The sequence below is a fragment of the Stegostoma tigrinum genome, chromosome 2 (genome assembly GCF_030684315.1).
Source record: "Stegostoma tigrinum isolate sSteTig4 chromosome 2, sSteTig4.hap1, whole genome shotgun sequence".
Taxonomy (NCBI): Eukaryota; Metazoa; Chordata; class Chondrichthyes; order Orectolobiformes; family Stegostomatidae; genus Stegostoma; species Stegostoma tigrinum.
This window is the reverse complement of record NC_081355.1, coordinates 84,926,652-84,998,740: the sequence shown is the minus strand read 5'-3', so window position 1 is coordinate 84,998,740 and position 72,089 is coordinate 84,926,652.

Genomic DNA, 72,089 nt, shown 5'->3' with positions numbered 1-72,089 from the left:
TGTTGCTAGTAGGGAGGATATCCAGCAGCTAGTTAAAAATACTAAACTACTTAGATCACTTAGAATCCCAGTTTTTCCCATTCCCCAAAAAAGTCTTTAACAATTCTTGCCCGCCTACTGAATTTAAGTGTCTGAAACGATGAACCACTCCCTCAGCTACAGCAAGTTCTTTTTTAATTCATCATTAGGCTACACTTATTTTATTCTCCTTGCTTAATGTTTTGGCCTGCTCTCTTTCCATGTTGCTGCTTGTTTTTTTTTCCTCTGTGCGTTTTTCTTCTTAATAATCTCCTTTCACTTTCAGAACTGTTTTCTTTTGCAAATATGCAGCAGTCCTTCCTCCTCGGGCTGTGGATATCATCCCTATGTTTATCAACAAAAATCTCAAATCCCTGAATCTACCGAGTGAGTAGATCAATGAAGAAACTTCCGTGACCTGCCCACATTAAAATTAACGTGACCACGTGATGTCTATTAACATCCCAGCCTAAAACGTAGTAGATACCATCTGTTTTTTTTAACTCTTGCAAGGGATTTGTAATTGACTTGTGTTTGGAAAATAATCCACCATCAGTCACACCACAGTCTTGAAGATTATACATTCAGTTTGGATCTGGAGGAATGCAGCAGGTCGACGATGCATGGTGTAAAGCCGAAACATCGACAGGCCTGCTCCTCTAATACTGCCTGTCCCGCTGTGTTTGTCCAGTTCCGCACTGTATTGACTCTGACTCCAGCATCTGCAGTTCTTGCTTGTCTTCTTAAAAACTGCATAATCGAGTAATGTGATAGGACACCGCCAGGAGGAGTAGTGTACACAGGCCAGTGTCCTGTGAAAGGCTGCTCCAGAACAACAGGCTCAACTCCACAGTCTCTTCTGGAAAATAAATTACATCAAAGTGCTGACTGTGATCATACTGTCTCCATCTGGGAGCTCCACGTGGCAAACAGTGCAGCTCAGTTAGTCTTCAATCGAGTCAAATTGAATATCAGTTCACTTCAGTGCTGAGAAATGATTGCTGTTCTTTCATTACTGTTGCAAAAAAATGTTTTTGTTAAAATCTGAATTTAAAGTTCTACATTTTCTAACACTATATTTATACTCCATTTAGTAGCTTGAATTTTCCTTTCTTAACTAATTGTGATTGTGAATAAATCATAACAACCCAATTTTTGTTAGTTGTGTTATTCTCCAGAGCAAAATGAGAGATATTTTGGTGCAACTACACTGCACATCTCTATTTTTCCTCTTTCTTAAGGTAACCGGGAATTAGTTTTTTTTGCTCGCATGGGAGAATCAGGGCAAATTTATAATGAAAAGAGACATGGTTCATAAAGAATTATACATGGGGTCACAATGGGAAAATTTCTAAGTGTCATAACTGGCTATAAACTGGGTATAAGAGATAATGGGAACTGCAGATGCTGGAGAATCTAAGATAACAAAGTGTGGATCTGGAAGAACACAGCAGGCCAAGCAGCATCTTAGGAGCAGGAAAGCTGACATTTCTGGCCTAGACCCTTCCTCATCCAGCTCCACACCTTGTTACCTATAAACTGGGTATAAACTGGGTAGAATGGGAGCTACAGTGGAAGAGGTGCACCTACTCCAGTGATTTTAATCGCACTCACTTATGTTCAATGACATCATAAATGTATGCGAGTGGGATGGGATACATAGGATCTCAGGGCCGTTTTAACATCTAGCTGGGCAGATGTTTCAAACAATATGCCCTACCAAGCAAGAAATCTTTGTAGTGGTATAAACACTGGCATCACAAAGTAAGTATGACCACAGCCAATTTCCTGGACTGAGGTTGCCCATTTAGTTCCAGCGGGCAATCTGGAAGATGCTGTGCAGAATTATTCTATGCAACCTGACACGCACCTTTGTACAGCCATACAAGCATATTGAAAGGGATCACAAACAGAAAAAAAACTGGCCTCACTCAAACAAATTTTAAAAGGAATATTGCTCCCTCTTTGTGCTTGTTAAATTGTTTCAATTTGTCAGCCACCACACCAAACACTGCCAATTTCCCTCAAGTGCCAGCCAGGTGCTCTCTAGAGTCTGATGTTTAATATCTGGAATTCATTGAGCTGAATCTAGATGGTCCTTTCTCTTTGAGCAAGCAACGCTTACTAGCTCTGGCTATTAAAATGAAGGTAGGAGACATACATATTCTATTGGTTGACTGAATGGGGGTATAGGTTAAGTTCCCAACACAACAACAGCACTTGCACTGCATCTAAAGTGTTGGAAAAAATGTTCTACGTTAGAACAAAAATGAATCAGATAGCAAACACTGATGCAACAACATGAAAAGATGACTAAAGTGTAGACAGAGAAAGCAAGATGGATTTTAGTGCGAGTGACCCACAAGTCAGTTGTGGCTTCGTTGTGTGTTCATTGGAACTTATGGAAAATATTTTATTTTCAATTCAGTACTTGTAATCTCCAGTCTCAGCCATTTTTAAACTATCATACATTCAATCATACCAGGTAAAAATGTCATAACCCACTGCATTGATAGTGGGTTTTGTTACATTAGTGTAATGTGATAAGCAACTGTACACAATTTAGATATTTCACTTCTACCAGGAGGGCCTGCGTACCTCTCCCTCACTCTTAATAGTTTGCGTTGCCCTTAATGGCTATACATGTAAATTAATCAATTGGAAAACATGAGTGTTGGTGGTTCTTCATGATGGAACAAATACGACAGCCGATTTTGTGTTGGAAAAGAAAGAGTCCTATGATGGGAGCTCTAGTGGTGCAGTGGTAGTGTCTCCAATGCTGGACCCGGGGTCCAACTTCAAGTCCCATCTGCTCCAGAGCAATAACAGATTGATTACAAAATTCAGAGATAGTAAGAACTGCCGATGCTGGAGTCAGTGATAACACAGTGTGGAGCTGGAGGAACACAGCAGGCCAGGCAGTGTCAGAAGAGCAGGAAAGCTGACGTTTCGAGACCTGAAACAACAACTTTCCTGCTCCTCTGATGCTGCCTAGCCTACAGTGTCCGTCCAGCTCCACGCTGTGTTATCATTGATTACAAAATTTCTCTTTGATAACTCCAAGGTACTAGGTATGCCCTCCCAATGAGATATTCCACGGGTGATGAAAAGGCTTGAAACAAGGTCCACAAAGCTGATACTGCGTTGACTATATCCAGTGCATCACTAGCAGCAAATGCAGTGTACCTAGCAGAATTATAACGAGCCTAACTATCCAACTTGCATAATTAATCAATGCAATTGATTGGTTTATGTCACATGTACAGTGAACAGTGTTACTCTGTGTGCTATACAGGTAGATTGTACCATACAACGTGCAACAGGGTAGCAGAACTAAATGCAGAATACAATGTTACAGCTGTAGAGAAGGTGCAGAGAGAGAGAGAAATCAACATCAACATTCAAGAGGTCTGTTCAGAAGTCTCTTAATAGCAGGGAAGAAACTGTTCTTGAATCTATTCTTATGTGTATGAAAACTTTTATATCTTTTGCCCGATAGAAAAGGGGAAGAGAGTATGACCACGGTGGGAGACGTCTTGGATTATGTTGGTTGCTTTCCCAATGCAGCGGGAAAGATACAGATAGAGTAAGTGGATGAAAGGCTGATTTACATGATGGACTGGGCTGTGTTCACAACTCTCCGTAGTTTCTTGCAGCCTCAGGAAGAGCAGTTGCCATACCAAGCTGTGATGCATCCAGATAGAATGTTTTCTACGCTGCATCTATAAAACATTTTAATGTAATAGCTCAAGTGAAATGTCATATTGAATTTCATGATGATGATGCTGTGATATTGATCTGACTGATACATATTGATATCGGAAAAGTCACATTTTGAAGAGCTGCACAGGATGTATTCTTACAATAGATGGCACCATTAGAGAGGGCAAGGTTGGGTTAACTTCAGAGGGCACTGTCTTGGGATGGAGATGGAGATTTCAAGAAGATAACAGCCATTACAACAATGAGTTTAATATAACATGACTTCCAATTGCTAACCACACACTGCTAGCCTGTTAATGAATGCCTATTTTCCTTACTAAATCAACCTTTAGGAAAATTTTTAAATTGGCACCTAGCAGTACGACCCAAAGCATTTGAGAAGATATTTGGTTATGCAAGTGAAAATCCCAAACTTATTGGAGCCCAGTTGTTACTCGTGAAGAGAAATAGAGGTACCACATGTGGTGTATGACAGGCACATTTCTCCAGGTCTTAAGGTAGAACAGTGGTGATCATTATGGACCTATACACACCTCTTTAAAAGTATATATTTTTTCTGTTTGCACCACCTTGGGATCCTCCTGCCACACCACACTAGGCCTTAACTATCATCAACTCCATGCTGCAACAAACTGGTCAGTCTATGTGCCCACAGCAGCTAATGATAATTTCGTTAGTTAGCCTCAAGTCTAGAAGAAATCAACTCATGAGAACGCATAGTCAAGTCACGTTGTTGCGTGTACCATCAATGCCATGCCCATTCATTCCCCAAAGCAAAATTCTCCCTCCCTGGTGTTATAACCCAAATAGACAGAAGGGAAATTGAAACTCATTGAGTGCTTCACAGCTGGAACTCATAGTATACTTTTGTGATGAATAAATGTGAAGACCAACTCTTCAAACATAGCTAGTCTTCTGTCCAGGCTTACTGTACTGTTTCAGTGATTTATTCAGTTTTATTCTGTCTGAAACAACTTTAAAAAGCACATTTGTAGATGGCTAAATGGAGCCTTATTCTCCCATGTGATCAAACAGGAAGAGAAATGGCTCGGCTCCCCACCTTAGATATGATATCAGCATGGGAAAGCGATAGACAGGAGAAACAGCAATACATTCGTTCAAAAGAAAATCAGCCTCTCAGAAAACTGAAGTAATTTCCACATGTCCTCTTAAAAACCTGCCAGAAGTGCTTGCAACTGGAAACCACTTACTTGGAGACAGAGTGGGAGGGATTCTTGTTCTCTCCTCGAAACTGCTCATTTTTGGATTCCATTTTGGGAAGTAGGCCAAGCCCAACATCCACTTTATTCCCAGCTCCAGTTTGTGTAACCCGAAAGAGCTTTTTATATATCCAATTCTGCCACTAGATTGCCTCAGTGAGGCTTGGAGCAGAATGGCCCTGATATGGTGGTGAGTTTTCTTTGAAGTAAGATTATATATGTCCTTGTGGTAGATGATCACCAGGGTTAAATTTGGAGTATTCGTTTCGGACAAAATGTATGTGCAGACATTTGGGTCACAATCTCATTTAGTTTATTTTTATTTTTTGCTTTCTTTTTCTTTTCATTCTGACTTCGTGTGAGTCCTTTGTTTTCACAAGCTATGTGGTGCCAATCACAGGTAGAATGGAAGTGTCAGAACCAATATGCATTAGGGCCACTTACCCTATTACCCAGCTGTCTAGGGCTTCAAAGCAGTCTACTCCTCAGATACACGCCCTCATTTCCCAGGAACCAGAATCAATGGAAAGGGCAAGAGGTAAGGCCAGGGGATGAGGGGGACAAGGGGGATAGAGAGATTGGGCTGTGAGGGGTAGATTAGGCTGGGGTTGAGGAAGACAAGAGATCAGACTCGGGAGGGGTAGATTGGACTGGGTGTGGGGAGGGGGAGATATCAGACGAGGGAAGGAATAGATTTGGCTGGGGATTGGGGGAAGAGGTTGGGCTGGGGATGGGGTAGATGAGGACAGAGAGATTTGTCGGGGAATCGGGGGACAGATCAGGGAGGAAAATGGAGTGGGGGAAGAGACCATGTTGAATGATTTAGGGGTATAGATCAGGCCAGGAGAGATCTGGCTGATTGAAGTATAGTAGAAGGATGACAAATAGGAGGCTGGAAGAAAACAGCAAGCTCAGCAGCATCTGGAGGAAAGGAGCAGTCAACATTTCGAGGCTAAACCTTCTTCAGGATCCCAGGAGGAGGGGAAAAAAGGCACCATCTGTTCTCTTACACCCCATTCTCTTCCCTTGCCCCCATTCTTTCTTTCCCCACTGTTCTCTTCCCTCTCTCATTGCCCACTGCTGTCTATTCTGTCTCCATTCCATTCTGTGCGATTCCTGTTTCAACGTTATGGCTGTGCTGTGCACATACGCAGAGCACAGTTTGTGCAGGATGCAATGAGATACAAGAACAATACATATGCACGTCTAAGTGAACATGCATGCACAGTTATCCTACAGTACTAGTGTCAGCAAACACTGCCTTTTAAAAAGACCTCCATCTTGAAAATCAGGCACAAACATCTCAGAGCGCACTCCATAGACAGCGACCACATGCCCCCCACAATGTGACACACACCAGTCTCTCCTCACCCTCATGGCACATCTCCAATTCACCTACTGTACAATTCTACATTTTAATGTTGCAGTTTTGAGTGCACATTTCATTGTTTTGTTACTGTGGGGTCACTTTGCTTGCAGGGATAGGAGCCCGGCTCATGGACTGGACCAGGCTTTACCTCACATCTGTTTGCTTGGTCTGATAACATTCACTCACTTAGTGCCCATCTGGATCCCTGCTTTGCCCTGCCTTGTCTTTTTAAACATTGTTCCCTCAGTCAGAGCTTTAAAGACTCACAGTATTGCTGTATTACCCTGCAGCTCACAGATACAGATCCCGGCAGCTCGCTATGCTGGTCAGGAATCATCAGCCAAGAGGTGGACATTTTATGACCCATTTGAGAAAGGGCACTGTTTCTCAGCCACCGCCATACATAGAGTCACCAAAAGTGAATAATTTAATCACAATTCACAGCTACCTATTTGTTGAAATGAGGTTAACAGAAAACAGGCACTATGTTCTGAAACTAAAGAGGTACCATTTCTTACAACTAAATAAGGTCCATCTACAGAAAAACAAAACTATGAACCATAAGCATATGACTCAACTAGCTGAACCTTTAAGTTAATTCAAAATCCTACAAAAATATTTGGCAAGATGAAATAAAATACAAAAATTGGTATTATAATTAGGGAGAATAAACTGGAGAAGCACAGTTCAATAACGCCGTTCCTAGGATTCAATGTGATGTTCCTTTTGTTTCCCAAAGCCTTCTGATCTTAGATCTTCTGTCTCCATTTTGTTTTCATGTCTTTGCAAGAGGCACAGTGTGATTGGTACATAAATTACAAAGTCTATTATTTACTGGTTAAAGGCAACAGCCTACAGTAAGAGGTGAGAGAAAAGATGCTGTTTGGCCTGCTGTGTTCATCCAGCCTCACATTTTATTATCTTGGAATTCTCCAGCATCTGCAGTTCCCATTATCTCAGAGAAAATAACTGGCCTTCTTTAGGCATTTTTATTACAGAGACATAGGTACTCAAAACTTATGCTTCTCACCCTCTGTTATAAACACCCAAGCTCTTCACTTGCCCAGGAGCCACAGAGCAGTTGGCAGGCTGCTGACTTTCAGCATCCACAGTCACTCACGTTTCCATGAACCAATCAGTAGTCTGTTGCCAAGCAAACCTCTGCACACACATCCTGATGTTGTACTGTCTTATCTCTCCTTCTTCCCACTGATCAAACAAAGCAGCAGTGTAACCATAGCGTTCACAATGGGTTCCAGTAACTTGTTTTTAAAAGAGCAGCAATTTCTTGGTTTTAAAACTGTTTTTCCGATTTTATTCCACAATCAAATATAAAGAAAAATTAAAGGTATTTTTACAACATGTTGCTGTACAGCACATTGCTAAATCAATCTCACACCTGCACCAGGTCCCAGCAGTGTACATACTGACTGCATTGTAAATGCTACGAGATAACAGCCACCTCTCCAAGTATAAGGGGAGTGGCCCTCAGTGAAGCGCACGGAGACACTGATCAGTCAGGGGGTCCCAGTAAAGTAAATCAAAGCCTCCATTATGGGTCCAGGATATTGGGCAAGTCAGTCGACCATTCGGAATGGACAGGGCCTTCTCTTTGTGGGGTGTAAGAAGCCAAATGTCAGGCACACCATCAACCATCATGGCTCTTGCTGCTCTATTATGTGCCATTTTCTCTTGGACTGAGAGGAAAGCAGGGATTAAGGGAGATGAAAGTCGCTGTCACTGCTGTTAATTTGGTGCAGATGAGGTGCCCCAAGAGGAGTGAACAGGCAGTGCAGAGGGCGTAGAGTGTTAAGAGGTGTTGGGGAGGATTGTGTCGGTGACAACAAGTAAGTTTTTCAGGCACTAGTGAGAGTGGTAAAGAGTGAGCCTTGGTGGGAGGTAGGTGTAATAGCAAGATAGAGTGAGAGTGAGAGTGAAGTATCTCAAACAAGATATTGGCACTTACCCTGGTGGAAAGCAGAAGGTCATTAATCTTTGTGAACAAAAATAGAGTTTGCTGGAAAAGCTCAGCAGGTCCGGTAGCATCTGTGAAGAGAAATCACAGTTAATGTTTCAGGTCAAATGACCCTTCCTCAAAACTAAGAGTCACTGGACATGAAGCATTAACTCTGATTTCTCTTCATAGATGCTGCCAGACCTGCTAAGCTTTTCCAGCAATCTCTATTTTTGTTTCTGATTTATAGCATCTGCAGTTCTTTTAGTTTTCATTTCTTCTTACAGTGCTGGGCATTCCTTCAAATATCTGAGACTACAGTAACCTGGGCAACCTCAGATTAGGCTGGCAGCGGTCGCAACTTCCTCTGATAGTCCTAGGGGAAGAAGCCAGCTATCAGGACCTTCCACTCCATGTCCAGAAGGCCGGGTCCCAATTTCCCCTTCTGTACCATGTGCAGGGCTCATGTCACAAACTGTACAGGGCAGCTCTGACTGGGTGTGCAATGACCTTTTGAAGATGGCACCAATGCCAGGGATCACAAAATATCCAAAAAGTGGTGAGTATGTCCAGTTATGGCAATCTAGAGAAACAAATTGCATTTGATGACAGGGGAGCCACAGTGGAACGGTGTTTGGAACGATATTGTGAGAAAGCATGCAAGATCTCACGGGCAGAACCTTCAATGAAACAGATGAAGATAAAACAAAATATGGTAAGATTCAGCTCATGGGATTAAACCTTCAGAAAAATTATTACTTCCCCTTTAACCTTATCTCAGGGAACCAAGAATCCCAAGGATCTGTGGAACAATTAGACAAATAATTTGTTAGCTTTCTCAAAAGAGTGATCACAGGCACAATAGGCTGTGGTACATATTGTGGTGATGTCCCCTGGTACCATCTGAAATGCTTTGGTGAGATATGCCTGTCTGAATCTAATTTCTTTTGGATAAGTGCCCGTTACGTTGAGTTTTTTGGAAGCTTTATAGCTACAAGGACAATAAAACTTTTTGATATATTTTACCAATCTTCTCTCATTAACTACCCGTCACACCCCTCTCCCAATAATATTGTCCAATTCCAGCCCCATCTTATCACTCACCATTCCCGGAACAGCTCACCACTTCGGCAAGATCCTGGCACTGACTGGCATCCCTACCTACAGTACCTTCTTTAAAAGATCATTGCATACTTGGACAAGCAGTGCCAGCCTGGAGCTGCCCTGCAAGGGCTGTGACATTTTACCCTGGACTGGCAGAGAAGGGAAATTCAGTGTCCTGCTTTGTGGGCAAGGGCCTGGAGCTCCTGCTGGATGGAATGATGTGCACGTGGGGGGTGTCCTCTTCCACGAGGACCAACAGAGGGGGTTACTTTGGTCTGAGGCTGACCCCGACCCTGCTCCAGGTAAGGTAATCTCAGCCATTTGCAGGTGTAATGCAGGGAGTGTCGGAAGAACGTCAATGACCAATTTGACTCTGCCAGAACTCGTGCCATTACTCCTCTCCAGTACCTCACACTCAGTTCGTCTCTGTTTCGGCACCCACCTCTCACCAAGCCTTATATTTTCTCACTCTTATTATTGCCTGCAACATCTTCCCTCACTCACTCCCACCCACTACAACCCCTCTCACCACTAACTTGACATCCCCTCTGAACTGCCTACTTACTCATTTGGGCACGTCTCCATCTGCATCAGCAGTAACAGATGTGCCATCCGCATTCATCTCCCTTGTAAGCAGTCCCTCTCTCATTCCAAGTGGAAAACAACACACAGGGAGGCAGAAGGGGGAAGATTGGTGTTGGGCTCCTCATCCCATGTTTTGAGCTTATCCTGAATCTGACCACATTGAGTAGCTGACTGACTGTGACTAAGAGCCTGGACTGCTTTTGATTTCCTGTGCCAGCAGCTCCCGAGTGAAGCTAACACACTTCACTTGACTGAGGACTACTGACCACCATGACAAGCTTCCTGGCTTTCTGTTGGTAATAAATAACAAGGCAAAACAGCATGCTATGTGCCTGGTACCCACATGGACTGCAGAAGTTCAAGAAAGCAGCTAACCATCACCATCTCAAGGGCAACCAGGGATGGGCAATAAATACTATCCAGCCAGTGACACCCACATGCCACAAATGAATAAAACATACTCTGCTGAGTGGAGAACGTACAAAAAGCCAAGGAAATGCAAGGCAGAGATTCTGTGAGCATCCAGGTAGATCCTGAGTGAGTGACCACTTTGACAGCATGCAGACATGCTGGCGATGCAGCCTGATCCCGTCCATGAGCTGGGTGTATGTCTCTGAGAGCACAATGCCCTTGCTGCAGCATTACCATGATAGCCTGAGGTATAGCATTGAAGTGCAGAGGTGTCCTGTAAGTAGATAGAAGTGCCAATGTCGGTGGATGTGCTGTGGGTGTGGTCAGTGCCCATGAAGTGTGCCCTGAGATGTTGATGCTTGGTGCTCCAACTTGGACTTGCTTTGAGTTGGAGTCACTGGGAACTCGCTCTGACTTTCGTGTTGAGAATTCTTGATATCTAGCATGTCTGATGAGTTTAGTCAGGTAGGAAGCTGACTAGGAATTATGCACATTAAGGTGTTAATAACATGTTTAGCAACTCGTCACTAACCAGCAAAAAATTCAACCCATCACTCAGCAAATGTACAAAAGATACAATGTGTTGCCCCGATGTCGAGACCAGACTTTCCGGATTTCTCATATAACACTGCCACAAAACTTACCACAGTTCACATCATTCAGACCCCTATAAGACTCTGACTATTGTCACCAAACCTTTTTTTGGTATTAGTCTAACATACTGGGACTAAATAATGAAGGGGACTCACACAAAGTCTTTGACATAAGAGAAGGTTGGTTTTGATTAACAAAGCAGGCCTACTACATCTTGCTTAATAGCTAGTTACAACACAACTGAGTTACATGATTATCTGAAATAATGGGAACTGCAGACGCTGGAGAATCCAAGATAACAAAGTGTGAAGCTGGATGAACACAGCAGGCCAAGCAGCATCTCAGGGGCACAAAAGCACTCCTGAGATGCTGCTTGGCCTGCTGTGTTCATCCAGCTTCACACTTTGTTATCTTATACGTGATTATCTGTTGTGTGACCTAAGACTAAGACCTAAGACTAACACTAAGTACAGATTACTGTTCAGCTACATGAAATTTAACTGTGACTGTCCAACTGGAATTAATATTGAACTTAGGATCAAAATCATAGAATTGATTAGCTCCTTTCAGGAACAGTCTTTTATAAACTAATAGGCGCAGCCTATCTTTTGATGTTAATTAAACCTTTCAAGTAAGGTTGCTTTCCAAAACAAGCTGTATCCTGCACTCTCTTAATCCGGAACAATTTGACAATCTTTCCAACGTACTGCCTCTATCTGCAGCATAGTTACTGTGCCTGCTAACCTTCAATATGTAAGACGGCAGGTAGGCAGCTCACCGCAAGGGACCTGACCCCAAAGAGTCCTGCACTGGAGTCTGCCTCCTCCTCACTAAGCTGAAGCAACCTGCGCTTTCCGCATCAGGGTAACAGCTAGCCATGCATATACCTCGACCTTGCAAGGAGTGTGCAGTCAATTGGAAGTACATTTCATGCCATTTTGTGCGGTGGAATTATCTTGGCGATCAGGAAGTAGGAAACTTGTGTGCTGCCTGCCTCAAACAAGTATCGCGTAATCGTACAGCACGATGCCTGGACATGCAAATGATCAAATAAACCTATTAATTTTTCCTCCTCATTTCCCATCAAGTTTGTAAAGGACAAGAAGTTTTTTTTCAAAAGGGACCAATATTTAACTGATCAAAGTTGCATTTCAAGTGCCGATCATTTGAGCCAGTAATTGTTTTGGGTTTCCTTTCTGTATCATTCCAATTGGCAGTGATTTTGTGAGAATGTTATCTCTTGACCTCAGTAATGTATAGATTTCTTTCTCTATACAATTCCAAACTTCTGCTCTTTCTCATTAGGCTTTTCAAATTGTCCCCATCAGAGTTTCTTGAGAAGGTCTGGAGAATTCCATTTACATACCTTGAATAGAAAGTAAAGAGCGTGAGATAATTATCTTGCGCTGCCAACATCACAGTAAGTTCAGGAGAAATGAAGGCCGAACCATTATGTCACTAAACTCATAATCCAGAGACCTGAATTCAAAATGCACTTCAGTAGGAAGTGGAACATAAATTCAATAAGAATCTAGAATTAAAAGTTTCATGATGACCACTCTCAATTGTGGTGAAAATCTATCTGGAAATGGCTTGGCATATATCTAACTCCAAGTTCCATAGAGACAACAAGGTGTGGAGCTGGATGAACACAGCAGGCCAAGCAGCAGCAGAGGAGCAGGAAAGCTGATGTTTCAGGTCTAGGCCCTTGGAGTCACGTGTAGGAGAGATTGAGTAAGGATAACATTTCTTTCCCTAAAGGACATTAATGAACCAGATAGATTTTTACAACATAATAATAAAATGTGAGGCTGGATGAACACAGCAGGCCCAGCAGCATCTCAGGAGCACAAAAGCTGATGTTTCGGGCCTAGACTAGGCCCGAAACGTCAGCTTTTGTGCTCCTGAGATGCTGCAGGGCCTGCTGTGTTCATCCAGCCTCACATTTTATTATCTTGGACTCTCCAGCATCTGCAGTTCCCATTATCACAGATTTTTACAACAATCCATTGTAGTTGGTATGGTCACCACTACTAATATTAGCTTTATGTTGGAATTTTTTTATGATTTGAACCTGATTTCCACCAGCTGCCTGGTCAGTTTTAAATCTACAACACTAGGGCATTAGCTTGGGCCTTTGGATTACGAGCCCAGTGACATTGCCATAATACCATTTTCTCACCCAATCATGACACCCCACCACAAAATGCAATTGTTGCGAGTTTGGTGCAGAGGGCAAAAGAGATGACATTTTAGCTCCAATACACGTAGTGAGTCATGTGATAGTCATTCATCTGTCATAAGCTTCCCTTTTGTTATCCTTTTCCAATTCCTGCTTCAGGCAAGTATAATGTTGGGAAATGTGACAGTATTCATTACAGTCATAACAGCATGATTATTTCTAAAAAGGCTTGAAATTTATAAATATGGATGTTAAAAGAGTTTTGGATACTCACACAAAGAATGCAAAATATAAGCAAAGGATGCAGCATGCAATTGGAAGACAAGTTGCCTTTTGGCCTTTATTGCTTGGGAATTGGAGTACTGGGATGAAGAAGTCTTGCTACAAATAAATAGAGATATGGTGAGACCACATCTAATGAACGAAATGCAGTTCTGGTTATTACATTTAACAAAGGACATTCATACATTGGAGGCACCACTGACAAAATTCACCAAATTAATCCCTGAGATGAAGGTTTTGTCATAACAGGGTGAGTAAATTGTGCAATATTCTCTGGAGTTTAGAAGAAAGATGGGGAGATATCATTGAGACATACAAGGTTCTAGAAGGAATTGATAGAGTAAGTACTGAAAGGTTTTTTCCTATGATGGATTATCTGAGATATGAGGGCATAACCTCAGGAATGGAGAGCAATCATTTAGGACTGAGATGAGGATAAATTATTTCCATGGGGGTGTGAACCTTTGGAATTCTCCGACCCTGAGACCTGTTGGATGAGACTGAGATACACAGATATTTGGTATCTCAACAAATCAAAACTGTGACCATGGATATTGAATGGCAGAGCAAACATGATGAGTTAAAAGGCCTAGTCCTGTTCCTATATCCTTTTTTGCTTTGTTTTTCCCTGCACATGAGTAAATGTTGGGTGAGGGCCAAGGGCTGGAGACCCATGAGTAGAACTGAATGAATATCCCAGTAAATAGGGGTAACTCTTCTTACTGTGCAGCATCTCTGTACCTACCTCCACTGCCACCCAGGCGAAGGCTGCAACTCCAGCCTGCATTTGACTCCTGGAGCCAAAGCTACCAAGTGAAAGTGCTGCCCTGTAGAAACTGGGAATGCAACATTGTGAAATGTTGCTTGTATTTCCAAGCTTGAAGCCCAAAATCCAGACCATTGTCTCAGAAGTAGGGGATGGGAAATTAAAACTCAAACCAGGAGAAATTTCTTCATTCGGGAAGTTGGGAATTTTTACCAACTCTCCATCCCAGAGGGCTGTAGATGCTCAATCGTCATCCATAATTTGACTGAGATCAATACATTTTTTTAATTCTCTGAGAATCAAGGGATATAGGAATTGATGGAGATTGCCCACGATCATATTGATGGTAGAATGGACTCAAGGACCCTGGTCCTATTTTATATGTGACTAGTGCGAGATAAAGGCATAGAGGGATTTTCAAACAGGAATGATATTTTAAAACTAAAGGAGTTGCCAGACTAGGAGCAACATATTAACAGGGCTAATAGGAACTGCAGATGCTGGAGAGTCCGAGATAACAAGGTGTAGAGCTGGATGAACCAGCAGGCCAAGCTGCATCTTATGAGCAGGAAAGCTGGCGTTTCAGGCGAAGGGTCTAGGCCCAAAATGTCAGCTTTCTTGCTCCTAAGATGCTGCTTGGCCTGCTGTGTTCATCCAGCTCTACACGTTGTTATATCAACAGGGCTGATGGACACACAAGATATTTACAGGTTAGATTACAGATCTCAAATTACAGAATGTACAAAATGAGAGGTCAGTCAGGAGATGCTTGGAGTAATTAATTCAACAGGAAACAAAGGCAGGAATGAGAGCTTGAGCAGCAGATGTGTTGGGACAGGTAATGGCAGGTGGATGTCGGTGGGGATCTTGGCGAAGACACAGATATAAGGACTTTCTTTTTTCCAGAGTCCAAGTGGACATTGAATAACAAAATTATGGGCTTCCATTTCTTCTTCCTCTCCCTTATTATTGTCAATCATGTGAAGCATAATTCCCTGTGTGTCGCTTATCACACTCTGTCATTCACTTGAAAGTTAATGCTTTTCAAAGGTTTGCAGAACATACAAGAGTTTGACAGTAAACATTCCCTCTTGCACCCAAAAAAGTACCAATACATCACCAAAAATCTTAGAATAAATTTAGGCACATACTACCATTTTAAGTAAGCCCATCTGTTTAAAGCTGTACAGAAATTATGAAAATAACAATGGGTGACATGAGATAACAAGGTGTAGAGCTGGATGAACACAGCAGGCCAAGCAGCATCAGAGGAGCAGGAAAGCTGGCCTTTTGGGCCTAGACCCTTCTTCAGAAATAGGTGACCATGAGCCATTTCTTCTGTGTACTTTGAAACTCCATGTAAAGATAGAGAGCGAGATTGCTCCATTCTGAATCTTGAACAACACCAATCCTGACAAAAGCTCGCAACACCAAATATCATTATGTTATTGTCCTCCAGGTAATTAATGTTGAGGTATAGGGATCATTTGAGACCCATAGGAGGTATAAATAGATATATCATGCAGAAATGTGGGCACGGGAAAGAGATCTGCTATACTTGAGCTTTACACTTACTGAGCCTCACATGCATTTTCAGGCTGAGAGTAATTTTAAATGACGGGACTCCCCAAATGTGAAGTGGAATGAATATCATGTCATCACTGAAATGACAAGATAATGAAGACGGTAGGTATGCAGTCACAGCTCACTCAATCCCTAGGTGTCCATGTTCAGTGGTTCTCCAGATCTCCTTGGTATCAATGTAGAAATAAAGATTTGAAGGGCTAAAGCAAATAAGACAAAATGACTTGCATGAATGTTTCCTATGCTGACCTGAATGTTATGAAGTCAAACTGAATACCCATTTCATTAGCCACGTCGCAGGGTTTTAGTTGTTCTGTACTGCTGAAACTTTCTTCCAGCCTTGCAATATTAGTTAAGCAAACAATTTCCACCTGCAATTTCTTTGCTCTGTTTATATTCTAGATATGCCAATAAGTTGAATTGTGATCTGTGACTTTTTCAAAACTATAAAAATGTTGCCAGCCTCCATAGCAACAAGTTTACGGGTGATAGAAGAAGTGTTGGGGCCCATTGCAGCTTGATCTAATTTGAACTCTTCAGCTGCCACCTTGCTGCCGATTTGCCGCAGCAGATAGGTAACAGAGGTAAATTTGATGCTTGCCAATCCCCATTCATAGAGTCATAGAGATGCACAGCAGAAACAGATCCTGAAGTTCAACTCGCCCATTCTGACCAGATAACCTAAATTAATCTAGTCCCATTTGCCAGCATGTGGCCCATTTCCCTCAAAACCCTTCATATTCATACATCCATCCAGATGCCTTTTTAAATATTGTAATTGTATCAGTCTCCACCATTTCCTCTGGCAGCTCATTCTTTACACACACCACTCTCTGCATGAAAAAGTTGCCCCTTAGGCCATTTTAAAATCCTACCCTTCTCACCTTCAACCTATGCCCTCCAGTTTTGGGCTCCCCCACCCTGGGGAAAAGACCTTGACTGTTCACCCTATCCATGCCCCTCATGATTTTATAAACTGCCAAAAGGTCACCCCTCAGCCTCTGATGTTCTGGGGTAAATAGCCCCAGCCTATTCAGCTCTCCCTATAGCTCAAACCCTCCGACCCTGGCAACATCCATCTAAATCTTTTTGAGCCCTTTCAAGTTTCACAGCATCTTTCCTGTAGCAGGGAGAACAGAGTTGTATGCAGCATTCCAAAAATGTCCTAACTGAGGTCCTGTAAGTGCCACAACATGACCCCCAACTCCTATACTCAATGCACTGGCCAACAAGGGCAAGCATACTAAAAGGAAAGGAATAATGGCCTGTATCCCCAAGGTCTCTTTATTCAGCAACAGCCTCGAAGACCTTACCATTAAGTGTACAAGTCCTGCCCTGATTTGCCTTACAAAAATGCAGCACCTAACATTTATTTAAATTAAACTCCATCTGCCAGTCCTCTGTGCATTTGCCCACCTCTTGCACCAAGGCGTACCCAACCGCAGACTTCCTCTCCCCTCACTCTAACCTGCCTATGCTGGCCTCACATCTCGCCAATAACCATGCTCCCCATCCCTCCTAACATATGACCAAAGACAATCTCTGTTTTAACCTCCTGCAGTTACAGCAATAGCCATTGCCCACTGGTGGCACTGCTGGGATACAAGAGCTCTCAGTAATTTGATTAGCCAGCAGCTCAGAGGGAGCAGAAATCTGTTTCTGAGTCAACTAAATGGCTGCAGGTCAAGATCCTGGTGCAAGGGCATTTTGCTCACTTCGTAAAAGAGTTTATCTTATGTCAAAATATACTTTATTCATAAAAATATCTTCATGTATATAGTCACAAACTCAGTTCAGTTCTAGGCAGTAGCAAATCAAGGAAACAAACAAACAGTGGAATTTGACTGTATCCAAAGAGACCAAAGACCTCTCCTACTTGAACCAGACCACATTTATACACTTTGAGGTACCGAGACAGTCCGATAACGGAACTTCGTCAGGAATACCTCCAACCGTGGTCTTTCCCCACTGTGCCTTGACAATAGCTGCCCTAAGCCTTTGTGTGTCCCTCAGCATGTAGTCCTGGACCTTGGAATGTCTCACATGGATGAGGTCACTCCTTGCTCTGGAAGACCAACAAATTTCAGTCAGATCTAAGACCGTCTTTCACTGAGTTCATGGTCCTCCAGGCACAGTCAACGTTTGTTTCAGTTTGCATCCCAGGGAACAGACCATAGAGCACAGAGTCCTGCATCACGGAGCTGCTTTGGGGCAAACCTCAACAAAAACTCACTTTGTTAGAGAGTAGTTATTCATTAATGGGTGTCTCTGGCTAGGCCAACACTTATTACCCATTCCCAGGTACTGAGGAGGCAGCTGAGAGTCAACCACCTCACTGTGGGTCCGGAGTCACATGTAAGCCAGGTCAAGCAAGGACATCAGTTTCCTTCCCTAATGGAAATTAGTGAACCATCTGTTTCTTTCCCTGGCAGTTGATAATGCTTTCATGGTCGTCCACTGACTATTAATTTCACATTTTTATTGAATTTAAATTCTACCAGCTTCCATGGCAAGAGAAGAGTCCTAGTCCCCAGAATTTTATTTGGATCTCTGGATTACTAGTACAGTGACAATACCAGACACTAACACCACCTCATCTCACTGGTAAGGGAATCAAGAGGTAGCCCTAGTAAACTGTAAAAATCTGCCTTTGTGGATTCTAAAATTCTGCTGGAAGTTGGGGATACACATTCTTTACTGGGTTGATATACTGAAGAAATCTGACTTGGTAGTTTCTATCAATTCCAGCTCCTTTACTTGCAGTATTGTGAACCTTTGTGTCACATACACTAGCATGTGATCCTGGTGGAATTGGAGCCGATAAAATATACTGAAAACAGTTTGCCAGTAGAGACGGCCCTGTTAAACTGTGGTACATACCAATTGTGAAAACATTGCCTTCAAAAAGGCCTCATCACCATATAAGGAGGAGTTGTTGACTGACAAAATATATAAGATTCTGCTAATATCCCTGCCCCAGGGATGTGGGATGAAACCAAACTGCACATATGTAGTGGATGGACACTGATGCCAGCCCTGGATTGGTTCAGAAAGGCTACTCGAGATATATACTTCTTGCTAGCTTTGCAACCACTTGGGATTAGAAATTTCCAGAATCTGAACATTTTTTCTGTGAAATCAAAACTCAACGATTTCTACCACAACTAGTTTAAGAGCAATGTTGCACATGATTTGATTGGTCCATTTCTCTGTGGTTGCTGCTCTTCTTCTCTGGGTGGTGAAATAAATTGAGTTTCAATTGGTTTGTATAGTGCCTCAAAGATATTTGAAAATGGTCAGCATTATTAACTCAATAGATGCCAGGAGCCAAGTCAATCCTATTTGCCCTAAGGAAATGTGCCGACTTTGAGGAAGTTGATGTGTATTAAATTAGTGGCTTTTAATTATATCATGTCAAATTACTTTATGTCAATCATAATGTAGCTGAAACAGCAATTGATCTTGCAAGAACACTTCTATTCAAAACTAAATTCTGAGCTGCAGAGATATGAATTCAAAGAAATTTACAAATAATGCCTCAAGACTTGAAATCAGCACTGAGATAGTTAAGTTAAATATTTTATAGGGGCCTATGTAGGAATTTGACTCTATATACATGCCAAACAGTAATGAGAAAGGACTGGGAACGCTGTTTTCATGATCTGCCAACAACTGAAGGAAATTATAGCCTTTATGGAAATAGTTACCTAACTGAAACACAGTCAACATATGGAATTTATTAGTACCAGCAGAGACTTAACTGAATATCGGTCATGATTTGGCCTGTTTGATGAACTCATTTCCAAGGCAAATATGTTTCTCAAGCCATAGTGCCATTTTTGTTAAGTGAAAGATGGAAGAGCGTACGGTATGTTAGGTTTTATTGGTAGAAGGCTTAAGTTTCGGGTCCATGAGGTCATGCTGCAGCTGTACAAATCTCTGGTGCGGCTACTCTTGGAGTATTGCGTACAGTTCTGGTCGCTGCATTATAGGAAGAATGTGGAAACATTGGAAAGGATGCAGTGGAGATTTACCAGGATGTTGCCTGGTATGGAGGGAAGGTTGTATGAGGAAAGGCTGAGGGACTTGAGGCTGTTTTTGTTAGAGTGAAGAAGGTTAAGAGGCGACTTAATAGAGACATACAAGATGATCAGAGGGTTAGATAGGGTGGACAGTGAGAGCCTTTTTCCTCGGATGGTGATGGTTAGCATGAGGGGACATAACTTTAAATTGAGGGGTGAAAGATATAGGACAGATGTCAGAGGTAGGTTCTTTATTCAGAGAGTAGTAGGGGTGTGGAATGCCCTGCCTGCAACAGTAGTAGACTCGCCAACTTTAAGGGCATTTAAATGGTTATTGGATAAACATATGGATGATAATGGAATAGTGTAGATTAGACGGGCCTCAGATTGGTTTCACAGGTCGGCGCAACATCGAGGGTTGTAGGGCCTGTACTACGCTGTAAATGTTCTATGTCTAAGAATATTTCAAATGAACTTAGCACAAAAACACTGAGTGCATGCTCCTTTATTTTGGAGATAGATCTTTGTCCGCCACTTGGGAGTGATGAGTCACAGCAAATTGGTTTGCAATGAGAAAACCCACTTTATTAAAAATGAAATTGTCTAACATGATTACCGTGCTTTAACAAATCAAGGCAAGCTGAAAGTTGATATCTCGTGTTTTGAGGCATAAGAGGGCATGAGAATCTATCACAACTTAGAAAAGGGAGGAAGAAGAGAAAAAAGTTGTGATCATAGTGGATAGTCAGGAATGTCTCAGGTTCAATCCTTTGTCTTTGCTGAATCCATGATCTCAGTTGGAGAGGGAGAAAGGCTGCTGCAAAAAAGGCCAGTAACATTAACCTAAGGAAGTGTAATTCTATTGGGTCAACAGTTTTCATATCTCTCCCGGTTGGAGGTATGTATTTGCTATTGCTGGGTAGGGACATTGATTTAGATTGGTTATGATGCCAGGATACAAAGCCACCGGAATGGTCATGGCTGTCTTTGAAACCATCCTTCAGTGAGCAGACAACAACTTTGGGAGAAACAGCAAGGAGAAATGAAATTCAAACCTGATTCCATACAGTTTGCCATCCGTGATTAATATTTACAAGTACCCAACCCACCTTTATAGAGCAAAATGTGCAGCAGACTCTGGAAGTTTGCAGAAGGATATAGATAGTTTATGTGAATGGGCAAAGATCTGACCGATGGAGTACAAATGTGGAGTCATCCATTTTTGTAGGAATAACGGTAAAAAGGACTATTATTTTAACAGTAAAAAGTTGCAGCAAACTGCTGTGTAGAGGGACCTGGGTGTCCTTGTGCTGAAGGTCAGTTTGGATGTGCAGCAGGTAATTAGGAAGTCAAATGGAATTTTTTTCCTTCATTGTTAGAGGGATTGAATTTAATAGCAGCGAGATTATTTTACACCCATAAAGGGTGCTGGTGAGGCTACACTTGGAGTACTGTGTGTAGTTATGGTCTCCTTACTTGAGAAAGTGTGCACTGGCACTGGAGGGGGTACAGAGGTCATTCACTAAGTTCATTCTGGAATTAAGAGGGCTGGCTTACAAGGAGACACTGAGTATACTGGGATTATATTCATTAGAATTTAGAAGAATCTGGGGAGAATCTTATAGAAACATATAAAATTATGAAGGGAATAAATAAGATAGAAGCAGGGAGAATCTTTCCGCTAGCAGGCAAAACTAGAACAAGAGGGTATAGCCTCAAAATTAAGGGGAGCAGATTGAGGACTGGATAGAGGAGGAATTTCTTCACCCAAAGGGTTGTGAATGTGTTGAATTCCCTGCCCAGTGAAGTAGTTGAGCCATCCTCATTAAATGTTTTTAAAGCTAAGGTAGATTTTTTTGAACAGTAAAGGAATTAAGGGTTATGGTGAGATTGTGGGCAAGTGGGGCTGAGACCACGAAAAGATCAGTTATGCTCTTATAGAATGGCAGAGCAGGGTCGATGGGCCGGATGGCCTACTCCTGCTCCTGGTTTTTATATGCTAATCTTCTGACAGAAAATCTGGAAAAAAGTCTCTTTGATCTTCAAAGATTATTGAGCAAAGTTCTAAACTGGGGGGGCGGCACAGTGGCTCAGTGGTTAGCACTGCAGCCTCACAGCACCAGGGACCCGGGTTCAATTCCAGCCTCGGGTGACTTTCTGTGTGGAGTTTGCACATTCTCCCTGTGTCTGTGTGGGTTTCCTCCGGGTGCTCCGGTTTCCTCCCACAGTCCAAAGATGTGCAGGCTAGGTGGATTGGCCATGCTAAAAATTGCCCGTAGTGTTCGGGGGTGTGTGGGTTATAGGGGGATGGGTTTGGGTGGGATGCTTCAAGGGGCGGAGTGGACTTGTTGGGCCGAAGGGCCTGTTTCCACACTGTAGGGAATCTAATCTAATCTAATAATATGGGAGAAGGTGATGAAGTGGCAATGTCATTGGACTAGTAACTCAGACCCATAGACTATTGCTCTGAGGACGTGCCCCATGCCCTGACATTCAAAACCCACCACATCAAGTGAAGGATTTTAAATACAATTAGGATTTGTGGAATTGAAAGCTAGTCTCACTAATGATGGCCATGAAGCTATAATTGTTTGTCAGAAAACCCATGCCCCTTAAAGAAGGAAATCTGCCATCTTTACCTGGTTTGGCCTAATTGTGACTCCAGACCTGCAGCTATGTGGTTGATTCCTAACGGCCCTCTCAACTGGACCAACGAAGCCACTCAGTTCAAGGGCATCTAGGGATGGCAATAAATCATGGCTTTGTCAATGATACCCACACCCCATGAACAACTAAAAGAAACCAGCCGCTTGGTTGGTCAAACTGGACTACTTGTTTTCCACGGATGCCATTTCTCCTGAACATACTAAGAAATTTGCCCCCTCTCTGTTCATCACATTATTACTATCCAGGTCTAAATTAGTATAATTAAAGCCCTGTCTCATTATCATTCTTTGCTTCTGAACATCTCTTTATGAATTTCTTCATAAAGTTGCTCCTCCACATCTTTCCTCCCAGTTGATGAGCTACAGAATGTATCCAGTATGGTCATAATACCACTTTTGTGCCTTAACTCTAGCTATATAGATCCTGGCTAAATTTTACCAGAGATTGCATGTCAATTTTAGCAATTTTCATAATGGACTTCTTTCCATGACTCCTGGTGAATATTCTCAGTCTATCTACCCAAAACAACTCATTCCTTCTACATTCTGGAACTATGGTGTCAAGCTAGTCCCTGGTCAACAAATAGGCTGCGTTATACCAACACTCAGCCTCAGATAAGGTATTGTTTAATGCAGTCAGTGACCCACAGAGGGTAATCCTCACCTCATAGTAACCATTCCTGTAGGACATCCAACCCTTGAAAACAACCTCGAGCATGAGAGTATTCAAGCATATGAGCATTATGTGCATGGATATCTGGCCCAGACTTCAAAAATAAGTTGCCAATGATTCCAAATGACATGCACATTGATGAAGTGGAACTCTTTTTAATTGATGAAGTCAATTACATTATGTTCTAGTTATCTCAATGCATCATGTGTACTGTCAATCATTCCCTGCACCTTGGAGAAGCCAGCCTCATTGGCAAAGCCCACTGTCCTTCTCACAGGGAGACAATGAGACAAAGCTTTGCGATCTGGTACATATTTCATCTGTACTATTCTTGCAATATTTGTGGATTGAGGTATGAGATCCCACACAAGTCCCAGAACCTTGGAAGTTGCCAGTTGCATAGAAGTTTAGTGCAGATAACCCTTGGCAGCTACTGTGATTAGATAGCCACCTACCCCTCCCAATCACCAATGCCACCCAGCAGCTGACACAACTTTTAGACAGTGTCCCAGGAAATCTTTGGTCTGCACTGACACTGTACCTCATTCATCTGTAGGAAAAGCCATGAGACTACCTCCTGTATCTCCTTCACATCCTGAGGGCCCTTTAGCTGTGTCCTCTTCATGTGGAGAATCTTTAGCGTCTGCTAAAGATTGCTGCTCATCCTGAGCTTCCAGGTACACACATCCGCTCTCCCTTCATTGCCCTTACCTTTATGAACCACAATATAGCCATGGTAATCCGTCTGGTGATGCTTAGGGCTAATTAGCCTGAGTGGGGAATATCAGAATCAGAACAGCTCCTTATTCATGTGAGCAGTCAACATTTGCGCCACACGCAAATGATAGTTTAGCATAGTCCACAATACAGTGGGACATGGAGGACTCTGATAAACAGGGCCATGGAATGCATCTACATGGTATTTTGACATAGGGACCTGATGAATGCAGAACATGTCATATTGCAAAAGACAGTTGGAGATTGTGGATGCTGTATGAGTACTGAGAAATTGTGTTCTACCCCATGTCACCCAGGAAGGACAAAATTACATTTTCAAGCTTGTTGGTCAATGCTTACCTTTGAAGGTGACAGGAAATTTGTTCCATCTCCCTGTGCAGCCTAGAAAATCCTTTGTTATTTTTGTGCTTTTTGGCCCATAGATGTCACTATTAAGGCCATCACTAATTACTTCTGCTTCTCAGAGATGTCTATCTTCAATCTGTAATGACTAATGACATACTCAAGATTGTTTGTAATTAGGATTTGTATCTCATAAGTTGGACAAGTTGGACATTTTCACATGCAGGGGAAATATGATCAAAAATGTCTTTAAACTGTACTGCGTAAAAGCCTGATTAATGTGATTACCCCATGCATGGCCTCACAGACCTCACAAGTAGAGCCCACATGCTCAGAAAAAGAAAAGCATTGATTAGTCCCACTCTGGGCACGCTTGTAGCCAATTTCCATTTGCAGTGCACATTTACCATTCATATGAATATGGATGGCAGCACAGGCTTTGCTTGGCTCAGTGACTTGCAAACACAACCTGGCCATCAAGGTAACTGAGCTGTGCAGCTCCTTGACTGACTTACTTTGACTCCCTGGAGCTGCAGGCCTGAACCACTCCGTAGTTCTGTGATAATTCTGACGTCCTCAAGCAGCTGACCGACCATATCCAAACCCCTGGACTGATCGCAGACGCTGCCTTGGATGTTTTATGGGGATCCCATGACTGAAGGCCATCTGTCTCGACTTGATGAAAGACTATTGCCCTTAGACTTTGAGACATGACCATTTGGTTAATGCACATGTAATATGTCACGTAAACTACTGACACACAGTACAGGGGTGAGATTCATATTACAAAGTGACATACAGCAACATACCCACCATGTACTGACAGACAACCAGCACAAGGTGTCTGTCATTGTATCTGTGCTAAAGCGCAGGGCAATGTATTAGTAATGTGAGGCTTTAACCTCAGGATAAGGGGAAAAACTGCAAAGGCTCAAGACAAACTATCTCTATGGCTATAAATCAGGGATATGGTAAGCTTCCAAGTAGGAGCAATGACATAGAGTTTAAGAAGAATGAGGAGAATCCCTGACATGCAGCCTGATCCATCCATGAACTGGGTGCCTGTCCCTGCACACAAAGTGTCCTTGCAGTAGCATTCCAACGAGAGGTGCGAGTGTAGTCTAAACTGCAGCATGGAATACAGAACTGCCAGCGACATGCCTCAAGGGTGTGGTACCTGTCCAATGCACACATATTATAGGCAGGTATGCATATCACTGCCCAGGCAACATAACCTGAGATGTTGGTGACTGATGTCTAAGACTGGGGTCTGGAGAAGGGAGCAATGAGTTAAAATCAACAGGTAACCACTTCGTTGCTGTCTAGTTTATATGTCGCAGGTGGGAGATTAGGAAACTGCAAATTAATGAAACAAGATTAATTACTAATAAGATGTTAATGCGTGCTAATACGTAGGTTTGGGACTCTCAACATTCACTAGTGAGAAACCTGCCTCACGATTCGACACTTGTTTGAAAAATCTGACATTTTGCTCTTGAAGTCACAAAGTTCCTTTCTGCCAATCTCATACAATTTTCCCAATTTTCTCGCCAAAGCTTACATTGTTCAGGAGCTGGAAATTTTTCACCCTCTACCTTTGGTTCTTCTAAAAAATCCTTTCTATTTATCACTGTAGTCATCTCCCTAAACAACACTACCTTCCCTCCTCTTTCCTTCCTTACCTTTCTTGATTACCTTTTTTCCAGGGTTAATTGAAAACACAGCTTTGACTCTTTATGAATCTTGCCTCCCAATCTCCAATGTCACTGTCATTATATTTCCACGTGGCTGTGCCTGCAGCTCACCAATATTTTGTGCCACACATCACTCGGAGAGATGATGACACATTGATATGGCCATTGGATTAATAATCCAGGGGGCCAGGGACTGACATCGGAGCTCAGGTTTGAAACACACCATGGCAGATGGTGAAATTTGAATTTTTAAAACATCCAGAATTAAGAACATAGTAATGACCAGGAAGCTATTGTCAAGTGTTGTAAAAACCCATCCGGTTCACTAATGCCCAAGAAAGGAACTTTGTTGTCCCTGTATGAAGCTATATATCCAGGTTGTGGGCCAATCAAGGCACAATGCAGTGTGGATTGATTCTTAACTGCTTTCTGAAATGGTCTAGCAAGTCATTCAGTCATATCAAACAAATACAAAGTGTAAGGAAAGGAAAAAAATTGGATGAGCCACCAGACATCAACCTATACATTGGAACCAACAATAGGAAACATAGCCCTGTCAACCCTGCAAAGTGCTCCTCACTAACATCGCAGGGGTTATACCAAAATGGGACAGCACTTTCACAGAGTAGTCAGGCAACAGCACGACATAATCATACTCACAGCATCGTGTCTTACACATAATGTCCCAGACACCACCATCACCATTTGTGGATGGGTCTTGTCCAAACAGTAGGACAGACCCAGCAGAAGTTGGGGCACAATGATATACATTCAGGAGGGAGTTGTCCTGGGACTCCTCAATATACCCTGAAGTCTCATGGCTTCAGGGACACTTAGAGCAAACACTGAGGGTGGCAAGGACACAGATGAGTCTGGGTGGAGAACTTTGACATCCATCACTAAGAACATCTTGGCAGTCACAAGTGTGAAGCTTGTCCATGCCATGCTAATGACATTTTTAAAATATTAGACAGTACACTTCATTATCAAGACACATGTAATGGTAACCCGTTTAAGGAACTACAAAATTGTTATTAATTTCATTTCTAACTGAGCTAGTCAATTTCTAAAGGGCATAGTTGCTATAATAGGTCTGCAGCAATCGGTGAAGGAACCAACAAGAGGGAAAAGCATAGTTGACCTCATCCTTGCCAATCTACCTGCCGCAGATACATCTGTCAATGATAGTAGTGGTAAAAATGACCACTTATGTTACTGTTTTTACTTCTACACAAATCTCCGAAATTAATTGCACCATCTTTTTGAAACTGAAAGTCAATGCTGGGAGCATCATTAGCATGCAGTTTGGTATATGCAGACATTCAGACCACAACACACAGGGAACGTTGGTGACTACCACAGTATTTATTAAGAAGATGTCTCGTCATAACATGAGGATAAGCTCTAATATAGTGTGCGACACTCTAACTGTGCTAAATGAGACAAATGTCAACAGATCCAGCAGCTCTAGATTAGGTATCCATGTGGCACCATGGGCCATCAGTGGCAGCAGGAACCTATTTCACAATCTGCAATTTCATAGCGCATAAGACCACAAGACATAGGATCAGAATCAGGGTCTACTCCACCTCCTAATCATGGCTGATATGTTTTCCACACCATTCTCCTGTCTCCTCCCTGTCACTCTTGATCCCTTTGCCAATCAAGAACCTGTCCATCTCTGTCTTAAATACACTCAGTAACTTGACCTCCGCAGCCCTCTGTGGCAAAAAGTTCTAAGATTAACCACCCTCTGGCTAAGGAAATTCCTCATCATCTCAGTTCTAAAAAGTTGTCCCTTCATTCTGAAGCTGTGCACCCAAGTTTCTCGTCTCTCCTAATAGTGGAAACATCTTCTGCATCCTCACTCTTTCCGGGCTTTTCAGTATTTTGTAGATTTCAATGAGATTCCACTCCCTCCCCCAACTCCATATCCTTCTAAACTCCATTCAGTACAGACCCTGAATCCTCAACCATTCCTCATATGACAAACCTTCATTCTTTGGATCATTCTTGTAAACCTCCTCTTGACTTCCTCCAATGTCAGCGCATCCTTCTTTAGATACAGAGCCCTAAACTGCTCACAATATTCCAAATACAGTCTGACCAGAGCCTTATACAGCCTCAGAAGTATGTCTCTGCTCTTGTATTCTAATCTCAAACAAATGTGAATATTTCAATTGCCTTTTGAACTGCCAATTGAACCTGCATATTATTCTTAAGAGAATCCTCAACCAGAACTCCGAAGACCCTTTGTGATTCAGATTTTTGAAGCCTTTCCTCATTTTGAAAATAGTCTACACCTCCATTCTTCTGATGAAGTGCATACCCTTACACTTTCCAATATTGTATTCCATCTGTCAATTGCCTAGCCTGTGCAAGTCTTTCTGCAGCCTCCCTGCATCTTCAGTATGACTTGTCCCTCCACATAGCTCTATGTCATGTACAAACCAAGCAACAATACCCTCAGTTCCTTCATCCGGATTATTAATGTAGAATGTGAATTCCCCATTCTACCATTGGCAATAAGTCAAAGGATTGATCTTTATCAATGAAGTGTGCCGGAGGGCATGCCCGAGCCAGGAAGCCCCAGGTATGCCTAAAGATGAGGCATTAACATGATGAAGCTACCAAACAGGACTATCTGAATGCCAGACAGCATAAGCTGCAAGTGATAGATAGGGCTATGCTCAACAAATTGAGCTGATCTATGCTCTGCAGTCCTGCCATTTCAATTTGTGAATGATGGTGGACAATAAACAATTCAATGGAGGAGGAGGCTTCACAAATATATCCCATCTTCAATGCTGGAGGAGCCCTGCACATCAGTGTAGAAGATAAGGCTAAAGGATTTGTAATTATCTTCAGCTAGAAGTGCCAAGTGGATAGTCATACAGGTAACGTCTGTGAACCCAGTGTAAATCTTATTTCATTCCTTCTCAGCTTGGTTGTGACATAACACCTTATTGTTTCTTATTTTCATGCTTTCTTTCTTTCTATATCCTTCTTACAGCAACACAGATGTCAGTCTTCAGCCATTTTGATTTACTCCACATGATATCAACAAAAAGCAGGACAAATCCAATCTGGTTGATTATCACTCCATCAGTCAAATCCTGATCTTCAGTAGTAAAGAAGGGATGTGATTAACAGTGCTATCAGGCAGTTCTTGCTCAGCAGTAGTCAGTCAGTCATCGGCAGTCCCACAACAGACATGGATGACTCTCTGGGTTGCCCCGGGCCCACTCAGCTCCTGACGTCATTAGACCCTTGGTCCAAACATGGACAAAAGAGCTGAATTCCAGAGGTGACAGCCCATGATATCAGGGCTACCTTCGACCAAGTGTGGCACCAAAGACCCGTAACAAATATGGAATCAATATGAATCAAGGGGGAAACTCTCTGCTGGTTGGAATCATACCCAGCAAATAAGAAGGTGGTTGTTGTTGGTGGAGATCGGGCATCTCAGCTCCAGGACATTTCTGCAGGAGTTCTTAGGGTAGTGGCCTAGCCCTTACCATATTCAGCTACAAAGAAAATTGAAGTGTGGTGAGGGTGTGAGCAGATCAGAGGCTAGAAATTCCCCAGCAAGTAACTCACCTCCTGACTGTCTGAAGCCTGTACTTCATCTATGAGATATAAACCAGGAGTATGATGGAATACTCCCCACTTGCCTGCGTGGTGCAGCTCCAACAGCACACAAGAAGCTTGACACCATTCGGGGCAAAGCAGCCCATTTAACTGACATCACATCGACAAGCATCCATTCCCTCCGGCACCACCGCTCAGGAGCAGCAGTGTGTCCTAGCTACAGGATACGCTGAAAGAAATTCACCAAGGTTACTTAGACATTACCCTCTAAACCACTATAATCTGGAAGGATAAGGGCAGTGGATATGTAGGAACACCATCACCTACAAGCTCCCCGCCAAGTAACTTACCATCCTGACTTGAAAATATATCACCGGTCCTCAGTGTCACTGTGCCAAAATCTTGCAATCTCTCCCTGAATGCACTGTGGGTCTAAATCAAATGTACTGCAGTGGATCAAGAAGACAGGTTACCATCACCTTCTCAAGGGCAATCAGGGAAAAGTAGTAAATACTAAACTAGCAACAAAGCCTACATTCAGATGATGATTTTGTAACAAAATGAATGTCTGTACATGCACTGTAAACCCAATGTAAATCTTATTACATTCCTCCTCAGCCTGGTTGTGACATAATACCTTATTGTTTCTTATTTTCATGCTTTTTTTCTTTCGATATCCTCTTTACAATTTGTTACATCTTTTTCATGTTCCATTCCCTGTCAAATTAGTTTAATCGCACTCTTGCAGCAAGAGAAAACTGTTCCACAAGGACAGTGGTGCTGGTTTCGTTCAGGCGCAACCCGTCTTCCCAACTCATAACATCACTGAGGTTCTCACAATCAGCTTGATGAACTAAATGCAATGTTGACTCTTGCAGTACATATATATATATATATATATATAGTACCAAGTAAACACAGACAAAAGCATTTCAATTATAATTTTTATTATATGACCTGCAGTGTTTAAAAAAACTTCATTGTTAAATACTATTATAAATTTAAAAGTAAAATCCAAATGTCTGCTATGCCACTGCACCACATCCTGAAATGTCTCATTATTTTAACTGCTGTTTTTCTCTGTGAAAGGAAATTCCACCCATTTATTATAATTTTCTAAATTTGTTCTGTGGCAATCTTATAAAATTAATCTCTTTCTCCTGTGGTTATTCTTAGAGCTTTTTTTAAAATATATCATTTTTCCTTACAGGTTTTCTTATTGTTGGTCAGAAACACAAAAGTTCTGTAAAAGATAAAAATACACTTTTCCCTTTTACAAATAACCCCTATTATAGATAGGAACAGAAGGAAAGACTTGTCTTGATGTGGTATTTTGTGTTGCAATTTACAGTTCCAAAGTTGCGTATGTTAAACAGTAGTGCACCATTGTATTAAACATGTGCTGGATGTTATATCATTGCAAGAGGAAAGATCATTCTGTGAGGTCACTTACTGAAAAAAGGTTTGAGGTCGCCATACATGATTAACCCAAACCCATTCATTGCACAATTGCTGCTCACAGCCAACTCTATCCAGGTTTTCATCAGCTTCACACAACAGCAGAGGGGGTTACAGGAGGTCCCCATTTATGAACGTCTGATTTATGAATGCTAATGTGTAAGAATGCAATCCCAGTTTTAAACACTCGACAAATGAACATTTCCTGTCCCAACACTGTTGTTTTCCATTGTTCTGCATTGCTTTCCAACTTGCATACAAATTGACTTGCAAGCGGATTTCAGAGCAGAACCTGTTCATGAACCGGTGTCCGCCTGTACTTAAAAACAGTCCACACCTCTCAAAATGCAGCTACATTATGTCCACAAGAAATAGTTTAGATCGTGTAAAACTGAACATGATACTGAACATTTTTAAAATGCCACTACACATCCACACAAGCACTGGCATTCCTTAGATGACCTTCAAGATTTTAGGCATTTAGCATGGATGTATCAGATAAGGGAAATCTGGGCATTGCAATTCACTGTCAAGGATCTTGAAGTCCTGGTATATAAGGTGGTGCAGAGAAAGGGTGTCCTCTTCCTCCAGAAACACATTACAGTGATGTCTCTTAATGTAGCTGAGGAGTAAATGCCCGGGCTGCTGGCATTCAGAAGCCTGCTGGAGATTAGACACCAGCTCAGCCCTAGGTAGGAGATGACCCTGTGTTCACAGCAATCCAGGACTTTCACCACATTCACAGGGAGGAACAGGAGCAGGCAGTTACATGGGGGCAATGGGCAGGTGGACTTTGACCTTATTCTACATGTCTCTTCCTCACAGGGAGTCAGAGCAGTTCCAGGAGATATTCAGTTGAAGGACGAAACACACACAGGCCCTGATAAAGAAATCTCCTGGCAGGACACTCCAGAGGTAGCCAGGTCCTTCATCTCCACCTGACTTGTCCCACTCAGGCCTGTGAGAGTTCACCTTGGAGATGCTGTGTGTCTGGGCACTATCAACACAAACATCCCCAGAATCACCCAACCAAGCTCCAGGGCCAGTAAAATGGTCAGGAAAGAAAGAAGAAGATCTTTTGACAGTACATTAGTGATGCGTCTGACACTTCACTTTACATTAAGGCTCACATTTTGAGTATATGTGCACTATTCTACATCATCTCTTTGTTTGAATCTCTGTCTAGCTACTAATGAAACTGTCAGCCTTGATCTGTACATGATGTTCCAACTTCAGAAGCTGCACCATGGCCTTTACCACAGAGGGTTCATTGAGAGGTAGAACAGATGTGATGGTCTGAATGGCCTACTTCTGTTCCTGTATTATCATGGCCTTGCTTGAGTTCTAATATGATTTTCTCAGATTTCTTGCCATAGCCTAAGTCATTCAGGTATCTTTTAAGGTTTCACCCACGGAGGCAGCAAAATGCTCTTCACCTTCTCAATCTCTGAGTTGTTCATTTGTTATAAGACCTTGTATTATTCTTTTAATCATTCCCTCACTGTGAAGACAAGTGACCAAATGAAGATATTCCAGTAACTTTTACACATACCACCACGTTTTTTACTGAGGAAATGTTCTTTTCTTCAGACCACTTGCACTATGCTCAGCAGAAAATGGAAATTCAGATCCCACAGACAGCCCAAGGCTTTCAGGCTCTCAGATAGTGTTGAAATTCTAAAGACGGTTTTGGATTTTGACTCTGAGGCAAGATTGTTACCAATTACATTGGGTGACACTAAAGGGAGTTGCATCAAAGAGAGGAAAGTTATAAGACTTCCTGAATATTGGAAAATAAAATAAATACAGAAAGGCAAGAAGGGTTGGAAGAGAAGGGAAGAAATTGGAAACAAACTGGTGCTGGAGTCTTCTTAATTGGTGAAGGTTTCTACCAAATAATGTGACCCTGTGTTCTTGGATTCTGACCAGACTAGCAGAAGAAACACGTAGGAAACACCACCAGGTAAAAAATGAACATTCAGATCACAAGCTTTTTCTTGTTGGTGATCGGATAATGCAGTGCTGACTGCCACAGCCACCTCACCAGATGTGAGATATTCACTTACTGGGATTCCTAGCCTTGGTGCCAACAAACTGTTGAGAAATTAAGCTGCACATTACTATTTGTGATATTGCAACTTCCAAAGGCTTGAAAATGCAGATCCGAAATGCTCACATACTTCAAGTTCCCAGGACAATATTCTAATAAAGGGATTTATTTGCCCATGTACACCAGCAGATCAGATATTTTATGACAATCAATCTGTGAGAAACACAAACTTGAGGCTACCATTACCATTCTAAAAGCCAAACTCCAGCCTATGCCTTACTTTAAGTTGAACGTACTCTGATTAGCATGAGAAACAGTTCACCAGTGAAACCTTAAAGGGAATGATAAACTACTTGCGGGTTGGTTGCTGGTTTATTTATTCTGGCGTTTAGTATGATTTTACATGTTTTTGAAGCTTTTCTATACTTAGCTAAAGTTTGTACAGTACATAGGAAGTGGACTGGCTTACGCTGAACTACTCCGTGTCAATGTAAACATTTATACTGAAACAAGTATTTTCCAGATATGGGTGGCCAGGTACGGCTTCCTCTGAAAATTGGGAATGACTGAAAAAAAACGAAGAGATGCCATGCAGAAGAGATACTTGAAGAGGGAGGACAACAAGGCTTACAACAGGACACCAGAGATCTTGAAGGATCTTAATCCCTTTCTTTAACTGCAAAAGCACCCAATGCCTGAAATGTCTTCCTCTTGGGGGAGGATGGAATTGAAATCTGTCCATTAATGCAACCGCAACTAGAACTTCAAAGAGGAGTAACCACCGGTGATTGTCGAGGTGACCATGGTCCTTTATGTTTTGAGGCAGGATTCTCCTAGCTGCTGTTGGAGTTCTAAGCAACAAATTGTAGCATATTAATCATGGGGGAGGTCACTCAGTCTTTCTTTATGCAGCTCCATCACATTTCCTCTTAATGCTGACATCCCACGAATGAATCATTTTAAACCAAAGATTCAAGCAGAGTGCAAGGATTGGAGTCTGCCCCATGGTGCCGATTATCATTGACTGCACACACATCACCTTGCATGGGTCTCAAGTGAACTAGGGCACTTTCCTGAGCAAACAGTCATTCCACTCCTCTAACGTGCAGCCAGTTTGTGGCTACAGGCGGCGCATCATGTCAGTGAACACATGGTTTCCTGGCTGTACATGTGGTTCCTTCATTCAGAGGGACTTTTTGTTCTTTGTGCCACTTCCATTTGATCTGGCTAATTAGTGACAAGGCATATCCACTTATAACATGGCACATAGGTCCTCAGGTAGTGTTGTAGAATAGAGGGAAAGAGTAGTTTAGGTACATAATTCTTTCAAGTTTGTTTTCATAGCTATGCAGGATGGTTAAAAAGACATTTAGCATGCTTGCTTTCATTGCTCAGTCCTTTGAGTCTAGGAGTTGGGAAGTCATGTTGGGGTTGTACAAGATATTGGTGAGGCCTCTCCTGGAGTAGTGTGTCCATTTCTAGCCACCCTGCGATAGGAAGGATATTGTTAAATTGGAGAGGGTTCAGAAGAAATTTACCAGGATGTTACTGGGTATGGAAGGTTTGAGTTGTAAAAAAAGGCTGGATAGGCTGGGACTTTTATCACTGAAGCATAGGAGTTTGAGAAGTGACCTTATAGAGGTTTATAAAATCATGAGGAGATCAGATAGGGTCAATGGTAAGTGTTTTTTTTTCCCTAGGATGGGGGATTCCAAGATCAGGGGCACATTTTTAAGGTGAGTGGAGAGAGATTTAAAAAAGGCATGAGGCAAAATTGTTACCCAGAGCATGGTTCACATGTGGAATGAACATTTTGAGGGCATGGTGGATGCGGGCATGGTTACAATGTTTAAAAAGACACTTAGGTATGCACGTGAATAGGAAAGGTTTGGGCGGAAATGGGCCAGGAGCAGGCAGGTGGGACTAGTTCAGTTTGGGATTCTGTTCAGCATGGATTGGTTGGAACAACGGGTCTGTTTCCGTGTTGTACAATTCTAAGACTCCAGCCCACAGCTCAAGCCTACACTTAGAGTTACCCTGTCACAAGGAGCATTACGGAGCACACCATTAGCATCTTCAAGCAATGCTTGCACTATCTGAACGAAGCTGAATCCCATTTTGCTGAGTGGTACCAGTATTTGAGGTAGAGTGCTGCACAACATAAAAATAAACAGGGAAGAGTTCTTATGAGAAGCTGAGGAGAAGGAACACGAGGAATAGGAGGAGGTGAAGTAGAAGCTATTGGAGCACGATGAGGAGAAACATGAAAAGGGAAGGAAGCTACATGATAGACAGACCTTTCAGCCTAGAATCCATGTGATTAAATAAATGCTGCAAGTTACCAATAACCACTAACACATCTCCTTGTTCAGCTTCAGAACCACACTCCTTACTTTTCACAGAGTCATAGAGTCATGCAAAACAGAAACACACCTTTAGGCCCAACTTGTCCATCAGGTTTTCCAAACTAAACTGGTCCCATTTGCCTGCATTTGGCCAAAAATCCTCCAAATGTTTCCTATTCATGTACCTGTCCAAATGTCTCTGAAATGTTATCACTGTATCTGTATCCATCACTTCCTTTGGCAGTTCTGACTTTACGTCATCCTCTACTCCACAACATCAAAATTTAAAAAAACACCAGAAAAGGAAGACGATAACCCAGTTTTATAAGTTTGCTTAATAATACATTTGAAGATTAAATTAATTACACTTGCATACTCCATTGAAAAGATTCTATACAGCTAGGATTGAGCTTAATTTGATCGGAGGCTGGCAGACTGAGTATGAAGGGCCAACCTCCAGCTTCCTGCCAACCTCCACCATCTGACCAGGGGCTACAGTTATTTCAGTTCCAGGCTGGGTAAGAAGCAGTCAGCCTAGCCGACCGGTTAACCAGGCGTGGTCAAGCTACCAGTTTGGCCAGGGCAGGGGGGGGGGGGCATGTATGATTTCCGATCATATGCAGGGATGTGTATATTACCAAAAGGCCGACTTTAGGCTGGGATGGGGGGGTGGGGAGAAGGGCCACGTGGTGTGTGACCGGTGGGACCAGCCCCCTGCCTTTCGTTTCGGAACCCTAACACCAGAAAACCCCGAAGCAACCTTTCCTGTGAGGAGTCTGGGTGCCGGGAGCCTGTGCTGTGCTTTGCCAGCAGCAATCATTGTGCTCCAGCTTCTGGATTCCCAGCCTCTGGCCAGCAACTCTCCTTGGGCTAGCCTACCATGTCCCAGATTCTAATCCTGGTGACCACTCTGCTGCCTGATTGCTGGAATATCCAGCTTTATTTTCCCTTTTTAGGTTGCGGGTTTGCCTCCTCTCCCCTTTTTGAATTTGTCCAAAAAGAAGAAGATTCCTGCCTTGTTTTCATGCATCTTTGCTTCGCCAGGAGTACCAAAAAATATTTCCCAGTGCCTATTGTTTTGAAGAGAGGCATTGATCATTTTCCAGGTGAGGAGTTTATAGACGGCCTTAGACCGTCCGATGACAGTGCATCCACATCCAGTGCTGTTGTGAATTGGTCATGGCAAATGGATGACTACAACGGGCAGCCATTGCCTCTCCCACCCAAAAACTGCCAACCAGGCCAGTAGAGTGTTTTATAATTATGCACTTTTGGGATGTAGGCATCACTGATGGGACAGCATTTATTGCCTGTTCCTTGTTGCCTTTGAGGAGGCAATGGTGAGCTATCATCTTGAACCGCTGCCTGTTATAGGTTGACCCAAAATGCAATTAGGGAAGGAATTCCGGGATTTTGACCCAGGGGAGTGAAGGACAGCAATATATTTCCAGGTCAGAATTGTGCGTGGCTTAGAGGAGAACTTGGCGGTGGTGGTGTTCCCATATATCTGTTGCCCCTGTCTGACCGTAGATGTGGAAGGTACTGTCTGAAGATTTTTGGTGAATTTCTGCAGTGCATCTTGTAAATAGTACACACTGCTGCTATTGAGCGTTAGTGGTGAAGGGAGTGAATGCATGTGGTCATAGTGCCAATAAAGCGGGCTGCTTTGTACTGGATGGCGTCAAGTTTCTTGAGTGTTGTTGAGTCAGCGCTCTTCCATGAAAATTGGGAGTACTCCATCATGCTCCTGACATGTGCCTTGTAGATGGTTGCGAGGCTTTGCAGAGTCAGGATGTGTGTTACTCACCACAGTATTCCTAGCTCCTGACCTTGAGAATGATAACACCTTAGATATTGATAGTGGGGGAACTCAGTAATGATAACTTCATTGAATGTCAAGGGGTGGTGGTTGGATTGTCCCTTACTGGTGCTGGTAATTGCCTGGCATTTGTGTGATATGAATGTTCCTTGCCATTTGTCAGCCCAAGCCTGTATACTGTCCAGTTCTTGTTACGTTTGAACATGGACTGCTTCAGTATCTGAGGAGTTGCAAATTCTGTTGAACACTGCACAATCATTGGCCATAATCCCCACTTCTGACCTTATGATGGAGGGAAGGCCATTGATGAAGCAGCTGAAGCTGGTTGGGCCTAGGACACTATCCTGAGGAACTCCTGCAGAGAATCTTGGAGCAGATATGATTGACCTCCAACAACCTCAACTATCTTCCTATGTGTCAGGTATGACTCCAACCACTAGAGAGTTTGTCCCCGATACACATTGATTCCAGTTTTACTGGAGCTCCTTGATGCCACACTCGGTCGAATGTAAAAGGCTGTCACTCTCACCTCACCTCTGGAATTCAGCTCTTTTGTCCATGTTTGAAGCCAGGCTGTAATGAGTTCAGGGTTTGAGTGGCCCTGGCGGAACCCAAACTGTGCGTCACTAAGCAGGTAGGAACTAATTACCGCAGATACTGGAATCATACTGAAACAACAAATGCTGGAGATCACAGCGGGTCAGACAGCATCCATGGAGAGAGAGCAAGCTGACATTTTGCATCTAGATGACTCTTCATCAGAACTGAATTTAAGTGTGAAGGGAGCATCATTTGTGCAATAGTTTGGGGGGTGGAGGGGCAGGCAAGGGGTATGCTGGGGGTAGTTGTGGAGGGTGCCAGTGAAGAAAAGATGTTGATAGTTCAGATTAGGTGATCTGAATGTGCGAATGGCAGAACAATGATATGTGTAGCTGCTAGACTTGAAAGGACAGTTAGTGGGTTCGGGGGCAGCATTTCACCTGTACATTTTCCAGCCTTGTATACTGTATTTGCTTAACCCAATGTGGCTTCCTCTACATTGGAGAAAGCAAACACAGACTGGGTGACCACTTTGCAGAACACCTCCGGTCTGTGTGCAAGCATGACCCCAACCTTCCCATAGCCGGTCATTTTAGCGCAGTTTCCTGCTCGCATGCCCATGTGTCTGTCCTCAGCCTGCTGCGATGTTCCAGTGAATCACAGCACAAACTGGAGCAGCAACATCTTATCTTCAGCCCAGACACTTTACAATCTTCTGGGCTTAATATTGAGTTTGAGACAAAAAAAAACTGCAGTTGCTCGAATCCAAGGTAGAAAAATAAGATGCTGGAAGAGCATAGCAAGCCAGGCAGCATCTGGAGGAAAAGAGAAGTCAATGTTTCGAGTATCACCCTTCTTCAGGACTGGATGTGGGGTAAGGGGGAGTTGCACTTAAAGAGAGGGGAGAAGGTGGGGTAGGGGTGCAGTAGAATTGTGGTGATAAGTGGAGACTGGTCTGAACTGATTGATCAATAGGAGAAATAAATCTGGTTGGTGTTGGTAGGGAGGGTCAGTAGGCGGAATAGAAGGGAGTAGATGGAACGGAAAAGGGAGCCAGGGATGATGTCATGGTCGGCAGTAGATTCTTAATTCCAGATTTTTATTTGAATTCAAATCCACTATTTGCCATGGCAGGATTCAAATATGGCTCCTCAGGACATTACCTATGCCTCTGGATTAAAAGTGTAGCAATAACACCACTAGGCCATCAGCTTCACATTATGGTTATATAAGAAATTGGTAAGGCCACTTCGGAATACTCCATTCAACTGTGGTCTCCCTGCTATAAGAAAAATGTTCTGAAACTTGAAAGGGTTCAGAAAAGGCTTACAAGAATGTTGCCAGGGTTGGAGGGTTTCAGGTACAGGGGGAGGCTGAATAGGCTATTTTCCCTGAGATGTAGGAGGCTGAGGGGTGACCTTATCCAAGTTTATAAAATCATGAGGAGGATAGATAAGGTGAATAACCAAGGTCTTTTCCCCAGTGTCAGGGAGTCCATAACTAGAGAGCATAGGTTTGAGTTGAAAGGGGAAAGATTTAAAAGGGACGTAAGAGGCAACTTTTTTCACACAGAGGGTGGTACATGGATGGAATGAGCTGTCAGACAAAGTGGTGGATGCTGGTATAATACATTTAAAAGGCATCTGGATAGGCATATGAATAGGAAGGGGCCAAATGCTGGCAAATGGGACTAGATTAATTTAAGATATCTGGTCAGGATGGATGAGTTGGACTGAACGGTCTGTTTCCATGCTGTACATCTGTATGACTCTATGACTCTTGCATGAGGGATTTGAACACAATATCGTACGTTTGCAGACGATGCAAAAATAGTTGGGAAGGTAAATAGTGCAGATATACAGAGGGATACTGTCATGTTACATGAGTGGGCGAAAAGGTTATCAGATGGAATATAATGTGAGAAATTTGGTCAGAATCATAGAGGAGTTGAATATCAACTAATTTGGAAAAGACTACAGAAAGCTGCAGCATAGAGGGACATGGGGATCCTTGGCCACACATCTCAAAAATCGGGCATCCAGGTTCAGCAGGTAATAAGGAAGGCAAATCAATTGTTGGCCTACATTTCAAAGAGAGGGCAGTATTAAAGAAGGGAGGTCTTGCTAAAACTACACTAGGCACTTGTCAGACCACAGCTGGAATGCTGTGAACAGTTTTGGCCCTCCTGCCTGAAAAGGTGTACTGGCTTTGGAGAGAGTACAGAGAAGGTCTACTGGGCCGAGCTAAAGTATCCAGGGATTATCTTATAAGAAGACGTTGAGTAGGTGGAACCTGTACTCATTCAAGTTTAGAAGAATGAGAGAAGATCTTCTTAAAACATATTCTATGGATTCTATGATATGTAGGGATTCTATGAAATCTTCTATGAATTAGATTCTTAGGAATATTGATAGGGTAGATGTAGAAAGATTATTTCCCCTTGCGGGGAGGCCTAGGATCAGTGAGCATAATCTCAGAATAAAGGGTCACCCATTTTCTATCCATGAAGCAGAAATTAACTTAGTAACTGAGGATCATGATAAAAAGGCAGACCTGTGAGTGTTTAGTGCGTTTCAGATCATGGGATATCCCAAAGCACCTTACATCCAGTGACTTTATTTTGAACTGATGACCTTGTCATAATGTAACAAATACAGCAGCCAACATCTTTTTTTTCTTTTTTTTGTGAGAGGCAAGCATGAAGGCCAGAATTGTTGTTTATCCCTTTGGTCCTTAGAAAGTTGGTAGTGAGCTCCCTTCTTGATCTGTTCTATCACATGTGGCTGGGTACACACAAAGCACTATCAGACACAGCATACATCCAAAAAGTAACAATGCCACAATGGCCACATACTCTGTTGTTGTGATGTTGATTTATAGATAAATATTGACATGAACTCCAGTAATAACCACCCCCAGCTCTTGTTCTTTGAGATGTTACCATCAGGTGAGAGGTCAAACGAGGTCTTAGTTTACATCTCATCTAAAAGACTGCACCTTGGGGGAGGCAACAGTATTACCACTGGACTGTTACTCCAGACCCCAGACAACGTTCTGGGGACACAGATTTGAATCTCACCACAGCAGATGGTGAAACTTGAATTCAATAAAAAGAAAATATCTGGAGTTAAGAATCTAATGATGACCATGAATCCATTGTCAATTGTCAGGGCGAAAACCCGTCTGGCTCACTAATGTCCTTTCGGGAAGAAAACTGCCATGCTTACTTGGTCTGGCCTACATGAGGCTCCAGACCCATAGCAATGTGATTGACTCTTAACTGCCCTCCAGGCAATTAGGGATGGGCAATAAATGCTGCCTAGCCAGCGATACTCTTGTACCATGAATGAATAACAAATAAAACCTTCAAGAAGGCAGCACTTCCTCAGCTTCAGTCATGATTTTTCTACTCATGTTCCGGAGTAAACTTGAATACGTAGCCTTCTCGCTTAGACTATACCTGACCATGCCTTCACCTAATAGAAAACTATCCCTCAACATAAGTTGACAAATAGTTTCCATGTCCTGCATGTTGACTTGTACTCTGCCTTTTCTCTACTCATTCAAAAAATTTACTTCCCATGTCTCTCACTCAGTTTCTGCCCTTGCTGTTCAAATGTTCTCTTTTGCTTTCTCATTCATTGTTTCTGTTTGGTTCATTAAATTACCTTTGCTTTCCCATCTAGCCTTCTGTGTTCTTACTTTGATTCTTTGCTTGCATTCACATTCTCGCTGATCACCACTTCATACCTAATTTCTAAAGTTTGAGAGTGCCAGCGTCAATCAAAAATTCAAAATGTGAACATCCACCAAAAAGGAAAGACATAATTATATCTTAAAAAACATATGAAAGTACACTAATTACTTTTATTCAAAATAATTATTCCAAACACTCCTGATCCCAATTATTTTTACATCTTGTTTCTTCATTGGGTTTTGTTTTGTACATTGCTAGCAACATAGAGATGGAAGAGTTAGAGATGAAAAGAAAGAGTTTAGTGTTTTTATAAGGCATGAAATATAATTGTTTTTGGCTGCTCACACTGGATTTTTAGTTTGTTCTGGAATTTTTCCAATAGTCTCAAGCTTGGATTTGCAGCATTTCAACTGTAAGACAGACGGTGGCTGACTTATTATGACTGCTTTTCCAGTGTCTGGATTTTAATTAAAGAGGTGGAGATATATGGAAATTTACATCTTTTTCCCCAATCTTTCACTCGAAGGTTACCATGTCACTCCTGAGGCCTACAAGTCCACCATGAGCTGCAATGCTGGAGTGGCATAGTAACTATAGAGTGAAAGACTGGGGGAAAAAAATGGAAATTTCCATATATCTCCATCTCTTCAACTAAATCCAGACACTGGTGAAGCAACCAGAATAAGTAGATTTTAAGACCATTGACTCTTGCAGGACTTTACAACTGAACCTGATCAGACCTCATCTATTGCTATTGGAAAAACTTCCAGCATCAATCACTGTTTAGTAATCGAATGAAAATCAAGTGAAAACATGGAAACAGAGAAGATAGGCACAGGAGTAGGGCTTTTGATCACTCAGCTTGCTCAGCTGTTCAATATGATCAAGGCTGATCTTCGAGCTCATTACCCTCATCTCCCACTTACCCAGCCCCCTGTGTCCCTTGATTCTGTTAACCACAAGAGCTATTTCAACATCCTTCTTGAAGACAAGTAATTTTTTGGCCTTAACCACTTTCTGTGAATTCCTCATCTTAGTCTTTACAAGTTTTACCCCTTATCCTTAAGCAAACCCCCGGTTTTGGACCTTTCCACCATTGGGATCATTCTTCCTGTATCTAACCTGTATAGACCTGTTAGAATTTTATGCATTTCTACGAAATACACCCTTCATTCTTCAAAAGTAGACTGAATACAATGCTAACTCACTCAATTTCTCCCCGTATGTCAGTCCCACTATCCCAGGAATTAATTCAGTAAACCTTCACCGCACTCTATTGCAAGAATATTCTTCCTCAGATAGGGAGACCAAAACTGCAAGTAATATTCTAGGTGTGATCTTACCAATTGCCCTGTGTAATTGCAATGAGATCTCCCTGTTCCTGTATTCTAATCATCTCACCATGAAGGCTAACACAAAGTTTGCCTTCCTTACTGTCTGTTGCACCCATGTACTTACTTTCAGCAACTAGTGCAAGAAGACAACCAAGTTCGCACTGAACACTCCCCCTCTCTCAATTTACAGTCATTTAAATAATCATCTGCCTTCATATTTGTGTCACTAAAGTTGAAAGCCTCAATTTGTCTACATTATACTGCATCTACCATGCATTTTCTCACTCACTCAACCTGTCCAGATCACACTGCAAGATCGCTGCATCTTCCTTATAGCTCATGCTTCCACCCAACTTTGTGTCATCGGCAAATTTTGAGATAATACCTTTAATTTCCTCATAGAACATAGAACACACAGCGCAGAACAGGCCCTTTGGCCCTCGAAGTTGCGCCCGACCTGTGAACTAATCTGACCCTCTCCCCCTACGCTCTGGCATCATTATCCATATGCTTATCCAAGGATTGTTTAAATGCTCCTAATGTGGCTGAGTTAACTACATTGGCAGGCAGGGCGTTCCACGCCCTTACCATTCTCTGAGTAAAGAACCTGCCTCTGACATCTGTCTTAAATCTATCACCCCTCAATTTGAAGCTATGTTCCCTTGTACAAGCTGATGTCATCATCCTCGGAAAAAGACTCTCACTTTCCACCCTATTTAATCCTCTGATCATCTTTTATGTCACTATTGAATCCCCTCTTAGCCTCCGTCTCTCCAATGAGAACAGACCCAAGTCCCTCAGCCTTTCTACATAGGGCCTGCACACCAGACCAGGCAACATCCTGGTAAATCTCCTCTGTACCTTTTGCACTGCTTCCACATCCTTCCTGTAATGGGACGACCAGAACTGCATGCAATATTCCAAATGAGGCAGCACTGGAGTTTTGTACAGTTGCAGCATGGCATCACGGCTCCAGAACTCAATCCCTCTACCAATAAAACCCAACACACCGTAAGCCTTCTTAACAGCACTATCAACCTGGGTGGCAACTTTCAGGGATCTATGTACATGCACACCAAGATCCCTCTGCACATCCACACTACCAAGAATCTTTCCATTGACCTAATATTCTGCCTTCCTATTATTCCTCCCAACGTAAATCACCTCACATTTATCCGTATTAAATTCCATTTGCCACCTTTCAGCCCAATTCTGCAGTTTATCCAAGTCTCCCTGAAACCTGCAACATTCTTCCACACTGTCCACCACGCCACTGACTCTAGTGTCATCTACAAACTTACTAACCCATCCACCTATGCCTGCGTCCAAGTCATTTATAAAAATGACAAACAGCAGTCTTCCCAAAACAGATCCTTGAGGCACACCACTAGTGACCTGACTCCAGGTTGAATATTTTCCATCAACTACCACTTGTTGCCTTCTTACAGTAAGCCAGTGTCTAATCCAAACTGCTAAGTCTCCCTCAATCCCATGCCTCTGTATTTTCTCCAATAGCCTACCATGTGGAACCTTATCAAAGGCTTTACTGAAGTCCATGTACTCCATGTCAACTGCCCAACCCTTATCCACATGGTTGGTCACCTTCTCAAAAAACTCAGTGAGGCTTGCGAGCCATGACCTGCCCTTGACGAATCCATGCTGACTACCTCCAATCAAATTGTTGCTTGCTGGATGATTATAAATCCTATATCTTATAATCCTTTCCAAAATTTTTCCTACAACAGACGTAAGGCTCACAGGTCTATAATTACCTGGATCATCCCTACTGCCCGTCTTGAACAAAGGCACAACATTTGCAATCCTCCAGTCCTCTGGTACTAAACCTGTAGACACTGAGGACTCAAAGTTCAAGGCCAAAGGCTCCACCACCTCCTCCTTAGCTTCCCAGACAATCCTCGGAAAAATCTCATCAGGCCCAGGGGATTTATCTACTTTCACACCCTCTAGAATTGATAACACCACCTCCTTACTAACCTTAATCCTTTCAATTCTCGTAGCCCGTAACTCAGTCATCTCCTCTACAATATTCTCCTGTTCCTCAGTGAACACAGATGAGAAATAATCTTTTAACACCTCTCCAATCTCCACAGGGTCCACACACAACTTCCCACGTCTGTCTTTGACTGGCCCTATTCCTACCCTGGTCATCCTTTTATTCCTCACATACCTGTAGAAAGCTTTAGGGTTCTCCTTTATTCTACCTGCCAATGTCATCTAAGTCATTAACATATACTGTAAATAGTTGGGGTCCTAGTGCTAATCCCTGCCGTACCCCAATAATCCTTGTCTGCCATTCAGAAAAAGACCCGTTTATTATTGCTCTTTGTCTCTTGCCTGTTTACTACTTTTCTGTCTGCCTCAATCCACTGCTCCCCATCCCATGCACTTCAGTTTTACTTATTCTTCTTTTATCTGGGACTTTATTGAAAGCCTGTTGAAAGTCTAAATAAACTACATTCACTGGCTTCCCTGATTAACTCTATTTATTACATCCTTGAAGAAATCCAGCAGATTTGACAAGCATGACTTCCCTTTTGTAACTCCATGCTGAAACCTTGATAATGGGCTCCAGCAACATCCCCACTACGATCTCAAACATGAGGTCTTAAACTTATCAAAATTTAAGATGACCATCCCAAAACTGTGTTACGATCTTTACAAAAAGAGCCACCAATTGTCCTTAAGTCAAGGTAAAAGACTTTTAACTGTTTTAGCTATTACTTTGAGGGTTTTCAATTTCAGGCTACAGTAAGTGAGGAAGACCTATTCACATCTCCAGGGGAACCAAAGTCAAGGAATTTCTGTGTACTCTTGTAAATAATCATTAAATTTGAATAAAAGGTCTCTTGCGATCTCATCCTGAGATGAGTACAATCTAGTCATATTAGCTCAATGCTCCTGATTAGTTATTTAACTGCTAGGGAACTCATGGTAGTATTCAGGGTCCATTATGAAGGCACATTAGCCTTCTTTACAAAATATTCAATATTATTAATGCACAGTGACATTGAAACTTTTGCAGAACTCTGGCATAGGTTTTGGCACCAGACTTCTTGTATTGGCTTTGACATGAACCTGCTTCCATCCTCTCCTCCACCACAACATCATGTCTCTATTGCTTTCTACCTCCTGGACTGAACCTTCCAGGGCTGCCTCAGAGAACTAATGATCTTTCTTTCTGTCTGATACTTGGTTGGAACTCTTTACCTTTGTTAGAAGAAACCTGTGATTCAGCTTCAATACCCACTGCAGTCAGAACAGATCTCCACTTTAAAAGGCAAAAACAGAAATAGCTGATGAAACTCAGCAGGCCCGGCAGCATCATGGAGAGAAATCAGTCAATGTTTTGGGTCTCATGACCCTTCTTCAGAGCTTCAGGTCGTTTAAGAGATGCAGACTGGCATTAAGAAACTAGTTTAAGTCAGGCTAGGCCACCCACAGGTCTGAGCAAGTGTAATGCTCACCACAATTGTGGGGGGATAAAGATTACTAGGTTTATGAATTGTGTGCCGTGGTTGGACATCTGCAAATCAATCCTACCAAAATGTTAGCCTTAGACAATCTATTATTCATTTAATTTTCTCAGTGTAATGGTTGTGTATGCGACAGGCAGAATTCATGTACCACACAAACCATCCCACATGTTTGAACACACCACTCTTCTTAGTTTATTGCATTTTGTTACCTACCATTCCCATGAGCCTTGGTCTTGCAATTGAGCAGGGAGATGGCTAGTTTGTTGGAACTGGGAACTTCACTTCCTTCATTTATGATCTTTATCAGGAGGGGAAAGTAAAACGTCCAGGAACGGGGATATCTGGCCTTAGGAGTTATTGCAGTCTCATACATCAGCGGGATGCTGCCACCATAGATCAGGCCAGACATATCTTGATATCAACAGAGGAATGATAGACGAAAAGTAAACAATTTTCAGTGTGGCTTAATCCTGGCTTATTTCGAGAGAACCCGCCCAAGTCGCATTTACTGAACTGTCTCTCTTTATATTTGTGATAGATACCCCAGCAGAATCCACGTGGTGCAGGAATCTCCAAGTGGATTTCCTCCGATATCGATGGGAAAAGTCAAGGATAATAAGATACTCAACTTTCATGGATTTTCAAGATCAGTAACTGTTACAAATATTGCACAATTTAAATTCAATTCATTTGTCTTTTGATTTCTCATTCTCAATATTTAATTGCCTATTCTGCCAGACTGTCTGCTTATTTGGGGTTATGATGTGTTGACTCCAGCCTTACTGTATTCCTCATTTTGTCTTTAATCTCTTCCTTCATGATTAGAATGATCTGTTGCACTTAGAACCTACTTCCAGCAAACATAAAAATGTTGACAAAGTTGACAGTAACTCTATTCCCTGGCAAAGTTGGATGGCTTTACCTTTGCATCAGATATGCTAAGATTGGATCTGCATCTTTACATTTCCCATTCTTCACTTCTTAACTATGGTAACCATATAAGGTCTGAAAATCATGACATATGTGAAAATTATACATTGTGACAGTTAATAATTGCAGATAAAATGCATTGTAACATAGGTTCACAAAACAAGATTAATGTAGTGGCTCAGATTTATGTTTTAAGTGGGTCTAATGGTGTGACTTAAAAACTTTCTAATGGAATGAATAATTTCCCATTGCTGTCCCCTCCCTGTTTAAGTGTCATTGGCTTCTTTCATACATATAGCAACATAAGTTAAAAGATGCCATTAGTACCTTCACTTCCCTATCAGGCGCAAATACGATGGATGGCCTCCTTCTGTATTGTGATAATTCTGTGATTCCTCTTGAATGCGATGAGCTGAAACAAGAGAACCTTCAGCGGTCTGATTCAATTAAGATCATCCTTTCTTTCTGAGTTCAAACAATAATTGCATTTCAACATAAGAGTATTAGTTGTACTCTGTCATGTACTATTGATGTGAGGCAGGTTATGGCATTACAAGCACAGTTGAAATAAAAAGCAGGCAAAATATTTGCAGAATAGTTTGCTGAACTCTTTTCATATACAAACACCACTATAAAAACCCTCTTAATCTTTGCACTATTTACTAATTTTTCTGTCGTTTTATTTAGAGAATGTTAGTCATTAGACGTAATGTTATTCACAACATTTAAAAAATTCTATTTGTAATATTTAAGGAATGTAGTGAAAATATTTAGTGATGTTGCACAATATGAGATGTCTGTGTTATTTCAAACAGTTCTGAATTTGTCCTCAGGAGTTTGTTTTCTCTTTCAGTCTTGACCATTATTCTCCCTTCTCTCTGATTCATGTTGAAACATGGGTGGCAACATCTCATCCAAATGGTCATCATCCTTGGACTGTTATTGTCAAAATGTTACTCAGTTGCAGGAGGCATCATAGGTAAGCCTGAATTTGCCCCCTGCTGATCGGCAATCAAAACAACTTTCTAGGAGGGGCTACTGGCTAGACAATAGGGTGACTGAATTACACTACAGTTTCAGACCTTATCACCCAATTCAGCAAAGGACAGGGGTTCAAGCTGAATTGTATGGCTCAGTGCCAATTAACCATCAAAGAAAGTGGTTTAATTTAATACATCTATAAAATATTGCAATTGAAACAGATTTTGCATATTGTTTAAAAGTTGCAAGAATACAAATTATATCAAAACAGTAATAACCAAGTTGAATAATTACAATGATATATAACTTCTGCGAAGAACTTAAGTAAACGTGGTTCACAACTTTAGAGATCTGTTTATTGTTGTAATGAATATGAAAGGGCAGGAGCAGCCTAATTCTTACTGCAATCTTCAAAATGTAATGATGTGGAGGTGCTGTTGTTGGACTGGGGTGGACAAAGTCAGAAGTTGCACAATACCAGATTATAGTCCAACAGGTTTATTTGAAATCACAAGCTTTCGAATCCCTGCTCCTTTGTCAGGTCAAGTAAAGAAGTTCACAGGCACAGAATGTATATATAGTGAGATAATGGCAAGGCAATTCCACGTAATAAAGAGTGTCAAAAGATAAGTACAAACGGTGTAAGTGGTGTCAATAGGCTGAATAACAAGTCTATGATCAGAAGTTTCAAATGGTGTGAGTAAAGTGTCAATTTAGCAAGTGAGGGATGACCAATGAACAGATTATTTTAGGCAGAGAGATAAGTAAAAGGAATCAAAAATAGGATGGTGCATTACCTTACTGACACCTGCAGTAACCTGTTACTGAATCTGTTGACTCTCCACTCTCATGATTTGTACTTATCTTTGACACTTAATTACCTGGAATTATTTTACCATTATTTCTCCGCTTACAAATTCTGGTCCCTGTCTGCTCCCCACCCAGCGCCCCACCCCACTTCACCTGATGAAAGAGCAGTGCTTTGAGGGCTTGTGATTTCAGATAAACCTGTTGGACTATAATCTGGTGTCGCCTGACTTCTGACTTCAAAATGCAAAGCACTGAATAAAACAGTAATGCTGGGTATTATGGTTTTTATGGAGAATTTAAAAAGATGAGCTGCACTTACAAAATGACATCAAAGTTACCCTTTTAATGGCTCATTCTGATCTTCTAAATCACATTTTGGTTAATAAACTTCAACTTATCACACCATATATTGGATTTTCAGATGCATTATTTCTTGTTAAATCGAGCTGGACAATAAATAGTAACAATCTTTACTATGAATAGAGAAAGCAATCATATAAATCTATCAGAAAGTACTAATAAAACTCACAACCTATATAATTTTAGACTTTGTCCTACTATATAATTCATGCTGGGTGCAGCGCCTTTTATAATGATTCATTTCACTTCATGCGGTATAATGAAATTCAAAACAGCTTGGCTTGCTGAGTGGAAAGGACTTCAGAATGCTGACCTTATATTTTAAACCGTTCAATGTCTCTAAACTACTCAATGCAACCATACCTATTTTATCTTTAAAAGTTTGACTATACTGAAATATACAAGATTGACATCTCCATAAACCATTGCAGATTCTAACAATTGTATCAGTTTTGACTCTCCTTTTCAGAGTGCAGAGGCTGATCTCAGATTAGTCCCTGTCAATTCCTATGGCCAACTAGTAGGAATGCATCAAGTTGACCATCTTTGCTCTCTAACCACTCCCAGACATTCGCTGCAGCCTACATTTGTGAGCAGTGGTGTCCAACTAACTCCATAAAATGAAAAGAGTAAAAACTATAACTGGTTCAATGGAGTATTTAGGAAGATAGTATTTTACAGAAATAGCCAAATAAAAGCAAATACTGTGGATACTGGAAATCTGAAACAAGAACAGAAATTACTGGAAAAAAACTCAACAGGTCTGGCAGCATCCGTTGGAAGAAAATTTAAATTAATTCTTTTCTGAATCATACTTAGAAACCTACTGTGGGATTGAAATGGAGTTGAATATTGGATACAATGTGAAACCTGAATAGAATGAAAGGTCTTGTTTGTGATATACGTAAATGATTTGGAGGAAGGTGTAGGTTGTCCAATCAGCAAGTTTGCAGATGACACGAAGATTGGTGGAGTAGCAGATAGTGAAGGGGACTGTCAGAGATTACAGCAGAATATAGAGAGATAGGAGAGTTGGGCAGATAAATGGCAGATGGATTTCAATCCAGGCAAATGCAAGGTGATGCATTTTGGAAGATCTAATTCAAGAGCGAGCTATACAGTAAATGGAAAAGTCCTAGGGAAAATTGATGAACAGAGAGATCTGGGTGTTCAGGTCCATTGTTCCCTGAAGGTGACAACGCAAGCCAGTAGGGTGGTCAAGAAGGCATATGGCATGCCTTCCTTCATTGGACGGGGCATTGAGTACAAGAGTTGGCAGATCACGTTGCAGTTGTATAGGACTTTGGTTCAGCTACATTTAGAGTACTGTGTACAGTTCTGGTCGCCACATTACCAAAAGGATGTGGATGCTTTGGAGAGAGTGCAGAGGAGGTTCACCAGGATGTTGCCTGGTATGGAGGGTGCTAGCTATGAAGAGAGGTTGAGCAGATTAGGATTATTTTCATTAGAAAGACGGAAATTGAGGGGGGACCTGATTGAGGTCTACAAAATCATGAGGGGTATAGACATGGTGGATAGCAATAAGCTTTTTCCCAGAGTGGGGGACTCAATTACTAGGGGTCATGAGTTCAAACTGAGAGGAGGAAAGTTTAAGGGAGATATGCGTGGAAAGTTCTTTACACGGAGGGTGGTGGGTGTCTGGAACGTGTTGCCAGCGGAGGTGGTAGACGCAGACACATTGGCGTCTTTTAAGATATATTTGGACAGGTACATGGATGGGCAGGGAGCAAATGGACACAGTCCGTTAGAAAAGAGATGACAGGTTAGACAGAGGATCTTGATTGGCACAGGCTTGGAGTGCCGAAGGACCTGTTCCTGTGCTGTAATTTTCTTTGTTCTTTGTTCTTTGTTCTTTGTCTAGAGATGTTGTCACTAGATGGAGGCAGACTGATACTACAACTGAAGAAGAAGGGTCACTGGACCTGAAACATTGACCCTGCTTTCTCTCTGCAGATGCTGCCAGGCCTGCTGAGTTTCTCCAGCAATTTATGCTTTTGCTTCAAATTTCCAGCACCTACAGTTCTTCGTTTTATTTGGTATTATAACTGTCTCATGGTGACATGGTTTAGTGATTATCGTAGATTTGTAGGAAATGGTGAAAATATAAAGAAGGCACTGACTGCAATCAGTGTAATTGATCTACACCAAGTAAATATCAGCTTGTGAACTAACAATCACGACTAGAGTAAGAAAATTAGCTGAGTCCCAACTGGAGGCTGAGGCCTATTTTATAGCAGGTGGTGGAATCTTATCAGGGTCTGAATACCATGGGCTAAGGTGAAAAATTCAGGAGAATTGTGTGAGAAGTTTGGTCTGACAGTGCTGGCTTTATCATTAAGCCAGAGTACCCTTGATTGTGGACAACCCTCACCCTCCCTGACTTTTCTCTATCCAACCTTATTTTACGATACCATCCCCTTATAGATATCGTTACCCTCCCCTCCACTCCCCCAACACGCCTCCCACCCACAACCCAACACCCTAACACCTGGTCCCTGTCCCCAAGTCCTCCACAATTGTAATCCTTCCTTCCCCAGAGCCTGTGGTTTCTGGTCCCGAAGACTACAGTATGAGTCTCCTTTCTGTGGCTATAGCCACTCTTGTTTTCCTTTCCTTTAGCATCCAGGCAAGCGCTAAGTGATCAAGTGCTACCCAAGATGCACCCTGTCCATACTAACAAGGTATCTGCAGCCTTCCAATGCTGGTTACCAGTGCACCCTGCAACGCAAGTCTCTGCTTCTGGACCGCACTGCCAATACATCAAAAAGATACTATGGTGGTCATGAAGGATTGGAAGATGCTGGGTGCGTTGCTGGCATGCTTGCAGCTGGGGTGCAGGGAGCTACAGTTTGTTCATACACAACATGGGGTCACTAAGAGCAAGCAACAAGCTGAATTCAGCAGGTACCTGGTCTGGTTTCCATGTTGAGTTTTCCAAATGTCTAACTGGTTTAGTGAGAGATAATGGGAACTGCAGATGCTGGAGAATCCGAGATAACAAAGAGTGGAGCTGGATGGACACAGCAGGCTAAGCAGCATCTTATGAGCAGAAAAGCTGATGTTTTGGGCCTGGACCCTTCATGGTCTAGGCCCAAAATGTCAGCTTTTGTGCTCCTAAGATGCTGCTTGACCTGCTGTGTTCACCCAGCTCCACTCTTTGTTAACTGGTTTGGTGAGTTTGGTAAAATAGGAAGTGGACTACTAATAATGCCATCAACAAGGTGTTTAGCAAACAGTAGTCGCTTTTCATTGGCAATTCACCGTGACCCTGTGAAAATTATAAAAGACCACACAAGTTGTTCACAATGTCATTTGGGCCTCACTGAATTGCTTGTCTGATTATCACGTTTATTCCCAGGGCCCACATCATTCAGCACCTGATAAGATGCCACCCTTTGTCAAGTTAGTAGGCTCCATGACTTTGAGTAGTTTGACGCTGATTTATTTTATTGAATGGTTCACAAGCAGGCTTTCCATTTTCCCATAGCTCCTGTCATCCTCTTCAATGGGTCCTAATGCATCACAGAAGAGACAAAGAATAAAGAGGTAAGAGCCTAAATCAGATCTCAGTTTATTTAATTTAACCCTAAAATATCTCTTTTAAGTTTTTATAGGATGGGCCGAAAGACTAAAAGTTAATGATGATATTCGACAACTGCATGAGTAGGTAGCTTGTATGGATGGGCTGAAGGGCTATAATTGTTGATGATTCTCAACAAGCTGCATGAACTTGGATGAGCCTTGAGAACATTCCCATATGTTTTCTATTTAATCCAGCAGTTTCATCTATTGTATCTGTTGTTTTCTGCACTGGGTGTTTTTGATATTGTTTCAGAGAGAGGGAGTTTCATTCCAAGGCTGCTGGACTTCTCCTTGGCTCGGAATCATGAACAGTGCCAGGAACGGACCTAAGCCCCCAGACCAACCATCGATTGAGAGGTTCCCAACAGGCAGAAGAACATGAGACTTGTTGCTTTTTCTAGAAAGGCATGAGACTTGCTGCATTTTTTTCCTAATTTCTTTTCCATTTATTATTGCTGTTATAGTCATTATTCTTACTTAATAAACATTCATATTCAAGCAAACTGCTGTGGTCAAGCCATCTCTTAATTATATTTACCCGAATCTGAAAAGAACCATGCTGTGATCCAAGACAGGGTTTATTACTTAATGAATTAGAAATCAGGTATATGATTGGTAGTTGGATGGTTACTTTCAGGTTGACTTCCCTTTGTCTCATCTGCTGCAAGTTCCAGACACTGATGTGGATGGATCAGTTTGAGAGAGGCAACAGACATAGAGTTTGCATCAAATCATGATCATGATCGAACCAGCCATGACTAAAGTTGGCAGGAAGATCATTCTTAGATTTCATTGTCTGAAAATGTGAGCACATGTATGACACCACTTATAAATTCTATTTCCGTGTAGCTATTTAAGCATTGATAGCCTACTCAATACCTATGCTTTCTATCCATGCAAGCATAGACTTTTTAAAATCCATTTGTGGGATCTAGATATCATTGGCTGGCAGCATTTATTGCCCGTCCCTAGATGCCCTTAAGAATGTGGTGGTGAACGGCCTTCTTGAACTGCTGCAGTCCAGCTGCTATATGTAGACCCACAATGCCATTATGAAGGGAATTCCTAGATTCATGGGATTCATAGATCCTATCAAAAATTTGGCAGATAAAATACGATGTGGAAAATTGCACTTTCACAGAAAAAACAGAGGAACTGAATATTATCTAAATGAAGAAAAATTACAGAAAGCAGAGATGTGGGCATCCTAATGCATGAATCAAAAAAATACAGCATACATGTTCAGCAGGTCATTGGGAAGGCAAATTAATTCTGGCCTTTATTTCAAATGAATGGTGTGTAAAAATATGGAGGTCTTGCTAAGACTACCCAAGGTGCTAGTCAGACCACAGATGGAATACTGTGAAAGGTTTTGTGCTCCTTACATAGAGGAACATGTACTAACATTAGAAAGCAGCAAAAGTTCACTTGGCTGATATGGGGTATGGAAGGACTATCTTATGAACAGAGGTTGAGTAAGTTGGGCCTGCACTCATCAGTCATAGAATCATAAAGATGTACAGCGGAGATGTACTCTTTGGTCCAACTCATCCATGCTGACCAGATATCCTAAATTAAGCTAGTTATATTTGCCATCATTTGGCCCTTGTCCTTCTAAACCCATCCTATTCATGTACCCATTGAGATTACTTTTAAATGTTGTACCAGCCTCCACAACTTCCGCTGGCAGCTCATTCCATACACATGCCACCCTCTGTGTGAAAAGGTTGTCCCTTAGGTCTGTTTTAAATCTTTGTGCTGTCACCTTAAGCCTGTTCCCTCTAGTTTTGGACTCCCTTACTCTGGGCAAAAAACCTTGTCTATTCACCTTATCCATGCCCCTCATTATTTATAGACTTCGATAAGATCACCCCTCAGCTTCCTCATTGGAGTTTAGAAGAGTAAAGGACAACCTATTGAATCGTACAAAATTCTTGGGGGACTTGGGGGATTATTGGGGGACACTGACATGAGGAGGAATTTCTACAGCGACAAGGGGGAGTTTCTTAGGCCAGGGATTGGTTAGCCTATGGAACTAATTGCTGCAATGTGCTGAGGAGGCCAAGTCATTAACTGTATTTAAGACAGAGATAAATAGGTTCTTGATTAGTAAGGGGGTCAAGGGTTACAAGGAAAGGGCGGGAGAATGAGATAGGGAACATATCAGCCATGATCGAATGGTGGAGCAGACTCGATGAGGCGAATGGCCCACTTTCTGCTCCTATGTCTTATAGTCTTTTGGACTTGATTGATTAATTATGGGAAGATTATTCCTCCTTGTCAGAGAATCTAGGACCAGAGGGCACAGTCTCAGAATAAACGGATTCCAATTTAAGACTGAGATGAGAATGAATTTCTTCTCTCAGAAGGTTGTTAGTCTTTGAAAGTCTTTGACACAGGGAGCTGAAGGCACAGAGTCCTTGTGTATATTTAAGGCTGAGAAAAAGTCAAGGGTTTTGAGAAAAAGGGCAGGAAAGTGGACATGCAAAGTGCTGGATCAACTGTGATCCTATTGAATGGTAGAGTAGGCTCAATGAGCTAAATAGCCTACTCCTGTTCCCTACACCCCTGTTATCTTTTGATATAGAAAGCATGTCAATGCAATTGGACAAAAGTTTCCTGAGAGATAGCAAGAGCTGTAGATGCTGGAGTCAGAAATAATAAAGTGTGGAGTTGGAGGACCACAGCAGACCAGGCAGCATCAGGGGAGCAGGAAGGTTGACATTTCATGTCAGGACCCTACTTCAGGAACAGGAGCTCTTGTTCCTATTTCTTATGGTGTTGTGATTTTACTCCCAGAATAAGGAGCAGCCCTTCTAAAACAGATGAAAAATTTCTTCTCTGAGAGGGTAGTGAATTTGTGGAATTCTTTACTGTAGGCAGCTGTGGAAGTTGGTTGGTAAGTGTAATCAAAACATACTTATAATCAGTAAAGGAATCAAGGGTTATGGAAAAGTGAAGTTGAAGATAATCAGATCAGCCACAATCTTATTGAGTGGCAGAACAGATTAGGTGGGCTGAATGGCCGACTTCTGCTCATGTATTTTATACTCTTGTAGTCTCACTGTAGTCTCTGAGTGATGTGCTTCTGTAGCGTGAGACTGTAAGAGTCATTAATGGGATTATTACTTGGCACTACTTCTGAGACTACACACTCTGAGGTATTGATTGTGCTTTTTCTGCAATTCATTAATAAATCTAGCAAAATGAATACTTGTGGCTATATTCCAAATATTCTTAGCATTTTTCACAGGTCAATTGGGCTTCCAACAACATGGCACCAAGTGATATCACGCGCTACCTTTAAAACATACAATTAGATTCACTTTAATTCTCATCCCATCTCATCTCATACAAAACTTACATTTAACCCCCAGTACTTTGACATAGTTTTCCACCATTTACTTGCACTGTCAGGAGTGCACGTCTGACATTTAATGATTGAGCCAGCATTTTCTTTACTTTGAGCAAGGATGTAGAAAACATTCAAATGGAAAAACTACTAATAAGACATCACTAAGTTAAAAACACACGCCAAATTCTGTGAAATACTCATACTCACACACATTCGCATACAAACAAATAGAATGATATGCAGGATGAGGAGAGGTAGAATAAAAGAAAATAAACTGTAGTTCGGTGATGAAGAAATGATATGTTGAACAGATAGTTCCCCTGTTGACTGTAGTAGAGCAGATATTCATATTTTCAACAGATTTGTTTGCAGTCAGTTTTCTGTCTGGCCTGGGCATTTTTTGCAGATCTAAGCATAACTTCTAAAGAGAAGAAGAGTCCTTTCACTTGACGGTACTCCATATTTCTGAGTATGTCATTTTTATACAAAAAAAAACAATTTTCTTTCTAAATCATGGTCTTTCTGGCTAAGCTAGCATTTATTGCTCATTCCTAGCTGTCCTTGAGAAGGTGGTGGTGAGTTGTCTTCTTGAACCACTATTATTTGTGTCCCAGAGGTAGGTCCACAAATTAGGGAGGGAATTGCAGAATTTTGACCCAGCAACTGTGAATGAATGGCAATATATTTCCAAGTCAGGATGGTAAGTGGCCTGGAGGGGAATTTGAAAGTGGTAGTGTTCCAAAGTATCTGTTGCTTTTGCCCTTCAAGGTGGAAGTGGTTGTGAATTTGGAAGGTGCTGTCTAAGGAGCCCTAGTGAATTTCTGCAGTGCATCTTACAGATAGTGCATACTGCTGCTGTTGAGTGTAAATGGTGGAGGGACCAGATGTTTGGGGATGTAGTGCCAATTAAGTGAGCTTAATTGGTGCTGCATCCAGGAATTGGATTAACTTGGATGGTGTCAATCTTCTTGAGTGTTGTTGGAGCTGCACTCATCCAGGCAAGTTGGGAGTATTCCAGAGATAATGGGAACTACAGATGCTGGAGAATCTGAGATAACAAAGTGTGGAGCTGGATGAACACAGCAGGACAAGCAGTATCTTAGGAGCCAGAAAGCTGATGTTTCAGGCCCAAACCTTCCTTCAGAAGAGCTTTTTTTGCAGGTATATGGGGACTGGACGTCCATGGTAAAGATGAGGTATTGGGGACCAGGGAATTGGAAGTTCTGGAGGAGGTAGAGGGCGTGGGTGGTGTCACTGACACAGGTAGGGAGTTCCTGGACCAAGGGGGAGAAAATGGAGTCCAGATAGGTGGAGATGAGTTCGGTGGGGCAGGAGCAGGCGGAGACAATAGGTCAACCAGGGCAGGCGGGTTTATGGGTTTTGGGAAGGAGATAGAAGCGGGTGGTGCGGGGTTGGGGAACAATGAGGTTGGAGGCTGTGGGTGGGAGGTCACCTGAGGTGATGAGGTTGTGGATGGTTTGGGAGATGATGGTTTGGTGCTTGGGGGTGGGGTCATGATCCAGGGAGCAGTGGGAGGAGGTGTTAGAGAGTTGGCGTTTGGCCTCGGCGATGTAGAGGTCAGTGCGTCATAATACAACTGCGCCTCCCTTGTCTGCAGGTTTTATGGTGAGGTTGGGATTGGAGCGGAGTGAGCAGAGGGCTGCAGGTTATGCGGGGGAGAGGTTGGAGTGGGTGAGAAGGGTGGAGAGGTTGAGGCGATTGATGTCTCGACAGCAGTTGGAGATGAAGAGGTCGAGGGCAGGTAGGAGGCCTGGGGGTGGTGTCCGGAGGAGGACTTGTGTTGGAGGCGGGTGAAGGGGTCAGTGGAGGGAGGGTTAGGCTCACGGTTAAAGAAGTGAGCGTGGAGGCGGAGGTGGCAGAAAAACCGTTTGATGTCCAAACGTGACTGGTATTCGTTGATGTGTGGGTGGAGGGGGACAAAGGTGAGAGCCCTTGCTGAGGACTCAGTCAGGGGGAGGTCTGGGGGGATGGCTTTTCTGATGAAGGGTCTAGGCCAGAAACGTCAGCTTTTGTGCTCCTAAGATGCTGCTTGGCCTGCTATGTTCATCCAGCTCCCCATTTTGTAATCTTGGGAGTATTCCATCTAGACTCATGAGTTGTAGATGATGGACAGGATTTGGGGAGTCATGAGGTGAGTTAGTCGCCACAGTATTTCTAATGTCTGACCTGCTCTCATAGCCACTGTGTTTATATGGCCAGTTCAGTTTAGTTTCTGGTCAATTGTAACCCCCAGGATGTTGATAGTGGGGTTTCAGTGATGGTAACACCACTGCATGTTGAGGGATGGTGGTTAGATTGTCTTTTATTGGAGATGATCATTGCCTGGTTTTAGCGTGGCATGAGTTTTACTTGCCAGTTTTCAGCCCAATTCTGCATAATTTCTAAATATTGTTGCATTTGAACATGGACTGCTTCAGTTGTGAATGGTGCTGAACATTGTGCAGTCATCAGCGAACTTCCCCACTTCTGACCTTATGATGGAGGGAAGATCATTGATGGAGCAGCTGAAGATGGCTTAGGGCAGCATCCTGAAGAACTCCTGCGGAGACATCCTGGAGATGAGATGACTGAATTTCAACAATCACAAACATCTTCCTATGTGCCTGACATGACTCTAACTATTGGAGAGCTTGCCCCTAATACCCATTGATTCCAGTTTTACTCACGCGCTTGATGCCACACTCGGTCAAATGCAACAGTGGAGAGTTTGCCCCTAGATTCCTCAAAATTCCCATTTTGCTCCAACATCTTTCTGCTATAGAGATAGTAGGAACTGCCGATGCTGGAGAACCTGAGATAACATGGTGTGAAGCTGGATGAATACAGCAGGCCAAGCAGCATCATACGGAGCAGGAAATATTGACGTTCAGAAAGTTCTTCTGAAGAAGGCTCTTGACCCGAAACATCAAACTTGCCTGCTCCTCTGATGCTGCTTGGCCTGCTGTGTTCACCCAGCTTCACACCGTGTTATCTCATCTTCCTGCTGTACTTGGTCAAATGTGGCATGATGTGAAGGACTTACATCATCTTATCTTACATCATGGTTCCCCATATGAGATGGTTTTGATGCATTAAAACTTATTACTTGGCCCATAATGAGGATAAAGCCACTTTTATAAGGTATTTTGATGTTCCATTGTTGGCCCCTTATTATCTTATGATTTAGAAGACCTGCCCATGCAATTGGACAAGAGTTTCATTTTAGTATGTAAATTAATTCAAAATATTAATAACTATCATGTAAAAGCCGTATTCACCAAATACAAAAAGAGTCCATACAGACATTGCAGGGGTAACATATAGCATTTGTATCATTGACTTCTGCACAAATTCAACTGCAATACACCCTAATCTTTTCATCTGTTTTTCAGTAAATACTATGACGAGAGCATTTATTTAGATTTCAAGCTCCAGGCTTGTCTTAAAGTTAATGCAATAAAATCCACCATTTAAATTATCTTAGTGCATTTTACAGATCCCCACAAATAGTAGGATCCTACAACTGTACAAATGATAACCATAGATAAAGTTGAGCATTGACATAGGTTTCTACATTTTTTACTCCAATTGCTAGACTGTAGACTTGACCCAGCCCTGGATTAGAGTACATTGTTCACCAAGCAGGGTGGTTTCAAACCAGTAATAACTGGATGTTATATGGCACTATATATTTTAAAGCTTGGGATCAAATTTTCTCCTTCCTAATGCAGCATGAGTAATGACATGGAAGTTGGGAAAATACGGTGAGAATGAAAAGCCATTTCTTTGACATCAAGAGAATTGCCTGATTTTCCTCTTTGGCTTGAAACTTTGAGTTTAGAATTTCACTGCTGATTAACAACTACACTCGTTCCATGCACTTGAATCTCACTTTATGTCCTAACTCACCTTATTAAATGCCACTTCCCATTCCCCTGGCCTTCCCTGGGTAGCTAGACAGCGCAAATTTCTGATGTGAGTGAGAGCAGGTACCTGACATCAACAGTTTACTGATTGCTTTTCCTGGCTACTATCCAACCAATCTAAGTATGACCCATGTCCACTATTCTCTTCAAACCTTTCTCCGAGCAAGTTGGCATCAGCAAGCCAGCAGCCTCACCATGTCATCATGACTATTCTTGAGAAATACATTTTTTGGCAACCTTTTGTTGGAATAAGATGCTGTATAAATCTGTTACTGTTATTCCTGTTGAACCGTTCCTTCCGAAACAACACAGGGTTAATTTAAAATGTAAAACTGGGAGAAAAAAATTACACCAAGTTACTTAATTGTTTTCTTTAACTCATTTTTTTTGGTGCCACTCGGCTTCTAATCTCATTACAGCCTTGGTTCAAGCATGGGCAAAAACAGCTAAATTCCAGAGGTGAGGTGAGAGTGACAGCCTCTGAATCAAGGCCACATTTTAATGAAAGTAGCATCAAGGAGCCTTGGCTAACCTGGAATCAATGGCAATCAGGGGCAAAGCTTTCTGCTGGTTGGAGTCATTTATGACATATAGGAAGACTGTTGTGGTTGTTGGAGGTCAGTCAGAGCAGTGCCAGGACATTTTTGCTGGAGTTCCTCAGGGTAGTGTCCTAGGCCTAACCATCTTCAGCTATTTCATCAAAGGCCTTTCCACCATCGTAAGGTCAGAGTGGGGATGCTTGCTGATGATTGCACAATGTTCAGCACTGTTCACAACTCTTCAGACACTAAAGCAGGCCATATTAAAGCAAGACCTGGATAATATCCAGGCGTAGGCTGAAAGATAGTAATTAATATCTGTGCCACACAAATGTTAGGCAATGATCATTTCCAATAAGAAGCTTTTGCCCATTTAACATTCAGGAACACTGAATCCTCCACTACCAACATTCTGGGTGTTACCATTGACCAGAAACTGAACTGGATTGTCCATATAAATACAATGCCTATGAGAACAGATCAGAGGTTAGGAATAATGTGGTGACTAACTCACCTCCTGACTCCCCAAAGCCTGTCTACCATCTACAAGGAATGAGCCAGGAGTGTGATACTCCCCACTTGCCTAAATGAGTGCAGCTCCAACAATACTCAAGAAGCTTGACAACATCCAGGTCAAAGCAGCCCGCTTCATTGGCACCACATCCAAAAGCATCCAGCCCCTCCACCATTGATGCTCAGTAGCAGCACTGTGAAATGTCTGCATGATGCACTGCAAAAATTCACCAAACAGCCTTGGACAGCAGCTTTCAATCCACAACCACTTCCATCTAGAAGGGCAAGAGCAGCAAATACATGGGAGCACAGCCACCTTCAAGTTCCCCTCGAAGTCACTCACCATCTTGACTTGAGAATATATTGCCATTCCTTCACAGTCTCTGGGTCTGAATCCTAGAATACCCTGCTAAGGGCATTGTGGATCAACCTAAAGCTGTGGACTCCAGCAGTTCAAGAAAACAGCTCATCACCACTTTCTCAAAGGTAACCAGGGATGGGCAATAAGTGCACATCCCATGAGGTAATAGAAAAGAAATCACAGGACATGGGCATTATTGTCTGGATCAAGATATATTTCCCATCACCAACTGATTCTTGAGAAGGTGGTGGTGATGTACATTCCGGCACGACCATAGTCCATCTCGTTTGGATACATTCACAATACTGTTGAAGAGGAAATTTTAGGACATAGCCCAGCAATAATGAAGCACTGACAATATAGTTGCAAGTCAGATTGCAGTGAGGCTTGGAGGGGAAATCGCAGACCTTGATGTTCCCACCTGTCTATTGCTCTTGTCCTTCCTGATGGAAGTGGTCGTGGGTTTGAGAAGCTGTGAAGCAGCAAAGATGTATGATGATATTCACACATAAATTCCTTTTTATGTTTCTGCTCTGCTTTGCTGACACATTAAGTAAAAAATACTCTCTGCTGTAAATGTCTCTTTGTAATGATGGTAGTTACACTGCAGTCAGAGTGAAGCTATAAGATTATACCCCCCTTCAGTGCAAATCATGTTCCATCATTTTCAAGCTACAATAAATGGCTCACATTAGCACAAAATGAAAATTTCGTTATGGTGCTCCAAAATGTGGCCCATTTTAAACTATACTAATTTTAATTAATTGGTGCAAGACATAAAACCACCCTATGCTTAAATCCTTTGGTTTGTGTGTAAATCTTGGAGACAATTTCTACTGATGCTAAGAGACATACGTGGCATTTGGATAACTGAGCTGGCAGTACAAATAACCAGGACTTGAAATGAAAGAAATGTTTAACTTCCAGATGTTTTAGATTAGTGTCAGCTTCTGCCTGCTGTAATGGACTTTTGCAAAAAGAATTATCCAGCTTTTAAATCTCATTCAAAGATTTCAAACATCCATACGTATATACATTACATTTTGCAAAAGTAAAATATAAATGAATAATAATCGAAACAATCTCAATATATTGCAGTTACTTACTATATTATTATATCTTTCACTATGTATTTGTTTACACTTTCATTCTAAAGTATGTACTAAGAATTATTCACACCCTTTTCAATGTTGCTACATTGAAATGCTAGATTTACATGGGTGAGCCACGCAGGGAGATATAAGTCGGTCATTGTGTTGGTTATTGCTGGCTCCCAGAGCATTCCCATACCAGAGTGGATTGTCCACTCTTCCATATTTATACATGTACCCAGCTTCCAAACAGCAGTAAATATTTTAATATTAGTGAAGAATATACAGACTTGTTGGCTGATTTGTTAGCATTACGAACACATAGTATGCAAGAAATATGTGTTAGGTTGCTTCTTAGAGCTGGATTTTTACTAGCTGGTGTAACTTGCACTGAAGCTGTTGTTGTTCTGCTCAGTTCAGCAAAATTGAGTCCAAATGTAATTCTGAATCTGTATCAATTGAAGACGAGCATTAGAACTGAATACATTTCAAAATCTGTAGCATCTGGGTTTTTTTTAACACTCAGGCATATTGAAACAATTATACGTGAATAATGATGATCCCCCCCAAGAAAAGAGTAACAGTGCATGAGTCATTTGCATGTTAGCAAAAATGTAATTTGGACGCCCAGAACACATTTAACATCCATTAGTTGGCGACATACATAAGGAGAAATTTTCATCCTCCCCTTCCGATTGCTAATCAGGCAAACCAGATTCTACATTGTTGCCGAATCAACATTTGTGTTTTTCCTGTCTTTTTAATTTTTGTTTTGCTCATGTAATTTAGACTAAACAAGTAAAAGAATTTAAATTATTCAGGTGCTTGTGAATATTTCAGTTTCTGTTAGGCAGGCAAAAAGTTGAGCTCAAGACATTAAATTGGAAAGGCTTAATTTTCCCTCAGTTGTTAAATCCACCCACTGCACCAACTTTTCGTAGTGAGTAATACACACAAAGTATGCTGTAAACTGCTTTAACCACAGCATTTATAAGAAAGTGGAACTTGACTTAAATAGCAAGTTATATCAATAACGGAAAAGACAATGTTACAGAAATTTCACAAATGGCGACATCTGTTTTTGCATGTTTTAAAAAGACTTATTCATTTAAGTCAGTAACTGTAGTTCCATGTTTTCATCACTAGGTAGCACAGTAAAGAATAAATGATAATTATCTTTAATTACAAGTGCCAATTCTTCTTATTTTTAAATTTTTGCTATGAGTTTTAAGGACAAAAATTAATGTTTTAACAAAATCATAATTTATATCATGATTAAAACTATTAACTGAATTGTCCTTTCTGCCTTTTCATGACTTTATTCAGAGGGTCACAATTTTGTTGAGGCATCAAAAATCTAGCCCATGATAACAAAGTGTGAAGCTGGATGAACACAGCAGGCCAAGCAGCATCTCAGGAGCACAAAAGCTGACATTTCGGGCCTAGACCCTTCATCAGAGAGGGGGATGGGGAGAGGGAACTGGAAGAAATAGGGAGAGAGGGGGAGGCAGACCGAAGATGGAGAGAAAACAAGATAGGTGGAGAGGAGAGTATAGGTGAGGAGGTAGGGAGGGGATAGCTCAGTCCAGGGAAGACGGGCAGGTCAAGGACGCGGGATGAGGTTAGTAGGTAGGAAATGGAGGTGCGGCTTGAGGTGGGAGGAAGGGATGGGTGAGAAGAAGACCAGGTTCGGGAAGCGGAGACAGGCTGGGCTGGTTTTGGGATGCAGTGGGGGAGGGGAGATTTTGAAGCTTGTGAAGTCCACATTGATACCATTGGGCTGCAGGGTTCCCAAGCGGAATATGAGTTGCTGTTCCTGCAACCTTCGGGTGGCATCATTGTGGCACTGCAGGAGGCCCATGATGGACATGTCGTCTGAGGATGGGAGGGGGAGTTGAAATGGTTCGCGACTGGGAGGTGCAGTTGTTTATTGCGAACCGACTGCACCTCCCAGTCGCGAACCATTTCAACTCCCCCTCCCATTCCTCAGACGACATGTCCATCATGGGCCTCCTGCAGTGCCACAATGATGCCACCCGAAGGTTGCAGGAACAGCAACTCATATTCCGCTTGGGAACCCTGCAGCCCAATGGTATCAATGTGGACTTCACAAGCTTCAAAATCTCCCCTTCCACCACCGCATCCCAAAACCAGCCCAGCCTGTCTCTGCTTCCCTAATCTGTTCTTCCTCGCACTCATCCCTTCCTCCCACCTCAAGCCGCACCTCCATTTCCTACCTACCACCTCTTCCCGCCACCTTGACCTGTCCATCTTCCCTGGACTGACCTATCCCCTCCCTACCTCCCCACCTATACTCTCCTCTCTACCTATCTTCTTTTCTCTCCATCTTCGGTCCGCCTCCCCCTCTCCGTATTTATTCCAGTTCCCTCTCCCCATCCCCCTCTCTGATGAAGGGTCTAGGCCCGAAATGTCAGCTTTTGTGCTCCTGAGTTGCTGCTTGGCCTGCTGTGTTCATCCAGCTCCACACTTTGTTATCTTGGATTCTACAGCATCTGCAGTTTCCATTATCAAGAATCTCACCCATGCCAGCTCTGTCAAGAATGAGGCTGCCTCTCCCAGGGAAGGCCCATTAAACCAAATGTCAATTAAGTTTTGGCAAGAGTTACCTGCCAATTAACAGTTAGCAGCTCGTGTGTAGTAACTCCAAAGAGGAGGCCATGGATGGTGCTCTAAGTGCCCATGCGGAGTCCCAGCATCACGGAGGGCCTGAGACAAAGATTTGTCTTGTGAACAAGGGTGGAGGTGTTCTGTTGGATACTGGGCTGCAAGGAGAGGAGGACAGGAGGTAGAAGCAAGGGTATGGAGCTGGCTTCCGCAAGGCACATCCTGTCCAATTTTTAGATCCTTGAACAGGACTATGAAGAGAGAATGGATCTGTTTATACTATGTCGAATGGAATTTAGAAAAATGGGGGTATCCCATTGGAACCTATAAAATTCTAACAGGTTCAGTTTGGGCAAATACATAGAAGATGATTCGAATAATGGGGGACTCCAGGAGCAGGGGCCACATTCTGAGGATACAGAGTAAGTTCTTTAAGACCAAGGTGAGGAGAAATTTCTTCACCTCGAAAATGTTGGGCCTGTGGAATTCGCTGTCATAGAAAATGGTCAAAGCCAAAGCATTGAATGTTTTCAAGAAGGCCTTAGAGTTAAGGGGATTGAAAAGTACAGGGAGCAAATAGGAATAGGGTACTGGGTTCTATTATCACCTATGATCAGATCGAATGGAAGAACAGGCTTGAAGGGCTGAATGGCCCACTCTTGCTCCTTTTTTTTCTCTTTCTATATTTCAGGCATTGATGATTCGGTGGGCCATCCTCTATCCTACGTGATGCTAGGACTCTGCAGGGGCAGTTAGAGCACCATCCATAGCCCCCTCTTTGGGCCATCCATAGAAGATTGAACTTAGTTCTGGCGAAGGTGAGAAAGCAGTGGGATTTCTGTAACTTCCACCATCCTCAAGGGCCCCTCCCACCTCCATACTCACTACCCCCAGGAACAGAAGAGACTGCCTCTTAAACTACAGCATTCATTAACTTTTTTAACGCAGCACTAGTCCAGCTATTAACCATACATTCTGAACAATGTCGGGTGCAAAATGTCCACACTTTTGCAATTTCTGCATTTAAAGGAGTTCTCAGATGAATGGGTGTAACCTTTATCTTGTAATGAATACTGTAAGAAGACTTTGAGATAATACAATAGTGTTAGCATTCCCAATATTTTTATTTCAATTCATGTCAATATCATACAATTTTGCTTTTCAATTATGAGCATATTACAGGGAAGTGATGGCCAAGTGATATTATCGCTGGACTATTAATGCAGAGACCCAGATGATGTTCTGAGGACCCGGGTTCGAATCCTGCCATGGCAGGTTGAAGTTGAATTCAATAAATATCTGGAATTAAGAATCTAATGATGACCATGAATCCATTGTCGAATGTTGTAAAAACCCATCTGGTTCACTAATGTCCTTCAAAGAAGGAAACTGCATCCTTGCCTGGTCTAGCCTACATGTGACTCCAGATCCACAGCAATGAGGTTGACTCTTAACTGCCCCCTGGGCAATGAGGGAAGGACAATAAGTGCTGGCCTAGCCTGCGACGACCATATCCCATGAATGAATAAAGAAAAAAACACTTTTTTATTCACAGAAGCAGCAGGGGGAATAATAACAGTTGTTCATACTTCTCTGTTGGTAAAAATTAGGAAATGGATTGATTCAGTCCACCATTAATTGTAGACATTAAATTAAATGTATTCTAGAATGTGATAGAAGACATCATGGTGGCACAGTAGCTCAGTGGTTAGCACTGCTGCGTCACAGTGCCAGGGGCCCAGATTCAATTCCACCCTTGGGTAACTGTGTGGAGTTTGCACGTTCTCCCCATGTCCATGCTGGTTTCCTCTGGATGCTTTGGTTTCTTCCCACAGTTCAAAGGCATGCAGGTTAGGTGGATTGGCCATACTAAATTGCCCATTGTATCTAGGAATGTGCAGACTAGGTAGGTTAACCATGGGAAATGCAGGGTTACAAGGATATGATAGGTGGTGGGTCTGGGTGGGATGCTGTTCTGATTGTTGGTGTGGACCCAATGGGTCAAATGGCTTAGTTCCACTCTGTAGGAGTTCAATGAAGATCAATGAGTGCAAAACATTTCCCCTGTGTAGTCCTATCCGGAGGAGGCCAGCAATACTCAGCAGAGTGAGTAACACAAGACCATTCGTGGTTATCTTTTGTACACACTCACCAGCATGAGGACTCAGTTAAAATCAATGACAATACGCACAGCTGAGGAAGCAAGGAAAAACAAGAGTGAGAGGTGACCTTATAGGGTTTATAAAATCATGAGGGGTATTGATAGCGATAATGGTAGGTGCCCTTTCTCTAGGATGGAGGATTTCAAATCAAGGGGGCAAATTTTTAAGGTGAGAGAGATTTAAAAAAGACTTGAGGGGCAAATTTTTAACAGAGAAGTTGGTTCACTTGTGGAATGAACTTCCCGAGGAAGTGATGGATGTGGGCACAGTTACAGTGGTTAAAAGTCACTTGTATAAGTATATGTATGGGAAAGACTTGGAGAGATGTGGGCCAGGAGCAGATGGGTGAGACTAATTTAGTTTGGGATAATGTTCAGCATGGGCTTGTTGGGCCTAAGGGGCAAATTCCATGCTATACGACTATATGACTGTATAACACCCCTTTCTAAACCAGATACCTCTCAGTTACATTAGTTGACATAAACACAACCACAACTATCCATTCGCCAAGAATTTCATACTGGATTGCTCACCCTCACAATGTTTATTTGGACCCAATTCTGAAATAAAAACCAGCACAACATTCAAGATCAAATAAAACCACTTACTAATAACATAGGCACCAACTAACCACACTGAGCACATTCCTGCAACGGTTATCTTCCATGTGTACTCGTAGAGTTATGGAGGCCTATAGCATAGAAAAAGCCATTCCGCTCATCGAGCCTACATCAGTTAAAAAGAATCACCTAACAATTCTGGATAATAAAGTGTGGAGCTGGATGAACACAGTAGGACAAGCAGCATCTCAGGAGCACAAAAGCTGGCGTTTTGGGCCTAGACCCTTCATCAGAGAGGGGAATGGGGAGAGGGTTCTGGAATAAATAGGGAGAGAGGGGGAGGTGGACCGAAGATGGAGAGAAAAGAAGATAGGTGGAGAGGAGAGTATAGATGGGGAGGTAGGGAGGGGATAGGTCAGTCCAGGGAAGACGGGCAGGTCAAGGAGGCGGGACGAGGTTAGTAGGTAGGGAATGGAGGTGCGGTTTGAGGTGGGAGGAAGGGATGGGTGAGAGGAAGAACAGGTTAGGGAGGCAGAGGCAGGCTGGGCTGGTTTTGGGATGCAGTGGGGGTAGGGGATGAGCTGGGCTGGTTGTGTGATGCAGTGGGGGGAGGGGTCGAACTGGGCTGGTTTTGGGATGCAGTGGGGGAAGGGGAGATTTTGATGCTTTTGAAGTCCACATTGATACCATTGGGCTGCAGGATTCCCAAGCGGAATATGAGTTGCTGTTCCTGCAACCTTCGGGTGGCATCATTGTGGCACTGCAGGAGGCCCATGATGGACGTGTCGTCTGAGGAATGGGAGGGGGAGTTGAAGTGGTTCGCGACTGGGAGTTACAGTTGTTTATTGCGAACCGAGTAGAGGTGTTCAGCAAAGCGGACCCCAAGCCTCCGCTGGGTTTCCCCAATGTAGAGGAAGCCACACCAGGTACAATGGATACAGTATACCACATTGGCAGATGTGCAGGTGAACCGCTGCTTAATATGGAAAGTCATCTTGGGGCCTGGGATAGGGGTGAGGGAGAAGGTGTGGGGGCAAGTGTAGCACTTCCTGCGGTTGCAGGGGAAGGTGCCAGGTGTGGTGGGGTTGGAGGGGAGTGTGGAGCGGACAAGGGAGTCACGGAGAGAGTGGTCTCTCCGGAAGGCAGACAAGGGTGGGGATGGAAAAATGTCTCAGGTGGTGGGGTCGGATTGTAGATGGCGGAAGTGTCGGAGGATGATGCATCGTATCCGAAGGTTAGTGGGGTGGTGTGTGAGAATGAGGGGAATCCTCTTGGGGCGGTTGTGGTGGGGGCAGGGTGTGAGGGATGTGTTGCAGGAAATGCGGGAGACACGGTCAAGGGCATTCTCGACAGCGTCACTCTCACCTAACAATTCTGACTCCTTTTTCCAGCACTTGGCCCATAGTATGCCCTGGTATCACACATGCACACCTAAATATTTTCTAAATGTTATGAGGATTTCTGCCTCGACCACTTTCACAGGCAATGAGTTCCAGCTTCCCACCACCCTCTGGCTGGAATAGGTATTCTCTCACATACCCCTTAAACCACCCACCTCTTACCTTAAATCCATGTCCAATACTTTGATCTCTCCATCACGGGTAAATGTCTCCTTCTGTTCACCCTGTCTATGCCCTTCATAATTTTATACATCTCAATCGTGTTCCCCCTTGCAGTCTGCTCTCTCCAAGGAAAACAACCCCAGTCTATCCAATCTCTCTTCCTAACTAAACCTCTCCATCCCAGGCAGCAATTTGGTAAATCTCCTCTGCACCCCCTCCAGTGCAGTCACGTCCCTGCTATAATGTGGATTACAGACCTGCACACAATATTCGAAATACAGCCTTATCAATGTTTTGTATGGTTCCAGCATCACGTTCCTGCACCCAAACTCTCTGCCTCAGCTAATAAATACAAATATCACATTCGCCTTCTTGACCACTTTATCTACCTTTCCTACTGCCTTAGGGGACTGGTAAATATGCTCAACATGGTCCCTCCGATCCTTGGAGACAGTTAGGATTGCAGATGCTGGAAGCCAGAGTTGATGAATGTGGAGCAGGAAAAGCACAGCCAGTCAGACAGAATGCAAGGAGCTGGGAAGTCAATGTTTCAGGCCGAAACCCATTGTCCGGACTGTGCGGGATGGTAGCCCAGAAATAAATAGAGGGAGGGGGTGGGCTGGGGATAGGGTAGGCGAGGTGGAAATAGTTGACTGCAGCTTATTGTCATTGATCAGTGGTTGATTCTGGTTGCCATCCACTTTAACTCCCCCTCTCACCCCGAGTGACACATCCATCCGTGGCCTCCTTCACTGTCAGAGTAAGGCCAAATGTGACCTGGAGCAACAACACCATATAGTTCACCTTGGGAGCTTACAGCCCAATGGCCTGAATATTGACTTCACCAGCTTCAAAATCTCTCCACCCCCAACCGGTCCATCTCTCTATTCACCTATCTGCTCCATCCTTCCCACTGGCCAACCACAATAACCCCCCACCTGCATACACCTATCTCCATCTCACCTAAACTCCTCTCCCTCTATTTATTACAGGGAACACCTCCCCCTCCCCAGTCCTGGCAATGGGTTATAGCCCGAAGTGTTGACTTTCCTGCTCCTCGGATGTTGTCTGACCAGCTGTGCTCTTCTAGCTCCATATTTATTGACTCCCTCTGATCCTCTGTGTTTCCCAAGGTCCTGTTGTTCCTTTGAACCTCTGTCTGTCCTGCTGTTGCTGTTTGTGCTATGCCATTACCAATGGGAGACTGTTGACTTCTGTGAGGCAGACCCTGAGCTGCTCTGGTACAAGAAGGCCCAGCTTTGGATTACATCACCTTGACATGGACAGCAGCAACTGAAAGGTTGCTGGTTAAGGTAAGGCCACAGGCTGAGGGTTCCGATGATGCCATCTTTCACACTCATGTTTCTGACGTACAACTGTTTTTCCTCAATATAGGAATCCCCAAGTGTATTTGACATTTCTTGCACTTCTATCCTTATTCTCCCCTGTCCTCCCAGGACCGTGATAAGATTCCTTCCATCTACTAGCCTCCCCATTTAACAAGTTATTTACAGCCATTTTTATCACCTGCAGTATGATCTCCCCTATAAATAATTCTTGCCCTTACCTCCCCTTTCAATATTTCAAAGGGGTTATTCCCTTCCCAGTCCACTCTCATCCCCATTCCCTTTCCAAGGCATTGTTCCTTGAAGGCACAAGAGAGGCTACATTTGTCCTTTTGCTTTAGAGATAGTAGGAACTACAGATGCTGGAGAATCTGAGATAACAAGGCGTAGAGCTGGATGAACACAGCAGGCCGAGCAGCATCAGAGGAGCAGGAAGGCTGACGTTTTGGGCCTAGACCCTTCATCAGAAATGGGGGAGGGGAAGGGCGTTCTGAAATAAATAGGGAGGGGGGGAGGTGAATAGAAGATGGATAGAGGAGAAGATAGGCAGAGAGGAGACAGACAGGTCAAAGACGGGGGGATGGAACCAGTAAGGGTGAGTGTTGGTGTGGAATTAGGGCAGGAATAGGTCAGTCCAGGGAGGACGGACAGGTCAAGGGGGCTGGACGAGGTTAGTAAGAAGGAAAAGGGGGTGCGGCTTGAGGTGGGAGGAGCGGATAGGTGAGAGGAGGAAGAGGTTAGGGAGGCGGGGACAAGCTGGGCTGGTTTTGGGATGTGGTAGGGGGAGGGCAGATTGTGAAGCTCATGAAGTCCACATTGATACCATTGGGCTTCAGGGTTCCCAAGCGGAATATGAGGTGCTGTTCCAGCAATCTTTGGGTGGCATCGTTGTGGCACTGCAGGAGGCCCAGGATGGGCATGTCGTCTGAGGAATGGGAGGGGGAATTGAAATGGTTTGCGACTGGGAGGTGCAGTTATTTAGTGCAAACCGAACATAGGTGTTCTGCAAAGTGGTCCCCAAGCCTCTGCTTGGTTTCCCCAATGTAGAGGAAGCCACACCGGATACAGCAGATGCAGTATACCACATTGGCGGATGTGCAGGTGAAT